Source organism: Juglans microcarpa x Juglans regia, chromosome 4S (assembly GCF_004785595.1).
Source record: "Juglans microcarpa x Juglans regia isolate MS1-56 chromosome 4S, Jm3101_v1.0, whole genome shotgun sequence".
Lineage (NCBI taxonomy): Eukaryota > Viridiplantae > Streptophyta > Magnoliopsida > Fagales > Juglandaceae > Juglans > Juglans microcarpa x Juglans regia.
In genome coordinates this window covers 9,599,726-9,671,814 of record NC_054601.1, presented here as the reverse complement: position 1 = coordinate 9,671,814, position 72,089 = coordinate 9,599,726, and the positions used below count along the sequence as shown (strand labels likewise).

The 72,089-nt window shown below is 35.4% G+C and overlaps 6 protein-coding genes, 1 non-coding gene and 1 pseudogene across 9 annotated transcripts; 3 read left to right on the top strand and 5 right to left on the bottom strand.

The window, feature by feature from the left end:
- Positions 1-11,277: 11,277 nt before the first annotated feature.
- LOC121263377 (WRKY transcription factor 23) lies at positions 11,278-13,184 on the top strand. The gene is made up of 3 exons (XM_041166236.1): positions 11,278-11,860; positions 12,107-12,250; positions 12,420-13,184. Exons 1-3 carry the CDS (start codon positions 11,490-11,492, stop codon positions 12,841-12,843), a joined length of 939 nt encoding a protein of 312 aa, XP_041022170.1. The 5' UTR covers positions 11,278-11,489; the 3' UTR covers positions 12,844-13,184.
- Positions 13,185-14,947: 1,763 nt separating this feature from the next.
- On the bottom strand, positions 14,948-17,781 carry LOC121262016. Its single transcript, XM_041164457.1, has 2 exons — positions 17,147-17,781; positions 14,948-15,009 (listed from the first exon to the last, which is right to left on the bottom strand). The coding sequence occupies exons 1-2, from the start codon at positions 17,562-17,564 to the stop codon at positions 14,948-14,950; spliced, it is 480 nt and encodes a 159-aa protein (XP_041020391.1). The 5' UTR covers positions 17,565-17,781.
- A 3,155-nt stretch (positions 17,782-20,936) lies between these two features.
- On the bottom strand, positions 20,937-26,792 carry LOC121263376 (annotated as a pseudogene).
- Positions 26,793-40,305: 13,513 nt separating this feature from the next.
- Positions 40,306-42,263, bottom strand: LOC121262015. Its single transcript, XM_041164456.1, has 4 exons — positions 42,018-42,263; positions 41,278-41,474; positions 40,844-41,184; positions 40,306-40,649 (listed from the first exon to the last, which is right to left on the bottom strand). Exons 1-4 carry the CDS (start codon positions 42,261-42,263, stop codon positions 40,306-40,308), a joined length of 1,128 nt encoding a protein of 375 aa, XP_041020390.1.
- On the top strand, positions 42,261-42,365 carry LOC121263909. Its single transcript, XR_005940392.1, has one exon. It is a non-coding gene; the product is annotated as a U6 spliceosomal RNA (small nuclear RNA).
- Positions 42,366-52,963: 10,598 nt separating this feature from the next.
- LOC121263375 (probable pre-mRNA-splicing factor ATP-dependent RNA helicase DEAH2) lies at positions 52,964-57,951 on the top strand. The gene is given in 8 exon segments (XM_041166234.1): positions 52,964-53,415; positions 54,069-54,271; positions 54,420-55,309; positions 55,312-55,503; positions 55,897-56,022; positions 56,144-56,382; positions 56,511-56,629; positions 57,505-57,951. Coding segments are annotated over 8 exon segments (2,196 nt in total). The 5' UTR covers positions 52,964-53,115; the 3' UTR covers positions 57,632-57,951.
- Positions 57,952-58,088: 137 nt separating this feature from the next.
- Positions 58,089-59,819, bottom strand: LOC121263374 (pentatricopeptide repeat-containing protein At4g02750-like). The gene has a single exon (XM_041166233.1). It carries the CDS (start codon positions 59,816-59,818, stop codon positions 58,169-58,171), a length of 1,650 nt encoding a protein of 549 aa, XP_041022167.1. The 5' UTR covers position 59,819; the 3' UTR covers positions 58,089-58,168.
- A 1,321-nt stretch (positions 59,820-61,140) lies between these two features.
- LOC121263373 (long chain acyl-CoA synthetase 1-like) lies at positions 61,141-69,933 on the bottom strand. Of its 3 annotated transcripts, none has more exons than XM_041166231.1 (20): positions 69,814-69,933; positions 68,734-68,900; positions 67,994-68,057; positions 67,757-67,846; positions 67,561-67,617; positions 67,228-67,276; positions 65,182-65,258; positions 65,007-65,046; positions 64,835-64,929; positions 64,558-64,725; positions 64,125-64,235; positions 63,873-63,960; positions 63,705-63,771; positions 63,522-63,597; positions 63,075-63,192; positions 62,426-62,671; positions 62,184-62,323; positions 61,888-62,070; positions 61,425-61,544; positions 61,141-61,334 (listed from the first exon to the last, which is right to left on the bottom strand). In XM_041166231.1, exons 2-20 carry the CDS (start codon positions 68,877-68,879, stop codon positions 61,287-61,289), a joined length of 1,983 nt encoding a protein of 660 aa, XP_041022165.1. In that variant the 5' UTR covers positions 68,880-68,900; positions 69,814-69,933; the 3' UTR covers positions 61,141-61,286. The 3 variants fall into 3 exon arrangements, with proteins under 3 accessions (XP_041022165.1, XP_041022164.1, XP_041022166.1); XM_041166230.1 differs by lacking the exon at positions 69,814-69,933 and adding an exon at positions 69,644-69,799; XM_041166232.1 differs by lacking the exons at positions 61,141-61,334; positions 69,814-69,933 and adding an exon at positions 69,644-69,800 and having other exon boundaries at positions 61,505-61,638; positions 61,866-62,070.
- Positions 69,934-72,089: the final 2,156 nt, after the last annotated feature.

Sequence of the window (72,089 nt, the reverse complement as noted above, 5' to 3'; positions counted from 1 at the left end):
GTTGTCCAAATTCAAGTTGCAATGAAAAATATTTATTATAGGTAGTTGGTCTTATTTGAAATAACGATGCAATATGCAAAATTGCATGTCCCCTGGTAGATACATGTAATTTTGTTTTCAAAAGTAATGGTCGAGCAATTAACTGTAGACGTTTAATAAATGACTCAACTAAACCATTTTTGAGTATGTGAATCGGTAACAAGATGTTCAACATTAATCCCAATAGACATGCAATAATCATAAAAATATTTAGATGTTAATTCTTCTACATTATCCAATCGAATAGACTGAATTGGATAATCAGGAAATTGAGCTCGTAATATAATAATTTGTGTAAAAAGTCTTACAAATGCAACATCTATTTAATGCAAATAATAAAACCATAAAATATCTAAATAGCTCATATGGTGGATGTATTGGTCCATATATATTTTCATATATCATTTGTAAAAGTGATGGAGATTCAATAATTACCTTGGAGGGATGGTCTAACAATTAGCTTTCTTTTAGAACATGCTACACAGGGATAATTACTTGGTAAGAAAATCTTCTGGTTCTTTAAGGGATGTCCATATGAATTCTCAATTATTCAATGCATCATGATTGATCCCAGATCACCAAGACGATCATGCCAAAGCATAAAAATCTTTGGATCAGAGCACTTTTAGAGCATTACAACATTTGATTCAATTATTTTCAATGTTATATAATATAACCTAGAAGAGAAAGCTGGCAATTTTTCTAATATAGCTTCTGACCTAAATTTATTGTTGTAATGTAAAGATATTCATCATTACCTCTATTGGTGTTTTCAACATGATAACCATTACAATGAATATCTTTAAAACTTAGTAAATTTCTTCTAGATTTTGAAGAATATAAAACATCGTCAATACAAAATTTTGATCCTTTTGGAAACATGGTGTTGGCTCTTTCAGAGCCTTCAATTAGGTTTGATAACCTAGATATTGTATTAATGTTGGCTCTACATAATATTAAATATTGAAAATAATATCCTTGATAATTGTTTGTTGTACAACTGTCTATCAGATACATACATTCATTAATCATCTTGGGAATGGTCAATGTATCAATAGAATTCATGTCTCATTATAAACAAAAATATGTATAAAACTTTATTATTTAAAAGAAAGTTTAACATGATGTATTAAAAGATAATGACTCAAACATAATGTAATTATAAGAAATAAAATTAATTGTTATGGTCATATGCATTACTAATCAAAATATTATTATTTTCGTTTGGATCTATAAAGAAATCAAAAATATTGAGATAAGTTAGGATCATCATATTTAGATTATCAAAATAAGTTAGATGATCTTCTGAATTCTTATGGTTGGAAAAATTCATTTCAACCTATTTTTCTTTTTCCTTCGTAGATGTTTGATATAGGTCCATTAAATATTTGGATGTACGACATGTACGTGACCAATGCCCTTTTATACCATACTTGTAATATTTATCTTCATATTTTTTTACACACTTATTCTACAAGTCTTTATTTTTATCTTGATTTGTCATGGTGTAGCTCCACTTCTGGTGCTATGGAGGATTTTTTTTTTTAAAAACTTTGAGTCTGCTCCCTTTGATTTCGATAGTTTTTTCTACCACGTCCATGTCCATGACCACGATTTTATTATGATGAAATGAGATTTCTTTCGCTTTAGGGAATGGAGTAGAACTGGTTGGACGAGACTAATGATTTTTCATTAACAGCTCATTGTTTTGTTCAGCCACAAGTAAACAAGATATTAGTTCAAAATACACAGTGAACTTTCATACTCGATATTACTGCTGTAGGAGCACATTCGAGACGTGAATATGTTATATATTTCATTTCAAATATATCATCATTAGTGGCTTTTTTTTCTACACAATTTTAATTGTGCAACTTCAGGTGTATTTAATCATAATAAGCTTTTTGAGAGGATCACAGTCTTCTGGTACACGTATCACTCCTTTAAACTATCTCATAAAATCAACGAATCTTTTATTGTGTGGTACTCAATCTTCAATAAAATTAAATATTTAGAACGATCATTCAGGGATGCTTCATTTCTTTTTCTTAATAGTATTGAATGAGAAAGAAATATTTAAAATGAAAAAAACATATAAAATATAAGAATATTCATCGCATTGATATGATAACATTATACTCTATATAATGTGACATAGATCATATCAAGATTTTATAAAATAATTTATATTACAATAAGCATATATCAATACTTATTACGGGTGTAAAAGAAAAACTGGTGAACTGGTAAACCAAACCGGACCGAACTGAACTGGTGGGTTTGGACTGGTACCGAGTTTGGTTCAATCCGGTATTGGTTTTATTTTTCTAAAAACCGGTTAAAATCGGTCTGGTTTCAGTTGTTCTTTTTCTAAAACTAGATCGAACCGAACCGGACCAGTTCATATATATATTATAATTTTTTATATTGTATATAATTTTTATATATAATATATTATTATATATAAAATAGTTTTGTATTATATTATAAATTACTAATTAATATAATATTAAATTTTAAAATCTTATAGCATTATAGTATATTGTATTAATAGTTATACTAATACTATATCACTATATATTATAATATACTATAATATATCACTATATTATATATTATAATATAATTATAATATACAACAATATATTATCACTATAGTATTATATACTATTATATATATATATATACTATATAATACAGTATATAGTATATTAAAATCGAAAAACCTGACCAAACTAGACCGAAACCTGTAAAATCGAAAGTACAGGTTTAGGGGGTAACCAGTGCGGAATCGATTCTTAAAAATGTAAAACTGGTGCATACTGGTTCAGTCTCGAATTTTGTCTAAAACCAGACCAAACCGGACCGGTTACACCTCTAAAATTTATGGAAGAGAAGCTTACAATGGTTTGGAAAATGTTACGCATCATATTATCAAAGATCAAAAGAACACAACAATTGGTTAGAGTCTTGTGCTACTAACGTATTGTAAAACTAAAGAAAAGTAACAAGAGAATTTAAGGATCACAATATATGAAACTAGTTCTTCAAGAACTCAATACCTTTTTTCTCAAATTTCTTGTTGTGTGTCTACTATAAATGCTCCTCAAGACTCCCTTTTATAGGCATGAGAGGATACGTGATATTAAATAGATACATGGATTTAGGAAATAAAAATACATGAATCAAGGGGATGCATGAACATGGGAAATAGAAATCTAGGAATAGGTAAGAATTCTAATGATCATCCATCAAATACATGGAGTGTATTTTACTACATTTATATATTTACAACAATATATATATTTATATATATTAGACTAGGGGTGCTACCCGCCCCATACGGGGCACTCCTTCCCCGCACCCCGCCCCTAGGATGCGGGTGCGGGGTGCGGGGCGGATTTCCAATCCATCCTGCCTCCTTCTACTTAAAAAAAAAGTACTATATTTTATTTGATTTAAAAATTATTTCTAAGTGTAAAAGTAATTAAAAATATATTTTTAGACCCAAACTATAAATTTAAATTTTGTAAATATGACTATAATTTAAAAACTATGTAATTTTTAAATTTGCTAGTATATATTTTGTGTAAATTGTAGTGTATTAGTTTTTAAATTTGTCAATGCATGTTTTGTGAATAAGTCTAATAAATTGTAATATATATTTTTATATACACAATTTGTAAAATATAAATATATATTTATATTTATATATATGTATATAATACATATATATATATATATAAACATAGGCGGGGGCGGGGCGGGGTTGGGCCCTCCCCGCCACCTGCCCCTCTAGGGGTAGGGGGTTTCTCGATCGATTTGTTTGGAGGCCATATTGGCCCTTTCCTTCATCCTCGGTTGCAATTGTTATTGCTATCACTTTAGAGAATTAGTATTTGATGTACAAAGAACAAGAATAAACTTTTAAAGTTACGTGCATGTGATTTCATGGAGTATGTTATATTATAAAATATTTTTTAGTTAAAAAGTAGAATATTTGACATGTTATATTAGTTTATAAATTTGCTTTTATAAGATTTTTTTGTGTAACTTTTATCTTGTTGTTGTCTCTACAACCATGGCAACTTTGAATTAATATATAAATATATATATATATATATATGTATAATCACCGACCCATTAAATGATCAAGGGCAACGGTACTGCTACTTAGAGCACTAGCATTAGTTTTTCTATATGCATATACAAATCACATCTTTTGGAGATTAATTTTGCATATCAAGAAAAACTCTCAAATTGGATTATGCATCTTTAAGTCAAATAATAATAAATTATTATTTTATTATTATTTATTTTTTTCCTAAAATTATTATTTTTCTTTCAGATATTTTTTCGTTGGTGTCGAGAGAGAGAGTAAGAGAAAGAAATGTTTCGAGAGAGGGTTTGTTTCCGTTGGGGGAGAGAAAGGGAGAGGAGAGAGAAAAAATTAGTAAAATAAGATTTGGGGAGTGAATAATCTTTAAATTTGTAGAAATACTGTTCATAATGCAAATTTTTAAATATTCATAATCCAATACAATCTAATTTAAGGTCATATTATGCAAATATGTAGATACATATACAGATGCATAATCCAATGCTAGTATTCTAAGGACCAAATTTCATCTTTGGTTGAAGGATCAAATTTCGCTTGAAAGATTACACTACAAAGGAACTATAGTTACATCAACCATATGAAAAACATGAAATTTTTTTCAAACCACAACCAAAAGTAGCAAGAAGCACAAACCACAAACACACAGTTGACCATGAAAAACCACAAATCACGACCCAACCAAAAAACACAAACCACAAAGCAAAAATACTATCCACCCACTAGTCTATCAAAATCAGGGAATCGAAATGAGTATCAAAAGCCAATTCATGAGTATCAAGAAGAAAGGAGCAAGATATCTTACTCAAAAGGTTTTTGGGTTGAAATAATATGCAAGACGGTGAGGGACTCTTTTGTTTAAAAAACCAAGCAAGTCTATCGAGATGTAGATTCATATATTAGGGAAGACTAGAGAGTTAGCAACTGAGTGGTGTAACCGCGTGCAACGAACCCCCAAAATAAGAGAAAATTCTCGAAATATAAATGAAGTAAAGAAAATGGAAAGAAAAGCACACACGCACCTGGGACTCTGAGACAAATACTGGGACGATGAGAGAAATCATTCAATAGGTTTCTGGACACTAGACAGAATGAAAATGGTGAAGAGGAGAGGGAGAGTTGGATAGACACTATGGAGAGAAGAAAGAAGCTCGGTTGAGAAACAGAATTTCGAGGAAAAGAGGGAAAGAGGGAGGCCAAACGGGACGTTTATTCAATAAAATATAATTTAATTTTTGTATAGTAGAGAGTCATATATGACCGTCGAGTATAATATACTGTAACTAAAAGCCATATGTTTTTGCATTTGAATAATTCAATGTAGGTAATTTTTATGTAAAATGAGTCAAATTTTACATTTGACTGGCATTTGGATAATCTAATATCAGTGCTCTAACACCTACATCCTTCAAACCATTGCGATATTCTTAATTCAAATTTTCTACATCCAAATCCACGTAAGAACACAATAGATTTGAAGATTTCAAATGCCATTTTACACTAGATCATCAAGTAGAAAGTGGGATGATGAGTAATATATATTTATATAATTACAAAGTGTATCATTATAAATAGTGTGTAAAATATTGGATAATAACATAATAATGGTGGTTGTCCCAGTAATCTAAGTACTCCCATCATGCGTGACTTCAACATATAATATCTCATGACCATTTTCACGTTTACAAAATGAAATTCACTGAAATAATAATAAATAGATCATCAGACCATGTGTTTCATGAAATTCTTGTACGTGTGACTGAAAAGTAGGTCCAAGAATATGAACATGTTTCATAAACTGTGGTTGGTTTCCACTTCGATCGGCTACTTCAAATGGCGTAGTACTCTTTGGTGCCAGCACCATGAAATGAACGCAGCAATTGGGCCTGGATTTCTCTAGTGAATGATGATGCTTCACCCTGTCTGGGCTGCTAGCTCTTCATGTACTATATATGGCATGCATTGTTGAACAGAGACGCAGTCGATCTCGGATTAATCTGGTTCAGCACACAGACATATATATATATATACTTTTTGTTTTCTGAATAGCACACAGATATATATCATGATATATATATATATATATATATATATATATATATATATAAAAGTTACGTTTTAGTGGGCCTATAAATCAACCTTGTAACATGAGTACCGACCCACTTTCCATGCTTTTCTCTACCAACAATATTATTTACTACTGGCCCCCATATCCCCACCTCTGCTTTCTTTCACCACTCTCTCTCTCTCTCTCTCTCTCTCTCTCTCCATCCGTTGGGTCATGGATATATTATATATGATCAAGTAGAAGGTTAATATTAAAAATTAAGAGGATTTTGGATCATTCTCTCCTTCCATTTGACTCCTCCTCCTCATAAGTCCTCGCAAACATTATATATACATACAAATTATACCATGTTTAGAGAGAGAGAGAGAGAGAGAGAGAGAGAACAGAAATGGTTTTACTTTGACTTGCCCCACATCTCCATGTGCAGCTCTCAACTCAACTTTCTTTTCTTTATTCGAAACCTGCAGACGCAAAAAATGGGATATTTGTAAAGGATGATTCACAGAAAAGAAAGGATAAATGCAGGATATTATATGATATATTCACGAGACAGATTTATAAGAAAGCAAAAGCTAGCTAGCCAGCCTCTCGATCATCAATTCATTCATGAGTCAAACGTCTAGAAGGTCTTCCTTGAGGATCATATAGAGATTTTCTTTCATTTTTTTAGTGTTTATTCTTTTGTCTTGAATACGATAAGTGGGTGATATTTTAATTAGATATCATTAAAGTAACCATGTTAGGTGGGGTAAGATAAGAAACCTCTAACAAACTATAAATCATTATCTATATATAACATATATATGTGGGATTTTTAGCTTATATCCCGGCAATAATTGAGGGTGTTAATTGCTTGCCCACTCTAATATACAAAAGTACCGGATCTTCATTGCATGTCAGCTTCCCCTTTCTATCCTTGCTTCAACCTGCATGCATACATGATTAAGTAGAAAGAAAATAAAATCATGAGTGAGGGGAGAGAGAGAGAGTTAGAGAGAGGGGTTCGAACCTGGTTCTCGACCATAATATATATTACTTTTCATCTCATCAATTTGTATTTTTTCAATCAATCGATGCAACATCTTTTAAGTGACTGATCATATGTCAACTATTCAAATATGAAACATCAAATAGTATAATTAAAAATAATAAAACTCAAGATGAAAAAAAAAAATTATTTTTCATTTCTCATTAGCCTTAATTGAAATAAAAGAAAAATTATTCTGATCAGATACTATTCACTATCCCACATCTCATATTTTATGAAAAACACATTCACACTCTATGAAAAAATTGTAAATGTGAAATATGAGAGTAAATAGTGACTGATGCATAATAAATTCCGAAATAGAAATACAAGGAGTAATTAATTAATTACAAAAGAAAATGACAAACCGAATAAACAGAAATTTGAAGGAAGCCCAGGACAAATAGGATAGATTGATGACCCTTGTCAAAATAATTGGGCTCTGAGTCGGAAACTTGGGCTCGTAACGGTAGGCGGTGACTTTTCACAACAAAACAAATAAACTTTGAATTAAAAAATAAAAATAATTAAATTTGTTTATTTATTTGTCTCTTATGGAGCTCCCCAAACGACCCTATTTAAAAGTCAAAGAGTCACAGTTTCACAATTAATAAATTTCTTATTTTTTATTTTTTTATTTTTTTATTTTTCAGATATATAAGTTGCATTAAAATGGAATATAATATAATAAATAGATATTAAAAAAATGCATATATATATATATTTAAATGTGTGTGAAAAGGGACATGATCTTGGGAGCGTCTATTACAAGCAAACCTCCCCACCCCAAGAAAGAATATTCCAAAACCGCGTGAAGAGGTTGCCTCGCTCCTTCTCTCCAGTTATTGGTGTCCGGTGCTTCATGTGACCCTTAATAAAATATTTATATATATATATATATATATATATATATATATATATCATATCATATCATAAAACCTCTCGTTTATCTTTTCAAATTTTGTGGTTGGCATTATTGCCATGTCTTCTCACACGCCGACTCCAAAGTGAACAAATTAACAACATTGATATATATAATATGAGAAAAATAATCTTGTATAATTGAGCAATACTAGAAATAATTATAGAGTACACAGGTATCGTAAAATTTTTTAAAACAATATTAGAGTTTATTATTAAAATTTAATTTTCTTTTCATGTAAATCTCGTATTTATTTATTCTATTTTGAAATAATTACACGGTACTTTTACACTCCATGATTATAAATATTATTTTTCTATATAATTTATTGTCTTTATGTACACGCTTCAATAATTATTAAATGTGTATTATAAGTATTTCACGCGTCTTTATCTTTCTTCTCGAATCTCTTAATTATATAGAAATATGAGAAGATCTTGACCTGATTATATGAAGTTGATAAGCTAAATTTTCTCTTAAAATCGAAACTTAAAACTATTGGGCATTTAATTATCATTTTTGTATGATTTATAAATTTACATTTGATTAGATGTATAGAGGAGAGGTAAGAAATAATAATTCTAAGGAATCTCTAGAAAATAGTTTAGTACCCGTAAGTTTCGACATAATTTCTTGGAATTATTGATAAGTCTAAATGCTGTATAAAAACAAGTAACATCATTAAAGTGTATATATATATATATATATATTCACACACACGTACACGAGATTCATCACTGATTCGAGAGATTAAAAAAATTTGGTACCTAAGAGGCCTATAAATACTAAAAACAATAAAGAGCTGTATCACATTTTACACGAGTTACACTCCAGAAAGAGACACGTGTTTCTGACAGCAAAGATGATCGTAGGATCTAAAACGTGTATGGCTGTGTTGCAATTTGAAGGACCCCACATATTACAGAGAATACACGTGGACGATGGGGAAAGGCCAACAACGCCTCCAAATTGGGTGTCGCCTGTTGGGAGTGATGGGACCGGTGACCGCTCTTCAGGACCCGGCCAAGTTGGGCCCACCAAAGGGGAGCGGGAGAAGCATGGATATTATATGAACAGATGTGGTAATGATCTTGGTTTTGGTTTTTAGTGCAAACGATATCTTTAAAATTGTTTCCCTCAAATCTTGTAAAATATTAATTTGGGTTGGCAATTGGCATTATATATAAGTTGGACTGTACTTACTAATTTAATTATATCATAAATAAAATTTAATTATATATATATATATATATATATTCAATGGAAGATGTCATCCACTAGTACTTGTCTCTTTCTTCTAATTACTTGAAATAAAATAAAGTAAACGTGTCTTGCTGTGATTTGATGTTCTCCTGCATGCATTTGTTGATTGAATTATATATATTGACTCATGCATGTGAGATTTAGTTTGCGTTTAGGCAGCGAGGTGATTTCAGATATTTTATGAATAATAATAAAATATTATATAATAGTAAATAATAGTAAAAGATAGATAAAAAATAATTATAAAATAATAAATAATAGTGAAGTATTTTAATATATAAGAATGATGCGTTGATTAGGGTATTAATAAACAATCTTATAAAAAGATTTTAGACAAAAAAAAAAAAAAACAGATATTATTTGGTTACAAGCCAAAAATCTTGAAAATAGCCTTACCCAATAGAATGATATCCATCAATTAAATATGATCTCAACATGATATATATGGCCAAGGACATATGTTAGAGAGTAATTATATGCATGATGCATGAGATTTACTCAAAATATTCATCATGTATATAGTTCTGAAAGAGGAATAAGGTAGATAGTTAAAATACTTACCACTAGAAGTGGCAAAGAAAATTATTGGAGCATGCAAGGTTGGAGAGGTTTACACGAAAATGATGTCAGCAAGAGATCATTGTGTTTTCACACGTGCACACGTACACATGATACAACCTTTTTCACCATGTCCATGCATTTCCTTGACAAGATCATGATCAGAATTTGCAAAAGATCATCAAAAGGCACATGCATGCATGCATGCATCATGATCAATTTACTCATGATAATCAGCCATTTTGATCAGACCTTTTAATATATAGTTGTTTCCATTCTCCATTAACCCTAATTATAAGGTTTTTTACAAACTTACTAACAGTACTAGTACTACTACTGCGATGCTGAGCTACAAATTTTATTCTTTTTTTAACGAATATAGGCGTCGCCGCCCCTATCATGTGCATGCTTGCTCAATTTGGTACCGAAGTTTGGTGGGATTTTCCCCTAAACTAATGACAATTTAAATCATTCATAAAGAATAATATAATGGCATATATTCTAATATATATTCTATGCTATATATGTGGCATTAATGTGTTTATGAACTGGTGCAGTACTGTTTATATATCTCTAATTTCCCAATGAAATTCTCTCTTCTTCTTCTTTTTTTCCCATTTTTCAAAGGATATATATATATATATATAAAGTTTGAAATCCATTGCTTTAATTATACTTTATAATAAAGATATAAAATATATATACTATCATAAAAATGTTAAATACTACGTATGTACCTCTCTCTCTCTCTCTCTGTGTCTGTGTGGTTGGTTCTATCAAAGATATTCGAAGACTATCTGGGCCATGCTCTACTGGTCAAGATCATATTCACACGATACATAAATTATTAAAAAAGACAAAAAAAAAAAAAAAAGGATTAGGAAAAATACAAGCGAAACAGGAGAAAAAACGAAAGAAAGAAAAAACCAAAGAAACTTTAAAATAAAGAAGAAAGCATATTATCTTTGGATGTTGATCATGATTCATTGGAGTTCTGGGTTCACATGCACACGAACGAGCGAGCGAGCTAGATCAGGGGTGTATATATATATATATATATATATATACAGTAGATAGACTTTTCTACGTGTAGCTGAACCCGTTCACACCGCCGAAACCGGTTCACCGGTCAAACACTTCGTCTGAAAGCGTCGACCACTTTGTCGGACCATGCATTGAATGGTCACCGGCCATGTGTAAGAGCGTACAAACGTTTGACCTATAATTGCCGGTTAATCTTTGCTGCCATTTGCCAACCTTTGTAAAATTGCAATATCCCCCACCATCCTCCTCTATACCCACATATCTCACTTTCTCACTCACCTTCTAACCAACACCTCTCTCTCTCTCTCTCTCTCTCTCTCTTCCTCTCTAATCTTATAAACCAGATCAACCCTACCCTACACTCTCTCTCTCTCTCTCTCTCCTAGTCTTATAGAAGCGTCACTTTCTCTCCCTTTGTTTTGGAAGAAGGATTTCCACTTTTGAGTAAGCCATGAAGAAGAAGGAGGTGATAAAGATGGAGGAGACCTTTGGATCTTCGTTGTTTGCTGAACATATCTCTGACGGTTTCCCATTTTCAGGCATATTTGATTTCTCTGAAGGTGAAAAGAGCTCTTTAGGGTTTATGGAGTTGCTGGGTATTCAGGACTGTAGTCCTTCTCTGTTTGATTTGCCACAGGCACCATCTATGGCATCCTCGGCTCCACGTCCAGTTACTACCGTGAAAGAGGGTTCTGAGGTCTTGAATCAGCCTGCCACCCCTAACTCTTCCACGATTTCGTCTGCATCGAGCGAGGCAGTGAATGATGAACAGACTAAAGCTGTAGACCAGGAAGAAGAGCAACAAGAAAAGACCAAGAAACAGTGAGCTAGCTTTTTTTTCTCACTTTTTCACTTTTGGTTTTACGTTTATAAGAAACACGTACGTGTTAAGATAAAAAGAATTGTCATTTTTTTGGTATTGCCATTTTTATTTGTTTTCTGGGGTTATATGTTAAAATATCTTGTGAACTTATAATGGAAGATCAAAACAAGGGGTTTTTATTATACGTAAGTGATTTTGAAATGGATGGATTTTTGGGTATGGTTTTTTGTGTTCGCGGGATTTAGGTTGAAACCCAAGAAGACAAACCAGAAGAGACAGAGAGAGCCGAGATTTGCGTTCGTGACAAAGAGCGAGGTTGATCAACTGGAAGATGGGTACAGATGGAGAAAGTACGGTCAAAAAGCTGTGAAGAACAGCCCCTTTCCAAGGTATATGCAGTGTTAACTTCAATGCTAATGCCTTTAGCCTAACCTTTAGCCTAATTTGCCCGCCTCCTTTTCTGTCACTTTTCTTTGTCAAATCGATAGCTAAGATTTAGACCAATATATTTGATTTTATGGGTTCGCGTTTTTTCTCATTGATCTTTCGTGGATTTAGGAGTTACTATCGTTGCACTACTGCTTCATGTAATGTAAAGAAACGTGTGGAGCGATCTTTCACAGATCCAGGCACTGTTGTTACTACCTATGAAGGGCAACACACCCATCCAAGTCCGGTCATGCCTCGCCAAAGCCTCGCCGGAGCTCCACCGGGGCCGGGGATCTCTGTCGGATACGCTACCAACTTTGCTATGCCAATGTCAAGAACCAGTACCCTTTCTCAGTATCAACAACAGCGCCAACAGTCCTTCATCATGAACACCTTGTCGCCTTCTACTTATGGCACTCATCATCATGGTTTAACAAATAATCCTGCAGGTTTACGCCGTGACATTCGGTTTTGCACCCCGGGTTCTGCTTTGCTTAGAGACAATGGACTCCTTCAAGACATTGTTCCCTCGCATATGCTGAAGGAAGAGTAGAGGATCAAACCGTTCGCTAGTTTTAAAGTAATTTTGTTCTGTTCACTGACTTTTATAGGTGAAGACCATAGATGAATGCCCCCACATGATTACTGGTATGCAATCTTCTTGCCGGCTGGTGGTGATGATCTTCTTTTAGAACCCACTTCCCCATTGTACACAAAACGCTGATGATCATTATCGCCGTTAACATGGGTTTTCTTTTCTTTTCTTTTTTTTTAATCTAGAGCAGGGACTAGTACTTCTCGATCTCCATTTGGTTAGCTTTTTTCCATCTTTTTCATGAAGGTTTTGGGTATATGTAGAGATGGATAGAAATTACAGAAAAAATTGTGATCTTATTATTCCTTCTTTTATTCTTCTGACCGACCCCTCCGATCCCCCTTTGTCCTACCTCTTTGTTTTTGTTTGTGAAGAATGTACATGGATTTTACTGAGAGTATCGCAGTCAATATTTGAGGGTTGGGTTTCTCCAGAGATAATATAATTATTAATATGCATGGAATCCATCTTAATTGCTTTACTTTTGTCTGGGAATCCAACAAGGAAAAAAAAAAAAAAAAAAGGTTTCAATTTTGAGAGCTTGGTGTGAGATGTTAATGTGCTGTCCTTAAATATATATTATATATATATATATATATGCATGGCGGGTACAACTAGAAAGAATGACTTCATATCGAGGATCGAGCCTTTTGAGTAAAAGCCGCTCTGTTTTTTCCCCCTTTCCGCCTTTCTTATGCTATGCGATCGTGCAATTCGCTAGTGGACAGCTTGGTTCATTGAACATTGGAAGAGATGTGGAATATGACAAACGAAAACCAGCAGTACAGACATGCGCTGATGAGGCATTTTGGAGCGTCGTTCTTTTGTTTCAAATGATGGCATAAATCTTGATAGGGATGTGAGAACTTTTTTCATAAAAGAATGGCTCATCTTAGTCTTCTATAAATGTTGCATGTGCCCAGGCTGTGGGGGATCTGATCCATTGCTGGGAATAGCTGGCCGGGCTTGGTCGATTGCCATGCCGCAGGCTGGGACCGAGCCAGGCCGGCCATCAACACCACCAAAATTCTAGCTCTAGTACCACAACTGGAACGCAAATATAAACTTTTGGTTCCAATAATTGAGAGCTAATGCTGTGCAGTGTACATCATCGGTGCTTTATGGTGCCCGGCCGTATGATGTTTTGTTGCGAATAAGAGTGCATCTCAACGTTGAGGCCTTTTAGGAATTGTTATTTACTTGAGTAATAACACAATAAATAATGTATGCTTCCCTCAGCTAACACCTATATATGAAGAGAAACTCTCTTAAGGATACATGAGAAAAGACTCTCCCAAGTATGATTTTGCTTCAGTATCAATATCCATTTATTTAGTAAGAAGACTGTGCTGACTAGGGTATTTAAGCCCATTTATTTTGTATGAAGATTGGCTCCCCTAATTTATAGGGCTTGGTAACACAGAGATTTGAGATTCAGAAAGTTGCTTCAATTCTATGGGCTTTGCAGAGGAATATGCCTTTGGGTCTGAACACCAGTAATTATTATGACTAATATTAAATACAGTTATAAGTTATGTAAACACATTGTGGCGCTTATATATTTTATGACTGTAAATATAATTTCTCTATTATTATTGCATCAATTACAATGAAAAGTGACAAAGACAAATACTATTTTTAAACTATTTTATAACTTTATTTTTAAATGGAGGGTTGTAAGCATAGTATCATTATTTTACAAAAATAACCATCAATTAAAATAGATAAATAAAAGTTGTCTCTATCACTACTCATTTACAGTATAGTTCTAGCACGTGGACAAGTTTGATCAGCAAAACCAGCGTCTGGATATTTCATTAAATCAGGCTGAATGTTCTACATGAAACCTAAACGTGACAGACGCATACCCAACAGACATTATTTTTTATGAAGGAATCCTGGAGACTGGAAACGCAACATGTCTTTTGCCCGGTTAAACCCCTGGCCTGTGTAACACGTCCCATTACGCGATCAAGCAAATCTTTATAAACTTTTCAATAATGAAACGTGGCCCTAGAAATTGTTTGCACCCAAGGGTTGAGGAGCATACCACCAAGACCAATCAGACAATCACATATTGCTTAAAGCTGTTCCACACAAATCCAGCCAAATGCCCAGTTTCCACTGCAACCAACAGCAGACAATTAAAGACCAAAAGCTAATTATGAAGTTGCGTATTTCAGTCAAACACTACCCAAGGGTGACATCTACATGCTCATGAAATTGACTTACAAATGAGGAAAATGTTTTGGGAAAAGAGGGTAGGGGAGTGGAAAATTAATCTCTCATGGCAAATGTTTGCATAACTATCAATTTTCCAAGTTGCATGCACAGAGAAAAATCCTTCACCAACATTACTGCAACCTTTTCAACCATCAGGTTAGTTTTGGCTATGGTTGCTACTGAAGATCTATTTTTTGAGCAGTTAGATGTGAAGACAGCTTTTCTTCATGGAGATCTTAAAGAAGACATCTACATGCACTAATCTGAAGGTTTGTGGTACAGGGAAAGGAATGTTCAGTTTGCAGACTGAAGAAGAGCTTGTATGGCCTGAAACAAGCTCCTAGACAGTGGTATAAGAAGTTTAACAGTTTCATGTGCAATGCAGGGTACATCAGATGTCAGGCAGATCACTGCTACTATGTCAGGCAGTTTAACAATTCTTACATTATTTTGTTGCTATATGTGGATGACATGCTTATTGCAGGGGCAAATATTGATGAGATCAATAATCTGAAGAAATAGATGTCAGAGCATTTTGCAATGAAGGGTTTGGGAGCTGCAAAGCAAATCCTTGGCATGAGAATTGTCAGAGACAGAGTCAGAGGCACGTTGAGACTCTCACAGGCTGAGTATGTGAAAAAAGTACTCAACCGGTTCAATATGGACAAGGCCAAGTCAGTTGGCACACCCTTGGGTAGTCACTTCAGACTCAGCAAGGATCAGGCACCAAAGTCAGAAGAGGAACAAGACTATATGAGTAAGGTTCCTTATGCCTTAGCTATTGGTTCTCTTATGTATGCTATAGTTTACACTAGATCAGATATTGCCCATGCAGTAGGAGTTGTGAGTAGATACATGAGTAGCCCTGGAAAACAACATTGGGAAGCAGTGAAATGGATTTTGAGGTACTTAAAGGCTCCTCAGAAACGTGCTTATGTTTCTCAGGAGAGGGCTTAGAGGTGCAGGGCTATGTTGATGCTGATTTAGCTGGAGATACTGATAGCAGAAAAAGTACACAGGATTTGTTTACACTCTGGGTGGTACTGCAGTCTCATGGGGTTCCAATCTACAGAAGACAGTTTCTTTGTCTACTACAGAAACTGAGTATATTTGCAGTTTCAGAAGCTGCAAAGGAGATGGTTTGGATACAGGGCTTCTTGGAGGAATTGGGTAAAAAGAATCAGAAAGGCACTCTCTACAGTGATAGTCAGAGTGCCATATTCCTTGCCAAGAATCTAGCGTTTCATTCCAGGACTAAGCACATTCAGATCAGGTATCATTTTATACGATCATTGTTAGATGATGGACAGTTACTACTTGAGGAAATTTGTGGAAATAAGAACCCTGCTGATATGTTGACAAAAGGTGTTACACTTGAGAAACTGAAGTTGTGCGCAACTTCAGTTGGTCTTCTAGGATGAAGACAAGAGCTGTGAGTTGCAGAGGTGGAGGATATCATGTTTGAGGCAGATGACGATATTGTAGGTGTACCAGTCTCCAAGTGGGAGAATTGTTGAGTATATGGAGTCTGGTTCACGCCGCTCGAGCGGAGCGTCTAGCCGCGAGCGAATACAAGTCAGAGAGTTTCGCTCAAAGACAACTCGACAAACCGCTCGAGCAAAGGCAAGTTAGAGAGTTTCGCTCGACACCGCTCGACACACAGCTTGAGTGGAGGGAAGTCAGAGAGCTTCGCTTGAGGAGCCGCTTGACACATGGCTCGAGAAATTGAGAGAAACAGGTTTGCTCAATGCGGGCTCGACACGCCGCTTGAGCAAACATCACTAATTCTGCTGAGTTTAGGGTTTCCGCTGCATGACATATATATTTGTTCTTTATTGACTTGTACAGATACAGAGTGAACAGTAGCTGTTCTATATACATTGTATTGTGATTCCTCAAGAAATAAAAATCCTCTGCAGCTCCCGTGGACGTAGGCAATTTGCCGAACCAAGTAAATACTGTGTCGTATGTGATTGCTTGTTTTTTTCGTGTTTGAATTTACTTTATTGCCATCGTTTTTCACAACAGGGTTCAATACCAACTTGCCCACTAAAAACAGCCAAGTTGAGAAATGGCATTAGATCCACAACATTTCTGCATTCAAGGCCATAGTACCTTTTAAGCAAGCTTAAGGAGTAATGTATCCCGACGCCAACAACACAGAAGAGAGGTGCAGAGAGAAAGTTGATCAAAGACTGAGGAACGACCTCCATGTTAATGAGTTGAATTATAATGCAGCGAGAGCCCAAGCAGAGTTGCAGCGTCGCGGGCTTGCAGGCGGCATAGTTATCAATATCGTTGAACTCGACGTCCAACCCAATGAGTGGGGGACTGGAGATGTTCATGTAGTTGCAGGAGAGTACGAGTTCGGTGATGAAGCTGTCCGCAAAAGAAGCTCCATCTGTCACTGAGGTTTTCACATTTACCCCATCAACCTTTACTATATATGTTGTCATTTTCTATGTCTGAAATACCTACTAAGATTTTCCTTTTTCCTCAACTTCAAGCATTTGGTTCCATGTATATGTGTTTCTTAAATATATAATAGCATGGATTAGATAGATTCAAAAGTGTCACGATTCAAAGTACTCAGTTTCGAAGGGGACTAGTAATTCATCTTGGAAATGGAAAACATCATTGAAGACTGGTTTTAGAGAAGTGTAAATGACATCAACATGCGTACATTCGGCAGAAAAAAATGGTACGCTCCACTTTTATTCCTGTGTTCAAGTCTTTTGGAAAGCATATGCTGCGATATTAAATCTGTTGCGACTCTACAGTGCCATTGTCTCGACGCTTGATCCAAAACATGATCGGCCCGAATTATCTACTACTTTCAAATGTTTCAATGTTGGGGCTGTTGGATTCTGCAAGGTTATTTCTTAACAGGGAATGAAATGCATTTTAAGAGATTGTTGGATGCTACGGTGGAAGGACAAAGTTTTCTTTCAAGATCAATTATTTAAATCAATATGCGTTTGAACATGTAAGAAACAAACACGTGTTTTCTTAATAAAAAAACTCTACTCATCATCTCTACACCACGAACTACGTATGATCTTTTTTCCTTACAAAAAGTATAGTGTATGAATGATGAGTAGAAGATCAGTTTTTGATTTCTAGCAAGAATTAAAACCCAAAAAAATACAAAAAAAAAAAAAATTCAAATATGGTGTGTGGTGTAAAGATAATGAGTAGAATGACTCTTTCTTAATATGATTAATAATATAAATCTACTTTTACTTCATTTACCACGTAAATCTTGTCCTATTAATGGAAATTAATGGTTTTGGATTTGATATAAATGGGTTCAAGCTCAAACAAGTTGACCTATTTATTAATCATTGAACCGTTAAGACAAGATTAATAAACGGATCAACCTACTTAATCCGAAATCAACCTTCAATAATATGTTTAAATTTTATTTCAAAATTACAATTTTATTATTGTTAGATTGAAACATTAATATTTCTCAATATGCTTATATTTTTATTATTGAGATTACAATTCTGAACCTATATTCATATTTGTTATTGTAGAATTTGTAATATTAGTTATATTATATTAAATGTTAAGAGTTCGCATGGCCCTGATAGCATTTAATTCAATGAGATTATATGTTGTATTTATATCTCCCCAAGTAGTATATGTTTGGGTAAACAAATTATAGAAAATCTTGATATTGAGTGCGTAAATTTCTATCTCTGCATCTCTCCCTTGGCATTACCCCCCCCCCCCCCCCCCATTTATAAATTAATATTTTAACACAAGCGAGATCCAAAATAACCCATTGATGTTAAATTGGGATAGAAACATAAAGCAAAATTCTAGATGCAGTCACCTGTAGGGAGACTCCGCGAACTACCTAAAGGCTAACGTGAGCATGAAACGAGTCAATTCATTAAACGGAACGAACGGAGCCAAGTTGAGCAAATTTGGATGATGAAACTCAATGTTTGATTAAAAGGAAGGGGCTTTCTCGTTTGCTACAAACAATGCGTAGAGGAGCTGACAGGGGAAGGGGCCATTTATTTCATCTTTAGTGGAGCCCTAATGCCATGTGAAGTGAGCCAAACAACTAGCAACCAAGACCAGAGGAACTACGAGATGGGTTCCACCGTCGGCAAACAAGCATGCCCATATTAGCATATGCCTCTGTTGCAACGTTTCCTTTTCTGCCTGCTCCTTCGTACGCAGCTCCCTGATGTATTGTGCGTCTGGAATTTATTTTACATTATGTTATTAGAACGTTGGAAGGTTACTTGCTAAAAGTCTGTCAGATTTTTTTTCTTTTTCAAATTTTCATTTTGGGTAAATCCTTTACAATTCCAATTTGTTAATGTTTTATACAGGGTTTGGTGTTGACACTCTTCAACTTGGAAAGTTGAGCAAGAATTTTTTTCCTAGTTGAAATAAAGTCTTAGAAAAATGCAGCAATTGACATTGCTTTTGTTTGAAGGATCTAACCTTCTCTCTCCTTTTTTTTTTTTTTCTCGGCAGCTTCAGAACTCAAATCTTGATGAAAAATTCCAAGTGCAGTAGCTGAGCTTTGCTTTGGAGAGGACGAGATGAGTAGGCCAACGGTAGTGGAGGAGTTAAACAGGTCGATGCCAGTGGACTAAAATGCACATGAAACTCGAATGGTAGAGAGCGCGGGCTGTATGGGCAGAAATCGAATTTGGGTGGGAGAGACATTTTGTAAAACAGAGATCATGGGCTTTTTAGTAATTGGCTTGAGTTGACACGGTCGATCCGTACCAAAGTACGTGGAGTAGAAGAACTCGAACATAACAATTACTTGGGCGGATCAGATAGTTTGGGAAGGAGAATTAAAGGCAACGCAACGGTGGTGCAAAGAGAGCGAGAGAGGAAGGGCGGGAGGACACTAAAGTAAATTGCTTATTTGATGCTAGTTATTTTCTATAAAAATGACTATTTCTTGTCAAAATAAGTATTCACGTCGTAAATAATCATTTTCTTCACACATAACTCTTCATAACTGAACTTTTCTTGTCGTGGGGGCTGAAACAGCTTTCACATTTTGCATTCATGGCTGCACTGCCAGCAATACCAGTTATCTGCTATACGCACCAAGAACAATGAACAAAACAAATTTAAGAACTAATCAAGAAATGATGGGCAGACCTGTTAGTGTATCCAGCTCTACCCAACTATACCCGCAGATTATTTAACAATGATTTACCATAGATGCTGATATACCGAAGTGTATCAGCAATCTTTCTGTGTAGCCAAAACCACGAAGCTCAAGAAAATTTGTGAAATTTCTCATAAAAAAAGGTAACATCAAATTTCTCATAAAATTTGTGAAAATTGGCAACTTGTATGATAATCATTCAACTTATTATCTCAAAACAATGAAATCAATCCACCAATGAAAATGACGAAAAAAAATATATATATCCATGAATACTAGGAGATGGCATATCACTTTGAAGAGCAGACAGCACTGCTGCACATTTCATAAACCAAATAAAAATAATCAATTTACAACAAAATTTTGGATACTACCTTTGCAACACAGCTGACCAACTCCGCTGCTGTGGGCTAGAATTCAAACCATCTAACCCACCAATTTGGGCTAAAGCTACTGAGCGTACCATAGAGTCCATACCTTGTATAGTTGTATACCAATCAGACTTATGTAGGTGTGTGTACAACAGATACCAAATCTTTTCATATAAAACCAAGTAGTTTATAATAGTGAGACATGGTAGACTGCACTTAGAATGTACACCCGTGCGCAGTGCCTCATGTGCTAAGGAAACAGCATAACACAAAATTAAATGAAAAAAAATTGCGCATGTTACTGTAAATAAGTCTGTCAAAGTGCTAATCATTACCAAATGCAAAATCTAAATCATTCAGGAGTCATTAACTTCTAAATGTTACCAGCATTAACCAATAAAACCAAAACTGTATCTCACGTCTCTATAACAAAGTTCCAAACAGAACTGAACCACCCAATTGAATGAAATATATTCTAACAACACAGATGTGCACAATTGGTCCCTTCTCAAGTTCAAAACCATAACCAACATACTTACCTAGATATTGGCCTCCTCTGCATTACGCCTACCCGACCAAGATCTGGACCCTGAAAATTTTTGGAATGAAATTTAAGCTAATGCTTGAATAGCCAGACAAAATCAGCTAAACCCACCAAACAGCTCCAATATCTGCCACCTAACTAACCCCCAAAACCTACAACATTAGAATACCACACCCCACGATGTGTTGTGCACTAGCACTTGCACAGTTTTAAAAATTCAAAGAACACTGTATTCCACAATTGCCACCGCAACACTAGTCATATAATTTGTAGACCTTACCGTGACTGTTGATGAGGAGATTATGAGATGTTCTTTTAGGTAGGCAAAACAAAAGATAGATACAAAAAATTAAATTCTTTTAACTTGACTGAAGAGCAAGACAACTCACCAGCGTTAATTCCAGTATAATGATTAGTATCGATTGTAAGGTTTTCCATAATCTTCGCGTCTTTGACGCTGAAATGCACCAAACTTGTCACGAGGCCTTGGAGTGTAATTTTCCATGGGGTTTGAATATTGACTTCGTGTATCAAGGGCTAAATTGGCCCCAGCATATTGAGGATTGGCCAAGGTGCCATCATACTCAGAATAACCACGCTGTTTATAACCACCAAAACCAGAAGAGGGCAATTGCCGTGGTGCCTGTTGTTGACGCCTCTGGGCATCAATTTGGAGAAACTCCTCCCACTGTTTTGCATGTGTGCCCTTGAGAGTGGTGAGTTGCTTTATGTACTTTTCTCTCATCTCCTTAATAGCCTTTGACCCGCAGAATCAATAGTCAGAAATCACAAGTTCAAATCCATAACTAAACAGCTTTAAGGTTGTTTTAAAACAATCACATGCTCCTCAGTATAGCAACACACGTAGTACTTGACACTACTATAAAAAACAAGACTAATTTCACGTCTTGTTAGTTACATCTCCTACTCTCTCCTCTCTAGTTTTATAAAATATTTTGAAATTTTTTAGCAATGTATGTATATTCTCAACTATTATCAGTTCAACTTCAGGCTGAGCCACATCTGCAAAACCCTTTGCCGGAATTACTATACTCATAAACACTGAGCATTCTAAGGTCCACAAAGGTATTTATATTCCCTAAAGGGAAATAAGAGAGAAAAAACTGTACATGCGAATTTCAAAATCTAAATTGAAGAGAGAGAGATGGACAGCTGTAGCAAGTTTTAACATCACAAAAGATCCAGTGGCACCCTACAAACAAAAAATCAAAAATATAGAAGAGGAGAGACTGAGAGAGGGGATTAAAGAAGCAGAGCTTATGCTAGACATGTGAGGCATTAGTAAGCCAAAGGCTCATTTTCCAAGAAAGAAAACAAGAACAAAAACCCAAGTCAACCATTTCCCGGCTTATTTTAGAAATTTGAACTTCATAGACTTCATTGATACTAATAGCACTCTCACGTGATAATTCTGATCAAGCACGCTTGCAACTGAAAGTTTGGGGATGTATACAATAGATGAAGAAAATTAAAAATTTTAGTATTTCACAAAAGGTCCAATGTACTTAGTCTATGTAAAATATGGTCCCGGTTCATTACACCAGTTATCACTGTGCACATGCAGACCAGCACAATGAGATAGTTCTTACCTCACGATGCCTGTAATTTTCTTCATCTTCTTCCTTGTCACGAATTTTTCCCAGTTCCATTGCCTCCCTTTTAAACTCCAACTCTAGCTCTTCTAATGTTTGGCTGGAGGCAGGGTAATCAAACTGACGACCAGTTTGCATATCAGATCCTCTCCTCTCACTATCCCATCCATCAGTCCTATAAGTACTCATGCTCTGATTATTACGATCATATGAATTATATGACTTGCCTGGGTAAGATGGACGTGTTGGAGACTTTGAATTGCTCAAACGACCTCTGGCTCCATTATTACCATAAGCTTCATGAAATGAAGAGTCTGTTAAGCCCTGATTCAAGATACTAACATAGATGGTAGCTTAATCAAGATACTATCTTTCTATTCACATAGGGAAATCATCCGAGGCAAAAGGTCCATATATGCTTTCAGTATATAACTTCGTTTGGCAGACAATCCGATCAATTCAGACCCACCCACAAAAGTTACTTCAGAACCGTACACCAAATGCTTGAACATAAGAACTTACCTCTCGCTGCAAACAAATTATAAGTAACAAGCAGCATCATTACAGACTCAGAAAAGGGGAAACAATATACATATTCAGAAACACATAGGAAGTTTGTAGGAATCTTACAGAGCTACAAACTATAAATATTGTAATTACCAGCTTTCTATGATGCCAGAAGCATATCCTATGCTATCCCTACCTTGTGGAGAGCCCCTTGAAAACTTCCTCAGATCATTGTGACTATGGTCTTCCAAAACCCTCTCCTGCCTACCAAACCTCTGCGGAAGGGGTGATGCATTCTGAGGACTGGAATGAGACTTTTGGGAATTAGATCGTCGCAACCTTGCATGAGCAGGGCTTTGTTCAGGTGACCTAGATCTTTCCATGTGGGAACTAGAAGAAAACCCTTTGATCACTTTCCTCCTTAATCACTTTGTGCACGGCATCCACACCTTTGGCCAAAATTAACCTATCCTTGCCACTAACAATGATAAACTTCTCCTCCATCTTGATTTTGCAGCCAATATCATTTTCAATCTTTTCTATAAGTTTCTCTGTAAAAAGTACTTTTACATGCTTTTCTCTAGCAGGCACCCTTTCAAAGAAATCTTGAGACTTGCGATTTGCTCCAAGGGTAGAGGGGCACCCCTGTAATTATGCAAAACAGGGCATTTAAGGAAAAAAAGAAAGAAATCGTCCCTCTTCAACATCAGCAATGTAATCTAAATATGCAAGAGACTCAGTGACATTCTATTTGTTTTCCATGGGTTCATATGACCATAACGCCAATTCAACAGAAGGAAAGGCTTTCGATCAAATTTCATGAAAACTTAATGGAATATAATGTCAAAATAAATTTGAGACAGATAAAAAAAAAAAAACAAGGAAAGCATAACCAACAATCTAAATAAGCAAAAAATTATTTTATCAAATCTTTATTATAAAAAGGTACTGTTTCATAGGTAGATCCTTATTATGAGGTATTTCAGCCCATCCATGAAGAATGACTTGCTTATAGACACATCAAAATCCCTTTCTCATATTATCACTTCCCAAAATGACCAAATACTTAGATTAGTCCACCATAAACTGTATAAACAAAACCTCAAAATTCAACCCATACATGGACAATAAAAATACTGATGCCCCTAAGTAATGACTTTGTACTATCACAAATCAGCTTTGTGTGACAGAGTGCAGGTGTGCATATCCAGAGTAAATTTACAGCAATAAAGATTAATTTTGGATAAGTGAACTCCTATGCTAGACAACAATTCCAATTCTCAACATAAACCTGATCTAATCTAAGCAGGCCACGACATTAATCTGAGCAGGGCAACTCTTAGGGTATAAACAAATCCATACTTCTTTCTGATAGAATCTGTTAACCTAATAATTCTAACAAGACATCAACGAAGAGAATTTATACAATGCATGTTCAATATATGCAAGAAAATTTGTATCGATGTCTTCTTTGGGGAAGATCCTCACTCTAGAAACTTCGGATCATAACCATAATTTGGTGTTGTATGTGCAAGAAGAGCGGAGAGTCTGTTGACCATCTACTACTTCATTGTTAGATTGCCATGACTTTTTGGAATGAAGTCTTTGCTCCGATGGGATTAGCTTCGGTGATGCCGAGAAGGGTAAGCGACCTCCTAGCTTCTTGGAGAGGCATTCGGGGCAACTCTCAAATTGCATCAATATGGAAGATGGTCCCAATATGCCTATGGTGTTGCATTTGAAGAGAGAGGAATGAAAGAAATTTTGAAGATCAAGAGCTATCAATGGATGAGCTTAGAAATTTTTCAATACTTTGCTCCATTGGTCGATTGTAATTGATTTTCATGGCATGACCTTTCATGAATTCCTTGTATCACTAAATAGCACGCATAGGCATTGCTCTTGTATATACCCCGTATACTTGGGCTCTTGCCTACTCTTTTGATCAATAAAGTTTTGTTTACCAATAAAAAAAATACTGATGTATGCAAGCATTAGAAGCAGATAGTTTGCAACACTCCACAATAAGTTCAACTAAGAAAACATTTCAAGAGAGGCCAGTAATACCTGAGTGAAGTGACCAGACTCTCCACATATTTTGCAAATCAGTTCCTCTTCTTTCCTTTTCTTCCAAATTCTCTCAGTAGCTTTCGACTTGGCTTCCCAAACCTTGGCTTCTCGGCTAGTGAAATCAGTTGGAACAGCATTTGGGTCACGGGGAGGTTCCTCTTCTTCATCGGAACCCGCAAGAGACCTTTTGTTCGTCTTTTCCCTATCTTGTGAATTGGTTGTCGTCGATCTCGTTGATCCCTGAGGACCCGTGTACTCCTTGTAAAGTTCACTGAAGTCGTCATCAATATCTTGGTCTGATCTTGTTGCCATCTTATAACAACCTTATGTGAGTCCGAAACCTACATTTTCAAACATAAACTGCACCTCATTAAACCCAAATTTTAAAGAAAGATTGCAAAAGCTAGATAAGAAACCTTTGTATTCTATAGTAACTTTAAGGTGGACCTTTTATTTTTATTGGCAAAAACTTATAGTTCAGATATGAGATAGATTAAAAGCAGAGTAACAGGTAACACATTCTTCAGATCATTCATGGTGGATTTTTTAAGATCTTTATAATCAATATTTATAATTAAAGGTTCAGTCCTTACCAACTTAGCATGTAATTTAGTGGATATAATGGTTACTAAAAAATTACGAGAGAATATATGGTAAACTTTGAACGATTAAAAAGTAACTAAATGGAAGTTATGATCTCAAAAATTCCAGCCTAAAAGTCTAGAGGATCATAATCCAAAATTGAGTTTACACAAATGTATAATCGTCAGGAACTCGAGTATATTGTGAATAAGTGCTGTCTCTTTTTTTTCGTATTTCACATGCTCCCATACTTCTTTTGTAAATGGATTATTCTGACAGCTACAAATTGTTCTGACCTATCCTTATGCATACCAGAAAATAAAATTAGGGTTTGTTCGTCCAAAAATAATATGTTCGAAACTAGTATATTTCAATGTATTTCTTACGTGAAGGAGCCCCAGTATATTTTATTTTTATATAATATATCCCTTTTTATACCAATGAATTTTTTTTTTTTTTCTTGAAAAACAAAATCCCCTCGAATCGAACCGAGTGCTAACCGCAATTAAAATCGGAATCTGGAAAATCCGCTCCAAAAAGCGAATACTTGAGTCTGAGTGTACGAGTATAATATATGTTTCAGAACAATCAAAATGGTGAAAGATTGAAAGCACCGTAAGAATCGGAAGCGCAGGAAACACTATAACTCGTGCAAAATGAAAACACAGGGAGAAGAGCAGGAGAAGAAAGCAGTACCTTTGCGAGAGGTAGAGAGAGGACAGTTATCGTTCCAGACGAGGACAAGAAGCTTGAGGCCTGAGGGGGGCTCAGAGTTAGGGCTCTGGGCTCTAGCTCTTTCAATTTCACCACCGGTGAATCGGGTTTCATTATTTATATTTTTGTTTTTGGGTGATATTTTTTTTTTTTTTTTTTTTAAACGAAGAAAATCAGTTGAGTCAGATGTCCCAGACTTTGGGAGAACACAAGACATGTTATCGTGTCAATTGTCATATGAACGCTGACTTGAGTTTGAGAGCATGATAACGTTCGAAATTACGGTAATGTGTAATTTAATAAAATCATAAAATTTAATAACAGATAAAATGAGTTACGTAAAATTCTATATTTTATCATGCAATCATATCTCAAATTCTTAAATATAATTAACTTATTAAATTATTTAAAATATGTCATACTAATATTAAAGACTATAAATTTATAGAGGAATAGTATTGCTCTAAAATCAAATTTTAAAAAATAAAATGTGTTAAAATCGTTTAAATTTCCTAACACAATTAGTCAACAATACTTGATTGTTCTAAATATTTACCATGTTACAAGTAATTTTGACGGTAGGTACAAATCAAAATAGAAAAAGCTTGAATCCAGTCCATTTTGCGCACTCCTTGCACACGAATAAGAGCTGGCATGGGGAGCTGGAAAATGATACGCTGCGTTTCACAAAATGGGGTGCTGGGGGTGCGTATGGTCAAGAGACTTGAAATGGGCGAGAGAGGGGGAAACAAAATGAAACGATGCGTTTTCAATTTAGAGGAGAAATTGAAACGCACCATTTCTAGCTCCTCTCTATTCCCCGATCCTAATCCATTCTCATTCCCTCCTCCCATCTTGCAAGCCCTAACCATGGCGTTCCTCCTCCCCTTTTGCTAGCCCCAGTGTCTTTATTCATATGTTCCCACATAGCATCTACTCGAGCTTTAATTTCTAGCATTATGAAATGAATACATTGCTTTGTTAAGAAGAGAATACCTTATAACCAGTTGGGCTAATAACCCACAAATAACAACCCCCCAATTGTTTATTGCCACGTAGGTTTCACAACTTAGTTTCTACTGTGAAAGCACATTAGCCGATTCAAAATTCACCACTTCGCAATCAACCCCGTCAAATCCTCCCCCCCCCCCCCCCCGACGGCAACCGACGCATATCCTTCTCCCCCCTCTTGCAATCGACGGTAGACCCTCGCACCGGTGTTGTCTGGCCCTTGCATAACTTGGTCCGGCCACCCAAAGAGAGGAAGTGACAAGTTCTTTATGAGTTTCGAGTTGGGAATAGGTGGAGATCAACGGAGGCGCAACTGGGTTCGATGGCAACGAATCCCGAGAGAGCGACCTGCACTGGAGTCGACAAAGGCGAGAAAATGGTGGTGAGTTGAGCATTGCAGATTTGAGAAAATGGTGCACAGTGGGGCTTTGGGGGTGGTTAATAGAGGTTCTCTCTATGTATGTGTGTGTTTGCAGTGGCTTCCAAATTACCATTTTTCTTATTGTTTAATTCTTTTATGTTGCTTCTGATTTGTCTTCAAACCGATTCACAAGCCTTCTGAATATGCATTTTGTTTTGTTTTGTTTTGTTTTCTTATTTCTAAAGTTTAGTTTTTTGTGCATTTTGTCGTAATTTTTTTTTTTGGGCGTTGTGGGTTCTTGAAATTCTGGATGTAGGAAAAAAATTTCTGATTGTAGCTGAGCAAAAGATATGAGCCACAGATGTTTGTTGTGTTTTAGAGAATTTGGTGCACAAAAGAATTTGAAACTAACTTGTGGGTTCTTGGAAAAATATTTTTTAGTTGTAGTGAGCAAATAATTTCAAACGGAAGAGATGAAAGGTAGGGACTACGATGAGATGAGTTTCGAAAGGGAGGGGCTAGTAGTGAGTCGGCTAGTGACCTAGCTCTTTTCTATTGTATGTGGTTTCAACTATTCTCACTTTTTGTGATTTTTGACATGACAGCTCATCAAAGTAGGGCTGATGCTCTTCAAAAAATAGCCGACCACTTAGAAGTGGGACTGTGTTAAGAATAGCCCTTCACTTCCTGAAGAATACAAAATCATAAATACCCACCATTTTCTTTAGATTTTGTCTTGGATTTCGAAGTGGGATCAGTTGCTTTTGTAGATTCATTTGATACACTATCCTTTTCAGAGCTACAAGCTGTAGACTTGCCCATCTCAGGGCCTAGTACTTGATCATGAAAATGGGAAAATGAGGGAAATGTAACCACTTACCATAGACGACACCAACAACTGGGGAGCTGCTGCTCTTCGAAAAATCTAAGCACAATCACAGGGGCGAGCCTACGGAGGAGTGCAACACAGCCGACCTTCAAGATCTTAGAGAGAGACATGGGTAGCGGAGGAACAAGGAACGTGAAAATGGGTAGCAAAAATGGTGCAAAAATCAGTTTAAGGGAGACAAATGGGATGTAAAACCATATCTAAGTTTGAGAATGGAGAAATGGCTATTTTTTCCTTGAAACAACAACAGTTTTTTTGGTGGGGAAGAAGCAAAAGAAATGAAAACGTCAAGGAGGATTGAGTTTGCAAAGTTGAGGAAGAGAATTTCATGTGATGGGTTTGAAATCACTGTTGTGAGTGTCGAAAGAAGAGCACACATTTGGGTTGTTGCCATGGATCTTGTCTTTTGAGGCAATTGGTTTGGAAGTTCAATTCACTTTAGAAGCAAAATTTGGGTTTGCAAAGGAGCGAGGCATAGTACAACTATGATTTTCACAACTATTCTCTCAACTTTGATTATGGTTTCTCAAATGACTTTCCCTTCCATGATGGTTCCAGATGATTTTTTTTTTCCTTTTTTTTTCAAAATAATCAATGAACGATCCTCAAGCCTTCCATTGTTTTTTAGGCCATTTTGTAAGCATATACACAAGGTTTCATTGAATTCTTTTTGGAGCCATTTTTGGAATGATTTGTGAATATATGAATTATTTTTTCAGCTCTAATTATTCTTTTAGTCTTGCTTGAGTAGTGGCAGATTGTCCGGCGGTGTAAAACTTTGTTGGTGTTTTTAAGAAAGGAGAAAAACTTTGAAGCTTTGTGAAGAGAATAGAAACAAATTTTGTCCTTCCTCCATCTTCTTCTTCGTCACGTTTGTATTTTCTAGGGGTGTAACCAGTCCAGTTTGGTCTGATTTTAGATAAAATTTGGAACCGAATAGGTATACACAGGTTTTACATTTTTAAAAACCGATTCTGCACTGGTTACTTCATAAACTGATACTTTCAGTTTTACTAGTTCTGTCCGGTTCGGTCCAGTTTTAATATGCTATATTGTATTATAAACTATAGTGATATATTATAATATATAATATAGTGATATATTATAGTATATTATAATATAGTGATATATTATAATATATAATATAGTGATATATTATAATATATAATATAGTGATATATTATAGTATATTATAATATATAGTGATATAGTATTAGTATAACTATTAAAACAATAGACTATGGTGATATAAGATTTTAAAATTTAATATTATATTAATTAGTAATTTATCATATAATACAAAAATATTATATATAATTATATATTATATATAAGAATTATATACAATATAAAAAAGTATAATCTATATGAACGGATCCGATTTAAAAAAAGAAAAACCGGAACCAGACCGATTTTGACCAGTTTTAAGAAAAATAAATCGGTACCAGACCGAACCAAACTCGATATCGATTACTGGTTCACCGGTTTTTTTTACACTCCTAGTCTTTTCTTTTTTTAAAAAAATAAAACAAACATTGACGTGGCGAAATACCACATCAGCGGACTGCACAGATTCATCCCTAAAATTGTTTGTATGTAGCAATGTTGTTTTTTCATAGTAAGTATACCACAAACTTTCATGCACATGCAGCTGGCCTCGTAGTAGACAGTGCACACGATGCCATTGTTGTACTAACAAGTGTTGACTAAAGGTTTTGTTATATTTGACTTGTGTGCTCTAAGGTTAGGTAGATGAATCATGAGACACAAACCATCTCACTTCGTTTGTACAGCTGAAGTAGTCTTTGTATCCAAATGCCAACTAAAGACCTCTCAACCCATCTTTGCATGTTTTGACACTATACATTGATGTAACTTAACAACTACAATAAAAGCTGGTATCACTAACAGCCCGAGCCTTCCTTTACCTTCCCTTCCTAATATTCTTTTCCCACTCACCTCTGCACACCAACGTCGTCCCCACCTGAAACCCACCAAAAGTCCATTTCATCCCTTGATCCAATCTAGATTCCTCTATTTCCTCCGATTGACATCGCAGCCCGCAACTGAGACACCAACATGCCCTTTGTGCTCGTGAGGAAGCACCAAGGTTCCCAGAGTTTCATTCTCCGTAAAGGTAACCCTATGGCTCTTTTTCCAAAGGCAAGTTCTGAGCAATTTTATTTTTTTCCTCGTACGAATCTTCCTCTTTACCTTGTGGAGAAATTCGATAGTGTAGTGGGCAAGAGATTCCTCTGCCCTTTGCGGTTTTTCTTGGAAAAATCTTGCTTCTTCAAGATTTTCAATATCGCCATAGTCGCACTCAGTTTGTCTAGTGTAGTCCAAAATCCTCTATAAATTGAAAATAACGAAACTAAGGTCACCCTCTACTACCAATGTCTGCATTCGCTGCACCTGCACCCCTAACTCGAGGAATAAACGCCATTTTCATTTCTTGGCCACCACGACTCCAAACAAGTAGTCCTTCAAGGTAACCATGCTAGTAGAGTCCTCCATATCCTCCAAAATTTTTTGGGTCAATTTCTATGGACGAGATTTATCACTTCTAATGCAGTTTCATCTTATTTTCATATCTGTTTTATATCTCCTCTGCTTTATTACATAATTGAGTTATCAGTTTTATATGTTGTAATAAATTGTTTTATCTGGTGTATATCAGTTTTATATATATTTGATGTGTTTTATGTATGTTTCATATAGATGTCTTGTTTATCATTAAAAACACTTTTTAATAATTGGTGGGACCCACCACTTTATAAAATCTCCAAAAAGTTAAAACTATCTCACCTCACTTCTATATCCCAACATACATACTTTTACAAATCAACTCATTTAATTTTAACTAAAATATCTTATTATTATTCACATATTTCTCATATAACCTGTGTAACCAAATGAGGCCTAAATATTAGAGCTTTTGCTCGTTCTAAATACAATTTAAAAAATGACCGAGTTACACACCCAGTAGTGTGTTTGTCATTACCGATAATGTACAATTCATTTTTCTTCAAAACCCTTTTGTTGATTTTCTATTGCAATTTTATGAGAAAACTTAGATGATGTCAGAGAACTAACACCAACCATATGAGTTTAGATATTATGAAAAATATCCTTCTCTTGCCCTCAGATTATAGACTACCCAAGCCAAAGCTTGATGTTCAATGTGGAAGGAGCTTTGCTAAATTCCTCATCCTCGTTCCCATTCATCTTCATGCTTGTGGCCTTTGAAGCAGGGAGCTTTTTAAGGGCTCTGATATCTTTTTTCTATATTCTTTTAATTGTTTGGTTAGTGAGGGGATGGGCGTGAAGATTATGGTCATAGTTTGTTTCTTTGGGATCAAGAAGAGAGCTTTAGGGTTGGAAAAATTGTATTCCCCAAGTCTTTTTTAGAAAACGTTGGGTTAGAGATCTTTGAGGTTCTGAAAAAAGGTGGGAGAAAAGTAGCTGTGTCTAACCTTCCTCAAGCTTGAGGGCTTCTTAATGGATCATTTGGAGATTGATCACGTTGTTGGGAGAGAGCTAAATGTGTTCCATGTAGGCTATTTTACTAAACTCGTGAAGGAGAAGAAAAAATATAATATTATCAGTTTTGAGGAAATCTTTGAAGAAGACAGAGTGCGTAGTGCTAATATGATTGGTATTATTGGCTTCCACAAAGTTGATCATGGTCACCGTTTGTTCTCTCATTGCAAGCTCTCTCTCTCTCTCTCTCTCTCTCTCTCTCTCTCTCTCTCTCTCTCTATCTATATATATATATATATATATATGTATTGATTCTATGCATGCTTCCTAAACATTGTGGTATTCAACATAAAATTTATTTGGTTGGCGATGCTAACAAGAGGAGCTGGCAAAATCATCTAAGAGAAAGTTATCCAAAATCACTAATTTTTCACGATGGTAAATTGGCTCTACTGCCCATACCTCAGACGATCTAGCCTTATTCATCTGGGTACCATTCAGTTTCACATGTTCATGAAATTTTTGTATTGAGGCATATGTGTGGAATAATGTTTTGGTTTCATTATCTGCATGTGCTTGTGTTTTTCTTTCTATTTGTGATGCATTGTCTCGGAGATGGAGAGAACAGGGAGAGAACAACCATCGGTGGGGGCAGAAGAGAGGATTCAAGATGGCTGGAGGCTCCTCCCAAATGGGTGTCGTCGTGGGCTATGCAGCCCGAGCACAGTGCAAGATTTTTATTTTTTTGGTTTCATGAAACATAAATAAGGATTTTATTTTCTCTCATTTTCATGCTCTTAATGTTTAATAAATGTATGAATTATTTAATATTAATTTTTTGGTTCTTACATATTTGTAATATTGTTATTATGTCCTATATATAACTTTTTAACCAATATATATGAGAAAAATGGTTTGCACCAAAATTATGAAAAATAATGATTATCCAAAAGTACAAGATTTTTCTTAATTTTAGATGGAAAATCATTAAAGTTCACTCCTAAAGGGAGAATATTGATAATACTACTAGTTTATCAATCAAAGTAAGATTGGAGTGAACAATTTGTGTGTTAAAACCTACTCCCAAATGAGGATTTTGATGACACTAGTTGTGCATCCATATTGGTGAGAACACTTTGTATATTGAGATTTACTCCCAAAAGCGAAATCTTAATGGCACTATTAGTTCATCTATAATTGTTTAAATTCTAATTATTGTTTGCATGTTTAACTCAAAGAATTATATGCACAATTTTATTTCTTGCAATAAGCATACCCACATCATTGAATTCACATACTTCAATTGTTCCTATTTGAATAGTTCTAATTTTTCTAAGTGGGTTGAGTGAGTTTGATTCACCTTAAGAGTTCTTCTAGCCTTGTCCCTTATGAGTCCGAAACAACCACCCATCATCAAGAGTAGTAATAGAGATGAGAAAGAATCATTTAATCTGTGGGAGAGACCAAACATGTTAAGTATGATGTTCAAGAGAATGACCACAACTGAAAATATAAAAAATTCACTCTATAGTGCTAAGGATGCCCAAATATTTCTGAAAAATGATGAAGAGATGTTTCCGTCTGCAGATTAATCTTTAGTAGGAGCTCTGATGGTTAAACTTACCACCATGAAGCATGACAGAGATAAATGAATGCAAGAGCATATCCTTAAAATGACAAATATTGTTGCAAGATTACAAACCCTAAGAATGAAAGTGGATGACCCTTTTATTGTGCAATTCATTTTGAACTCATTGCCACCTCAGTATGGTACATTCCAAATGCACTATAATTCTATTAAAGACAAATGAAATGTGAATAAGTTAGCAAGTATGATAATTCAGGAGGAAGCAAGATTGATACAGCAAGGATATTACTTTACTAACTTTGTAACTAAAGAAGCTGGAAAGAAGAAGCACCATTTTGGCAAAGTGAAATGAACTGGACCAACAAAAGAAAATGTGTCAGCAAAAGTCAATCAAGTTCAACATAATAGTGCTTAGTATTACTTTTGTGGGAAACTTAGACATATGAAGGGTGAGTGTCCGAAACACAAGGTTTGGTTTGAAAAGAATGGTAAGCCTGTTATTTTTGTATGTTTTGAATCAAATCTTGTAAATATTTCTACGAACTCTTGGTGCTTAGATTCTCGTACTAATGTTCATGTTTCTATTACCATGCATGTATACCTTACTAGTCATACACCAAAACCAAGTGAACGATTTATTTTTAATGGAAACGAGAATAAGACTAAAATTTTTGAGAATTAGTAGTAAAGTGGCTAAAATTTGACCAAACTTTAGCTAGAGAATTCATTTTTCTCATTATAACTAGCCACTTTTCATAAACATCAAATAACAAACTCTCTAAATTGATCTCTATTTTATTAAAATATTTTTTTTATTCTTTATTTATATATTTCTTTATTCTTGCAGTAATTGGGATATTTATTCATTTTTTAAAAATCACACAATTTAAAATACAACAACTTACAAGTAAATTGATTTGGGATGGGATCGTGAAGTACAGGGTCTAGATAATTCACATACATGTAGTAGATCTTGATGTCCAATTAAATGGTTTCGGTCACAAAAGGGAAAAAAAAAAAGATAAAACATCAAAGCTAAAAATCGTAGCATTGGGTTTCCCCTTTTGGTCTTTAATAAAAGATGTCATGCTTATTGAGTATGGTCTTTAAATACTTGCAGAATAATAGATCAAAAGAAATAAAAGAACAAAAAGAGGGAGAGCAAAGAGAAAAAGAACTAGCATGCCAAAAACATTTGTAATAAAATAATGGTAAAAAATAAATAGCCAGGCAAATTCACTGGCCATATTTGGCTAGACCAAATAACCAACAATAAAATTGCTGTTGATTTAGTTAGTTTGATACTTGATGTATTTTGAATTCATTGGCTAAAACATAACTAGATTTTAACTTTGATAGTTCACTATAAGTGCTCTTGGCTATAGGAACCTTTTGTTTAGTTTTGAATATAGTCACTGTTTAGACCTTCATGACACAATTTGTATGCCTTCTGTGAGGCATAATTTGATTTTTCTATCCAAACTTGACATTGATGGTTATTACTTTTCATTTTATAATGGTAGTTTCAATCTATTAAAAATTACCTTATCTATTGGTTCTGGTTTCTTTTGGATGACCTTATTGATTTTGCCTTAATAATACATTTATCGAAAAAGTCTATGCCCAACACCGTGAAGCATGCATTGGAACTAAAAGAAACATGATGGATGATAATTTTTATGACTTGTGGCATAAAAGCCTGAGGCACATCTCCAAAAAGATGTGACAAAGATCAGTAAAAGAATGAATACTTCCGCATTTGAATTTTACTAATCTTGGAGTGTGTGTGAATTGCATTAAAGGAAATCAAACCAAACACAATAAGAAATATGCCATAAGAAAGAATGAGCCTCTTGAAATAATACATTTCTTGAAATATTACACATAGATATATGTGGATCATTCTCCACGTAATGTTTTGGTGGAGAAAAGCATTTTATCACATTTACAGATGATTTTTCATAGTATGGTATATCTATCGGCTACATGAGAAATATCACGCGGTTTCGGTACTTGAGGTATTTCTCATGGAGGTGGAAAGACAGTCAGACAAAAATGTGAAAATATCAAGTGGGATCGAGGTGGGTAATATTATGGAAAATATGACAAATTGTGTTGTAGCCTGAACCCTTATCCAAACTTCTTGCATGGCATGGTATTGTTGCACAATACACAATACTAAGAACACCGCAGCAGAATGGTGTTGCTGAAATGTGTAATCGGACTTTATTGGATATGGTCAGAAATATGGTAAGTAATTCTACATTACCCAAGTCATTGTGAGGTGAACCTATTAAGACGGTAAGGTATATCTTAAACCAAGTTTCTAGTAAGTAAGTTCCAAAAACTCATTTCAAGTTATGGACTGGGTAAACACCAAGTTTAAGGCACATGCATGTTTGGGGTTGCTAGTCGAAGTGAGACTTTACAACTCACATGATAGGAAATTAGATCCTAGAATAGTGAGTGGGTACTTTATTAGTTACCTAGAGAGATCCAAATGGTATTGGTTCTATTGTTCCAATCATATCCAAGAATAGTGAAAACATGGAATGCCAAATTCAATGAACTTGGAGAGATTAATGGGAGCATGGAATCTAGAGATTTGATCATTAAGGAAGTATGAGTAGATATCCCTATACTCGCAACCTTAGAAAATATATTAGTTCATTTGATTGATCATTACAATAATACCTTGGAAAAAGCAAATGATCACTCATTTTAGAATGATAATACTACTAATGAATCGATTATGGAGTCACTAGAATGAGTAGTCTTACACAGATCTCAGAGAGGTTGGAGACCTGCTATTTTGACAGACTACGTAATGTATCTCCAGGGATCTAAATTTGACATGGGACAAGTGAAGATCCATTAACGTTTTCACAAGCTATAAAAAAATGAGTGATTCTAGTAATTGGATCGATGCCATGAAAGAAAAGTTGAAATCTATGGATTAGAATCACGTTTGGGAACTCATTAAATTGCATAAAGGGTGCAAAAGAGTCAATTGTAAATGGATCTTTAAGACAAATCGCGACTCAAAAGGCAATATCGAACGATATAAGGGCGGCAAACTTGTCAAGGGTTTCACTAAAACAAAAATACATTAATTACAAGATAATTTTTCTCTAGTATCTAAAAAAGACTCTTTCAAGATTATCATGGCATTGATGGCTCATTATGATTTGGAGTTGCACCATATAGATGTGAAAACAACATTTTTAAATGGAAGTTTGGAAGAAGAGGTCTACATGGAGTAGCCAAAAGGTTTCTAAGAAATGGGCAAAGGTCACTTAGAATGTATGCTCAGGAAATCAATATATAGGCTTAAACAAACCTCCCAACAATGGTACTTAAAATTTAATAATACAATTATTGTATTTAAATTTAAGAAAAATATTATTGATCAGTGTATATATCTAAAAGTCAACGGGAGTAAGATTATATTTCTGATCTTGTATGTTGATGATATCTTGTGGCTAGTAGTGATCTTGGTCTACTTTATGAAACAAAGGGTTTACTTTTCAAGAACTTTGAAATGAAATATATGGTGAGGCGCTGCGTTTGGATGTTAAACTGAGTTGAGTTGAGATGATAAAATATTGTTAGAATAGTATTTATTATTATTATTATTATTTTAAATTTTGAAAAATTTGAATTTTGTGTTGAAATTTAAAAAAGTTGTAATGATGAATTGAAATGAGTTGGGATGAGTTTGGTAACCAAACGTACCTGATTCAAGATTTTTCGAGATAAAAACTTAGGATTATTGGGATTGTCTCAAGAAAATTACATACAAAGAGTTCTTGAGAGATTTTGCATGAAAATCTAAATGGTTGGCGGTGCTTGAATCTTCTAGAGCTACTCTGCATTGTGAGAGGTATCATCTTTATGGAGATTTAAGAGAGAGAGAGAGAGAGACGTGGGCGACTCTATTGGAATGAGGGAGGGATGTCTGTAACATGCAGGAAAGAAAACAGAAGAGGAAGAATAAGCGTAATGTGTGTAAGGCGTTGTACATACCAGCCAAATTATTATTTTTAAACATAGGCTTAAGAAGAATCGTTGGACTAGACTATAAATCTATGGGCTTGAGAATTTTCTAAACAAAATATTATTGGGCTAGGTATTACAATCTTCCCCCTATTAAATTCCATCATTGGAATTTGGGTAATATGCAACTATCTTCCCATTATGTTCTAACTCAACTACTTCCAATCCAAGTCACTTTCTTTATTGTTACATTGTGATACCCCATATGATAAGAATAATGGTAGGTGGTGTATGAGATCCCACATTGATTGGGAAGGAGAAGTTCTTGTACTTTATAAGATTTCAATGGAGCTCCAATTGTATCATTGACTAGTCCTTTTAGAGTATAGGCCATGTGGTTTGGGCCTTCAATTGTGGCATTACAAATGGTATCAGAGACTATCCCAACCAGAAATGTGAGACTTAAGCCGTGCCACCTATAATAGATAGGCCCGACGAGAATGTCGGAAATTTAAATGGGGTAGATTATGATACCCATATGATAAGGATAAAAGTAGGTAGTGTATGAGATCTCACATTGCTTGGGAAGGAGAAGTTCTTACACTTTATAAGGTTCGAATAGAGCTCCAATTGTATCATTGACTAGTCCTTTTAGAATATAGGCCATGTGATTTGGACCTTCCAATGGAGCGTTACAAATGGTATCATTGTGATACCCCATATGATAAGGATAAGAGTAGGTGGTGTATGGGATCCCACATTAATTGGGAATGAGAAGTTCTTGCACTTTATAAGGTTCCAATGAAGCTCTAATTATATCATTGATTAGTCCTTTTGGAGTATAGGCCATGTGGTTTAGACCTTCCATTGGAGCGTTACAAATGACTTCGCACAACCTTGAATCAAAGCAACCCACATAATTCTAAGCCCAAGACTCACTGAAATCTAATGAAAGAAATAATGATTCTGCACAAAGGGGAAATTGAGTGGTCTGAATGTGTACACGATAAGTTAAAACAAAGAGACGTGCTTGAAAAATAAATAGAGGATAAAATAAAAATAATGAGACTAAAATTGGATGGTGGGAGAAGAGATTTTTACTAAAGCTAGCACTTCCGATGTGAGGCTCGACAACAAAACTAGAATCTTGAGACCCACAAGCCGACTGTACAGAGCAATCACCCAATGAACAGTCACAAAGTAGTCGAAGAGGCAGAGAGAAACAGAGAGAGAGAGAGAGAGAGAGAGAGAGAGATGACTAACCGTCATGGAAACCAGCTAACGACGATGAGCTTTCGAGGACACACGAAGAGAAGAAAAAAAATCGCAGCACACACAGGGATGAACTGGAATTTGTGTAAGAGGGAGAATCTGTGTAGTTCAAAAGCAGTGAGAAAATTTTTCAAGTGAGAAACCGAGAATAAACTGTAGAAACGTGGGGAGAAGTTAGAATCAAAAGAGAGAAAAATCGGGAGAGGGAAAATCAATGGAGAGAAACTAGGCATGACGAAGCGGAGGTTACGAGAAACAAAAGAAATAAAAATGGGGGGAAATAGATTTACCTAGAAGCGATGCCATGTGGAGTCTCCAGAACTCCCCCCTTAATAAAAATTTTGTCCACGAAATTTGTCACAAGTTATCAAGATCACTGTCGAACAACTGTGGGTACTTGACTTGTATTTCTTCTTCTAATTCCCAGGAGGCTTCACTGATAGTATGATTATTCCATACCACTTCAACCAATGGAATAGTTCGATTCTGTAAACTTGTTCTTTTCTCTCTATAATCTGCATCGGCTCTTCTGTATAAGTCATATTTTCCTGAAGTTGTAGTGGCTCGCAGCCAATTATGTGGGTAGGGTCGAGTATGTTCTTCCTCAGCATAAATACATGGAATACGTCGTGTACCCCTAAGAGTGCTGGTGGTAGGGCTACTTTATAAGCCACTGGGCCAACTCGATCAAGAATCTCAAAGGGCCTGCCATATCTAGGGCTCAACTTGCCCTTCTTTTCAAACCTCATAACCCCTCTCATCGGTGCAATCCTCAAGAATACCTTATTCCCGACTTCAAACTCTAATAGGCGACGACTGTTATCTGCATAGCTCTTCTGTCGACTCTTAGCTGCTCTAATTCTGGCTCAAATGGTCTCTATCTTCTCTGTTGTCTTCTGTATGATTTTTTTACCCAAAATTTGTCTTTCTCCCACCTCGTCCCAATATAAAGGGGATCTACACTTCCTACCGTAAAGTGCTTCATAAGGTGCCATCTTAACTGTTATTATAAGCAAACTCGACTAAAGACAAGTGTCGTATCTAGGTTCCCTTGAAATCCAGCATACATGCCCTCAACATGTCTTCCAAAATTTGAATGGTCCTTTCCGACTGACCATCCGTCTGTGGGTGGAATGCAGTGTTGAAATTTAACTTAGTGCACATGGCCTCCTGTAAGCTTTGCCAAAATTTTGAAGTAAAACGAGGATCCCTATCCGACACAATGGACACGGGTACCCCATGCAACCTCACTATCTCATGTATGTACAGTTCAGCTAGTTTCTCTAGCTTATAAGAAACTTTGATAGGTACAGAGTGAGTGGTCTTCGTCAAACGGTCCATTATTACCCATATTGCATCCTGACTAGTTAATGTCCGTGGTAGGCCTGTAACAAAATCCATAGAAATATGCTCCCATTTCCATTTTGGAATCTGAAGTGGTTGCAATAACCCTGCTGGTTTTGATGTTCTACTTTCACCTGCTAGCAAGTTAGGCACTGTGCCACAAATTGGGCAATCTCCTTCTTCATGCCATTCCACCAAAAAAACTCCTTCAAATCCCCATACATTTTTGTACTACCTAGGTGAACTGTGTAAGGAGAACAGTGCACTTCTTCGAGGATGAGTCTTTTTATTTCATCATTGCACGACAGACATAACCTATTTCCGAACCTTAAAATTCCATCTTCAGAGATGCTGAACTCGAGTTTATTCCCATTTTCTTCTTCTTCTATTAATTTCGCTAACTTAGAATCTTCTTTTTGGGTGAGCTTAATTCTGTCTATCAAAACTGGTTGAACTATTAAACTGGCTATCAATGCCTGTTGGTCAACAGTAACAACCTCAATAGCAGCTCTTTCTAAGTCCATTATTAGGTAGGGTTGAGTGGTAAGAGTTGCAACTACTGGTCCCATTGGCTTCCTGTTAAGTGAATCAGCAACAACATTAGCTTTGCCTGGATGGTAATTAATGTTGTAGTCGTAGTCCTTGACTAGTTCAAGTCATCTCCTCTACCTCATATTCAGTTCCTTTTGAGTGAAGAAGTACTTCAAACTCTTGTGATCCGTGTAGATTTCGTACCTTTCACCATATAAATAATGCCTCCAGATTTTAAGTGCAAAGACAACAGCAGCTAACTCCAAATCATGTTTGGGGTAATTTTGTTCATATGTCTTCAATTGCCAAGAAGCGTATGCTATTACTTTCCTGTGCTACATAAATACACACCCCAAACCCAATCATGAATCGTCACTATAAACCACAAAAACTCTTCTTTCGCTAGGGACTGTCAGAACTGGAGCTGTCACCAATCTCTTCTTCAATTCTTAGAAGCCTTCCTCACATTTTTTAGTCCATTCATATTTATTGTTCTTTTGGGTAAAGGCGGTAAGGGGAACCGTTATTTTTGAGAAATTGTTTATAAACTAACGGGAATAACCAGCCAAACCCAAGAAACTCATAACTTCATGCATATTGGTTGGTTGGGTCCAGTTAACTATTACTTCAACTTTCCCGAGGTCTATTGAAATACCATCATTTGAGTTACATGTCCTAAAAATGAAATAGACTCAAACCAAAACTCACACTTCTTCAACTTAGCAAATAATTTCTTATCCCTAAGTATCCCAAGTGCTTGTTTCAGATGCTCTTCATGTTCAGCTTTTTTCTTGGAGTTGATCAATATGTCGTCAATAAACACCGCTACAAATATCCAAGAATGCATGAAATACCCAATTCATCAAATCCATAAATACCGTTGGGGCGTTGGTTAGGCCAAAAGGCATGACCAAGAATTCATAATGGTTGTACCTGGTCCTGAAAGCTGTCTTAGGCACATCCTCCTCCTTGATCTTCAATTGATGATACCCCGATCTAAGATCAATCTTGGAGAATACCTGAGCACCTTGCAACTGATCAAATAAATCTTCTATGCGGGGCAACGAATATTTATTCTTTATGGTCACTCGGTTCAATTCTCTATAGTCTATACATGTTCTCATTGTCCCATCCTTCTTCTAATAAAATTGGAACGATACAGAGAAGATTAGCATAGCCCCTGCTCAAGGATGACACACACAAATCGAGAAATGGTATCAGAGATTATCCCAACTAGAAATGTGGGACTTGAGCCGTGTCACCTACAATGGATAGACCCGACGAGAACGTCAAAAATTTAAGGGGGGTAGATTGTGATACCCCATATAATAAGGATAAGGGTAGGTGGTGTATGTGATCCCACATTACTTGGGAATGAGAAGTTCTTGCACTTTATAAGATTCTAATAGAGTTCCAATTGTATCATTGACTAGTTCTTTTGGAATATAGGTCATGTGATTTAGGCCTTCCATTGAGGCGTTACAACCTAGTCCTTTCTTAACCTTAAAACTCATCTTAAAAAGTTATTCACTTAAGGAAAAAAATAATAATTAAGTCTATAGGTGTAAAGCTAAATCCCAAATAGTCTTTATGTTTCTTACGCCCTCAACTTCAATGGCATTGATTTTCAAAAACCAAAATCGATATATACTTTTAAAAATTTCTCTCCCATCAAAATATTTTAATATCATGTTCTTATACGAGCCAAACAAAACCTGAAATAATAACTATATTACATCCCTACCCATGAGAACCATAGTTCCTATTTTGATAAAACATCAAAATGGGTTAGACATACTCAATAAAAATCTTAATCTAAAATTCAACCTTGGAAAAATTCTCAAACTAAAATTTCAGTCTTCAAAAAAATAGTCATTAACTAAAAGACATAAAATCTACCTTGGGTATTTTTCTTGTCACACTTTTTTTTTTTTTTTTCCTTTCAAGAAATGCAAGCACCGCTGGAGTTTTCTTCAATTTGTGAGTAGTGAGTTTGGGGTTTGGTTTAGTCGGACTGTCAAACTTGTAACTATTGACTATGGGAACGCGCATCATCAAAGGACATTCTTTGATTATCTCATAACCCATGGCATGAGCACACTCCAACCTATTCCAAAATAATTAATGACGAATAAAATTTTCTATCGCCCTAAAATGCAACCAAAAATCATATTCATAATGAAAAAATATTCATTATAAAATTTCATATATTCCCAACGTAAATTGAAATTCTATGAAAGTGTTTTTTTTCACTCTTACTTATTGAAATTTGATGTGCTCACTTCTTCCTACCAACCACTATTCCTAGGCTTCAGTTGCTTCAACAGTGAGTGTGTATATCCGTACAGGAGCCATCTTCCTTTGATTTCTTACTGGTGTAGAAGTATTTCCTTGACCTAAGCAACATTTTCGAGCAAAATGCCATTCCTTGACACATTTGAAACATATGCTTGTCTTAGCTCTACACTCACCACTATGACCTTCTCCACAATTCTCACACCATTTATGTTGGCCATTTGGAAAAATTCTCTCATGTTCTCCACCTCTGTCCTTGTGTTCCCGGTCAACTTATTTATTTTCCATTGGCCTTGATTCTCACTATGATTGGTTTCTTGGGGTGCTACCCTTTTCTTTTGGGTATTTTAAATATCAGCACTCATTTGAAGATTTCGCTCAACGATGGACGCCTTATCCACAAAAAGATTTTGTATCTGAAAGCTTACGATCCTATATTAAATTTTGAGATTTAAACCTTCTTCGAATTTTCAAGCTTTTCTTTTTTCATCGAGAATCAAATAAAAAGCAAAGCGAGAGAAGAACTCAACAAATTTTATCACCTTCTAGTTGCACCAAATTGGTAAAATCCCTAGATTTAGCGTCTTTGACGGACTTTGGAAAGAAACACTCATAGAAAATTTACTTAAAACAACTCCATGTAATTGGAGTTTGCTTCGGTTCTTGTTCCAAGAGAGTCATTCTTGAGATCCGCCAACGTCTTGCTCCTCCAGTTAATTTGAATGTTGATTACAAAATTTGTTGCTCATTGGTGCATCGTAAAACTCTTAAGAATTTTTTCGATTTCCTCAAGCCAATCTTTAGCAACAATCGGATCAGTCTTTCCTTCAAAAGTTGGAGGTTGCAAACGGTTCAATTGTTCTATAGTGCATCCTCCATTTGTTACATGTCCATTCCAAATCGTGGAATTACATGCAATTTCTTCCATAACTTGTTGTGCTACCTCTCGAACTACTGCAGAACCATTGAGAATAGGTCCAGCTGGAGTCTCCCCACTGATTGGCTCATTCAAATTGAAGGAATTATGGTGATAAACCATTCTATAAATCAAAGTAACTGTTCATAACTAAATTAACTAAGCAAGCAAAATTAACTACACAATCATCAGAAATAAGTCAGCCTCTTTCTCTACCCATTCATATACAATTCAAAATTCAATAAGATCCTAGAGTCGATAGAACCTATAAAACCTTTGCTTTAATATCATACTGTCAGGCCCCAATTTTTCTAAATATCGGAGGCACTACAAGAAAACTGTTTATTTGCGACCAGTTAATTCCAGCGAAATGACTATTTGCAACTAAAATTGGTTGACACTAACGAAAATGAACTAGAACTTTCATATATAAATTGAATTTAAAACATTAAACCAAGTCAAACTGTTCGTTTCTAAAAGTTTCAAATAAAATTATAAATATTTCATAGACAACACTTATTCCATCGCTCTCATTCGAATCCTACCATGTATCCTCTAAGCCTTTTTTCAGGCATGCTCCTCCTTAGAATCTGTAAAATAAAGAATTTATAGGTGGAAGATAAGTCCACGGCTCAATAAGTTAGATTGATTAAGCTGTATGTAACATATGAACCTCATTTAATAAATAAAGAATGAACTGAAAACGGAAACAATAAATAAAAACATTGTATTGAGCGTAAGTTGAAGATTTTATACCACGTAAAGATGCACTTCCAGAAATTTCTCTATCGAGAACTACCCTTTTAAGGGTAGATATCATTTCTATAAACTTTTCTCTATTTGGGATCTATACCTTCTCAATGTCATTTGATGTAGTTATCCTTCCCCTTTATTCCTTTATTTATGGTCTACAATTTCTCAATATTTTTCGGGTAGTTATCATCCTCATACATTTCTCGTTGAGCCGGTCTACACCATGACTATAATTTAATAATGATACCGTACTAACATAAAATTCATATATCATTTCACGTAACTATACCATAATTCATAAGAAATTTTAAAAATTATCGTAAATGAATATGCCATGCATGACTACTTTTCAGACCACACATTTTATGATATTTTATTTTGCTTCCACATGTCCTAACATTTATTATGCAATGCAAAAATTATTTTCTGAAGAATAACACTTCATACATTCTTCATAAAAATAAAATGTTCAAAAATTTCTTAATTAAACCTACATACCTCGATACATGAAATACCACTCGACAAAGATAGTGTATTACTCATATAAAATGAAATAAACCAAACATAAACACAAACCCACCATAAAATCAAACCCAGCTTAACATCAACCGAATGTAAAAATAAGTTTAAAATAATACTAACTGAACGTAAAACCAAAATCAAAACACGTTCGACCATGAATTATATATAAACTAAAGGCATAAATGTAATAACACTTGAGAGTCTATCCTACTGTACAAGTATATTTTTGGCTAACGGAAAAACATGTGGAAGAGAGTCAAGCATATTTTGCCCTCTGAGAAATTGCATCGTCACTTTATATGGAAACCTATTGCAATGATTGGTTTCTAAGAATTTAATCAAAAGCAAATGTCAAATTTCATCAAGGCTAATCTAGATTTAATAGAATTGAATTCTAGATCATTTAAGCGCGGGAAAAGACCCTGTTTCTTGTAGTGTCTCTCAAAAACTCAATGATAAATCCATATTTCATAAACTACCGGCAACTAGAGATTTAAACATCTACCAACCAAACAGAAACCTACATCACGTTTAACATTCACAATACCCATGCAAGACATACTCTTCCAAAAATTTAATAGAATTGAATTCTAGATCATTTAATTATTGCATTATCAATCTAAAAAGAAATCGAAACTATTGTACCATTTTTGGTTGTCATGTGTAACACCATTCGGTGAATTCAGAATATTCACAAAGAGAAAATCAGAAATATATACATGTTTTTTAAATTCAAAAGCTCAACTCATAGGCGAAATAATTTACAAAAAATAGAAACACATACAACGTATTAGCATAAACATATTAACCAAAGAAAAGAGAGAGACTTACCAAAATCGTTCTGGTTGAAGAAAACTTGAAAGGGAAATTAATATTTTGAGTGAAGAGAGATGATAAAACTTGAAGCTAAGTTGGGTGCATTGGAAAACTTTGGAGTTGGGTATTTATAGGGACCAAAAATTAATGGAACTACATTACGTATGGCAGCAACATAAAAAAAAAAAATTTGAAGGGTTGACAGTGCTTGAATCTTCTAGAAGCTACTCAACACTGTGAGAGCTATCATCTTTATGGAGATTTAAAAGAGAGAGAGAGAGAGAAATGGGCAACGTTACTGAAATGAGGGAGGGATGGTTGTAATGTACAGGAAAAAAACAGAAGAGGAAGAAGAAGGGCACACGCGTTGTACTTTTCAGAAATGAAAAGAATAAGCCCATCGTTTCACTTAGGTGTACCAGTCATTTTATTTTAACATTGGCCTAAGAAGAACCATTGGGCTGGACTATTAATCTATGAACTTGGGATTTTTCGAAACAAAACATTATTAGGCTTGGTATTTTCAGTTCAATGAGCTTGATACATGCATAGATTTGAACGAGACTAGACATTAGTTTTGCAGTCGGCATGCATGGACACTACTAAAGTAATCCAGGGATGTTTCATTGGAAAGCTACAAAGAGGAACTAAGGATTGTCAGCTCACCTTTAGAATAACTGACAATTTAGAGATAATTAGATACTCTGACTCTAATTTATCAGTTGCTCTGATAGCTAGAAATCTACTTTATGTTACGTGTTCCTATTGGCTGGTAGAGCATTCTTATGGAGAAGTATGAAACAAATTATCATTGCTTTGTCTATAATGGAGGCTAAGTTTGTTGTATACTTTGAGGCCACATTGTATGATCTATGGTTAAGGAACTTTATGAAGATTTGGAGTTGTCGATTCTATTGCTAGGCCACTGAGAATTTATTATAATAATTCATGTGCAGTATTTTTACCCAAAAATGATAGGTATTCTAATGGTACCAAGCACATGGAACTCAAATACTTAAGCGTCAAGGAATAAGTATAAAAATAAATAATGTCCATAAAACACATCAGTACTATGCTTATGATATTAGACCCATTGACAAAGGGTCTAGTAGCGAAGTAGTTTAAAGAATATGTTGAAAGAACAAGTCTTATATGTCTTTATCAATGATGTGAACATGTTAGTGAGCTCTTTGATGTATTAAATATTTTTTGGACACTTAATGATATCTATTTATGGTTGTTTCTATTTTCTTATCTTTTCAGTTTATATGTACATTGAATGATATGGATGAATGATGAAAGATAATATCTTAAACAAATATGAATTTGAATCCAAGGCTTTACAATATTAGCTTTAATTGTTCCTATTAAGGATCATGTTCAATTAAATTACAAATGATGTAGTATATGGAAGGAATTTTGTTAGTTATATAATAGAGGATTGTCATGACTCGTATTAGTAGTTGATTTGACATTTAAATTATAGAACTCATATAATGTATTTTGAGTTAGGAATATTTTCTGAAAATGAACGTGCACTGTATGGTTAATTTATTGTAATAAACCAATTTTCTTTCAAAATGAAAATGTTTTTTTATGGTTGTGTGGGCCAAGTGGGAGAATGTAAAAGTTTTATTAAAATTCAATGTCGCACATGTCCATATCGCTTTGAGTTTATACCAGTTCGATTATATCACTTAATTAATGATTTATAGTGGCATACAAATACTTCTAGATTTCATGATGACCAAAAGTCTATTTAAGCATTAAGTAGGTTAATGGTTCTTACTTATAATATCATTATGTCCCAATCCATTGGGAGACACTAGAAGGTAAAGTTGTTAGAGTGATCATTTTCTCATAGTAAGGTCAGATTCTCTGTCAAGCTGCAATGAAGTGAGTACGTTTCTAACTTATATTATTGTGTTTATTATCATGGACCATAGAAGATTGAAAATTCTAATATTAATATTTCATGTTAAAATAATTAACACCCACCATCATATCTAATCCTCTCATATGGCTTTTCCGGGATGCATCTTTTAGTTGCAATATCCCCCAAATGCTCTTATTCGCTTCATGACAGCACAAATTCAAATCCCATACATCATGAGAGCAAGAATTCCAAGAATGTTTCAGCCAACTCTCCCAAAGATTAAGCTCCAACACATCCCAAGAATAAAGCCCCAGGTCATGAATTAATGGCTTTCACGAATCATGCGGATGGCTAGCTCTTTTTGTATCTTTAATGTCCACATATTTTCTCTCATGATTATGGGATTTGGTTGGCTTACATCTATATATATTAGCCACCACACGTTAATTGTAAATTATAACATAATATACTCAATTATTCAGACTCCTTTATGGTATCAAAGAGTTGATATTGACCAACATCACCATCCTTATTCTTTTTGCTTCCATGTCATCTCCTTCTTCAATTGCAGGCTCCTCATCTGCTTCGCCTACATCAACACTTCATCTTATTAATGTCAATCACCCCATTATCATCAAACTCAATCGAGAGAATTATCTTATATAGAGGGCTCAACTGGTTCCCTAGTTGAAGACTTGGCACTTGTATGGCTCTGTGGATGGCTTAACACAAAAACCATCCTTGCTGCTTCCTGCACCAGCCAATGACATTAATGGTTCTGAATTTATTCCCAACCTTGATTGCCATCGATGTCTGTAGCAGGATCAACTTCTTTTTTCCGCAATAGTTTCCTCTTTGTCCGAAGATGTTCTCATGCTATGTAATTACGTGACATGAAAGCGCTAGAAAGTATGTTCTCTGTGCAGTCCAATGCAAGGATTATCGACTTGCATGTTAATTTATCCTCCATGAAAAAGGGCAATAACTCCATTATCGAGTACTTCAAAAAGATCAAATCATATGTTGATATGACAGCCATAGGCCAATCACTTACAGATTGTGAGCTAATCAGTTTTATTCTCGCAGGCCTAGGATCAGATTATGATCATTTCATTACCTCACTAACCACTCGGCTTGAACCTATGAATCTCTAGGAGACTTACGAGCATATCCACAATTATGAATTTCGATTGGAGCAACAGCATAGCCTTAAGCCTTCTAAATGGTATGACCAACATGGTGTCCCAAGATAAAGCTCCAACACCACTTAAGCTGCAGCTACCGTACCTAAGCCATGCGGACCAGGCTTTAGAACTAGATTCGATGCCCCAAAACTCATACTACTAGCACTTTTGCTTATCCGCCACATGCACTAGTCACCACCACGGCTTCAGTCAACCATGAGCCCACGTGCTTTACCTCGGCTTCCAACCACCCTGAATGTAGACAAGCCATGAATGAAAAACTTGATGCTCTCTTATGCAATGGTACATGGTAGCTTGTCCTAGTCACTCCTAAGATGCATATACTAGGGTGTAAATGGATCTATCGCTTGAAACATAATGCCGATGGTAGTATTTAACACCACAAGGCTCAATTGGTGGTCAAAGGTTTTCATTAACAACCTAGACTCGATTATGGAGAGACCTTCAATCCAATCGTTAAACCACAAACCATTCGGCTTACGTTATCTTTGTCAATTACAAGGCATTGGCCAGTTAGACAACTTGACATCCAAAACACATTTTTACACGGTGATATTATGAAATTAGTTTTCATGGCTCAACCACCTAGCTTTGTACACCCACAATATCCTGATCATGTATGTAAGCTCTGAAAGACCATTTATGGCCTTAAGCAAGCTCATCGATCCTCGATTGCTAAACTGAGCTCTCATCTTCTTGAATTTGGTTTTACTTCGTCCAAAGCCAATTGCTCCATTTTCATCTAAAGAAAAAATAATTTATAGCTTTTTGTCTTAGTTTATGTTGACGACATTCTCATCACTCTTTTACTAAAGCAATCGACTATTTGTTGCACCATCTTCGGTCTAATCTACAATCAAAGATCTTGTTGGCCAGCTAAATTATTTTCTGGGTATTGAAGCTCATTTTGATTCAAATGGTATTACTTTCTCAGCAGAAATATATTTTTGATCTTCTTCATTGAGCCAGAATGACCAATGCCACGATTGTCGCCATTCCCATGTCTTCATCTCATAAACTTTGTTTGATAGTGATGCTTTTCATGACCCTACTATCTATCATAGTACCGTTGGTGCCTTACAATATGTCTTACTTACCCGACCTGATCTCTCATTTGCTATCAACCATCTATGTCAATACATGCACCAACCTATTGTTAGCCATTGGACTGCTATGAAACAAATCCTTTGATACCAAAGCCACCTCCATGCATAGTCTACACATCACTCCTAGTTCTTCTAACCTATTACATTCATTAACTGATGCTGATCGGATAGATTCTCCCGATGATCATTGCTCCACCAATGTCTACCTCATTTTTCATGACAACAACTTAATTTCTTAGAGTTCTTGAGAAGGTATTGAGCTCGGCAGCCTCGAGTAGTTATGAAAACGGGGAGAAAGCAAAGTTTGAAGTGGCTAACCAAGTGCAAAGTGAAATAGGGAAGGTATTGGAATTTGAATGCACCAAGCTTACTAGAAGGGATGGTTAATTTGTCGTAAAACCTAGCTAGCTCATGATCATGATAAGCATAGTGTAGAATAATATCAATTCATGCAATAGAACCGTATATGTACAAAATAAGAGTGGCTCTTTTCAAACTTGTAAGGTTTGAAATATATTAATTACAAAAGGGGACTACTTTAATCATAAAGTGATTGCACAAAAGTAAACTCACAAACTGATGTGACTTAATGTGGTATGCCTGATTATAAAATTACTTTTATCGTAAACTAGATCTAACGGATCCATTGAAACTACGTTAGTTTGTAGATTTATTTTTATATGATCTTTTTGTATCTGTAACAGTTGTCATTACTAAAAAATAAGAGTAACGATATACCTACAACTTTTTTACAACTACATTATAAGTCATTTTACATTCAATCACTACAATCATGCCACTTCATTAAAAAAAAAATTCAAATTTACTAAATTACCCTCAATTTCAAGTAGAGTTGTAATGGAATCATTTTCCAAAAAATAAATATAGAAATCATGATCAATCTTTAGCAAATTTTTAAACTCAAAGAGTCCGGCCTTAACAAACTACTTTTAACGGATAATAAATATATTTGTAGTTACCCTTTTTTTTTTTTTTTTAAGGTGATCGGTTTTAAAGGCTCTAAACTGAATTTTGGTTTGCAATAATTTTATTTTATTTTATTATTTTATTTTATAGAGAGGGGAGATTCGATTTAGTTCTCTTAGTAAGAAATCAATACGTTGTCAATTAATCCAAATGATCTTGACAATATTTAGGAGAGGTTTATATTCACAACCGATCTCAACTTATTTCAACTCATCTCACTACTATTCATTACTATTCATCAACTTTAACTCACAAATCTCACTACTATTCACAACCTATCTCAACTCATCTCAACTCATCTTCAAATCCAAACGACACCTTAGTTTGCAATAATTAATTAGCTTGCAAGGTTTCAACGAATGAGATGCAGGTTTTTATTTGCATATAAAAACTCGACTGTTCATCTTTTACAAGAGTTAGGTCTAGTTGTTCTTAATTATTTTCTCAAAAATTTTGGAAAATGCCTTGTTTCCATTGTGCGGAGACTTTATTTCCATTTTATTAATATTATGAAAAAGTCTTCTTGCAAACGAGTTCGTGTACTAATATTGACATGTAAAACATTCATTTAATAAAATAGTACAAATTGAAGACATAAATGATTTTCATGAGACAAAAGACATTTTCTTCTCTTAAATTTTTTTTTTTGTTCTTCTTTTCAATAAAAAAAAGCCATGACAATGTCGGTACGCTGTTTGGTGCGCCAAACCGCTTGTCCCTAATAAGACTCAAATATTATTATTTTTGTAAAACTATACAACGGCCTCGATTCTTACCAAGATGAGCGCCAGTGTTGGATAGCACATTTAATAAAATATTTAGGTGAGATAATTTAGTTTAGAATAAAAAATTAAAATTAATCTTATTATTTAAGTGATATTGATGGTGAGCAACACCGATTTGATAATAGTGGGCTGGTTTGGATAGTGAGATGAGATGGGATGATTGTAAATGAAAGTTGAAAGTTGAATAAAATATTGTTAGAATATTTTTTTTTAATATTATTATTATTTTAAGATTTGAAAAAGTTGAATTGAGATTTAAAAAAATTGAATTGTTTATTATATTTTATATGAAAATTTGAAAAACTTGATTAAATGAGACGAGACGAGACGAGACGAAACGCTCTCTAAATCTAAACGACTCCTAAGTCCAAAATTTTATGTTAAATTGGGCCCCGAATCCTAACCCAGTATCGATGCAGCTGGGGTGTAGCCTCTCCAAATCGGGCCGGGCTTATAATTTAAGTAACCATGGCAGCATGGCCCAATGGGGGACTCTCTCTCTCTCTCTCTCTCTCTCTTTCTCTCTCGATTATCTACCTCCCTATAAATTCAGTTGCTTCTTCCGCTCCGTTGCTCTTCAATCAGTCACAATAATCCTAGGGTTTGTGTTATGCTTCGAATTGGAGTCAGATTTTGTCTTATTTTTTAAAACTAGGATCCGGAGGTCCCGACTTGTTCGGGTTCGGTACTTTTAGGATTAGGGTTAGGTTTTCTGATGGGTACGGAAAGGAGGAGAAAGGTGAGCTTGTTCGACGTGGTGGACGACACCTCGTTGCCGGCGAAGATCAGGAAATCGAACGGCGGAGGAGTAGCTACGGCGGCGATGAGCAACAATGGTATCAGTAGTGGGATCAATAGGTGGACAGGGAGGGCATACTCGCCAAGGTACCATGAGATACTGGAGAAGAGGAGGAGCTTACCCGTGTGGCACCAGAAGGAGGAGTTCTTGCAGGTCCTCAAGGCGAATCAGACTATTATCCTCGTCGGTGAGACTGGCAGTGGCAAAACCACGCAGGTTAGTTTGGGAAAACTGAAATAAGTGCTTGGCTGAAAGACAGATTACTGTGGCGCAAAGTGTTCGTTATTGTGCTTTGCGTTGTGTAGGATTCAACTGATTCGTTCTAAGTGAGATGCAGAAAACCTCTAGGCAATTTTCTTTGTTCTTTCCGCATATTTTGTAGGCAACCGAAGTGAGCTTTGTGGTCTGTCCTCTATGAGATACTGAAATTCCAATTGCTAAATTTCAGTTTTTTATTTTTGTGTTTTTGTCATTATACAGTTTTTGATGAACCATACTTACTAAGCGCATTCTGTCCGGACACCGCTATTTTCTTTTTCTGTGTTAGTGAGTTGCTGCTTGATTTTTAGTTAGTGTTTAATATCTCATTGTGTCTGCTCGCCCATATGGTTTATTTGGCTTTATGATGATTATTCGTATGGAGTGGTGATTTCGGGACCTTATTGGATGCCGGGTCGTCTTGTATTCCGTGATGGTAGTACAACGTGTTTTGATAGAATTTGATGTTGTGCTGTAGCTTGTAGTAGACATGTTCTTCTTTGTTTTTATGTGCACAAAGAATAGTTTACATCTACTGGATCTATATCCTGATAGATTTTCTTGCATAATTGAAGTAAATAACTGACTAATAATATCTCCCTGTTCTACAGATTCCCCAATTCGTTTTGGAAGCTGTTGATATAGAAACTCCAGATAAACGCAGAAAGATGATGATTGCATGCACCCAACCTCGTAGGGTTGCTGCAATGTCTGTTTCACGCCGTGTGGCCGAAGAGATGGATGTAACTATTGGAGAAGAGGTTGGTTATAGCATCCGTTTTGAAGACTGCAGTAGTGCAAGAACAGTTTTGAAGTAAGCTTATCCTCCAGTTTTGATATTTCTCTTCTTCATCCTGTTTTCTTTGATTTTTTTTTTTTTTTTTTGTGGGGAGGGAGGTATTAGAAGCTGCTACTTAAGTTGCAAGTTTACTTATAACTTATATTGTTATGATATGTGATAGGTATCTAACAGATGGTATGCTCTTAAGAGAAGCGATGACAGATCCACTTCTAGAACGCTACAAAGTTATAATACTTGATGAGGCTCATGAAAGAACATTGGCAACGGATGTTCTATTTGGGCTTCTGAAGGAAGTATTGAAAAATAGACCTGACCTTAAGGTAGTTGTGATGAGTGCAACTCTTGAAGCTGAAAAGTTTCAGGGTTATTTTAATGGTGCACCGCTTATGAAAGTTCCTGGTAGGCTTCATCCGGTGGAGATATTCTACACCCAGGAACCTGAAAGGGACTATCTGGAGGCGGCAATTCGAACAGTAGTGCAGATCCACATGTGTGAACCTCCTGGAGATATACTTGTGTTCCTCACCGGCGAGGAGGAGATAGAAGATGCATGCCGAAAAATAGCAAAAGAGGTTGCAAATCTGGGTGACCAGGTGGGACCTGTGAAAGCAGTGCCTTTGTATTCTACCCTCCCCCCAGCAATGCAGCAGAAGATATTTGAACCAGCTCCACCTTCAGCAAAGGAGGGTGGTCCTCCAGGAAGGAAGATTGTGGTGTCAACAAACATTGCAGAAACTTCTCTGACCATCGATGGTATAGTATATGTTATTGACCCTGGGTTTGCAAAACAAAAAGTTTATAACCCAAGAGTGCGTGTTGAATCCTTGTTGGTATCTCCGATATCTAAGGCTAGTGCACACCAGAGATCAGGGCGTGCTGGAAGAACTCAGCCTGGGAAATGCTTTAGACTCTATACGGAGAGAAGCTTCAATAATGATCTTCAGCCACAGACCTATCCAGAAATATTGAGATCAAACCTTGCAAATACTGTTCTTACCTTGAAAAAACTGGGGATAGATGATCTTGTGCATTTTGATTTTATGGACCCACCTGCCCCGAGACATTGATGCGCGCCCTAGAGGTTTTGAATTACTTGGGTGCATTAGATGATGATGGAAATTTAACAAAACTTGGGGAAATTATGAGCGAGTTTCCATTAGATCCTCAGATGTCAAAGATGCTCGTTGTTAGCACTGAATTCAATTGTTCAAATGAAATTCTTTCAATCTCTGCCATGCTTTCAGGTATTGTTTTCTTTCTCACTCACTCTCATTTTGTCTTGAGTCCTGTCTCACTATTGTAGGAGAGTTGTGTCTGGCTGCATCATTATTGGATGCTCTGCCATTGGTCTGGCATGTGCACTGGCAAATTTCTGTGCATATGATGTCTTCTAACTGCTATCACATGCAAGTACATGTGTCTGGGTTAGAAAACTGTGTCAAATTAGGTTGTCATCAGCAACTGTCTTCTCTGGGTTCCATGCCCCCGGTTGGCATGTACCATAGGATTTCTAAGTGCGTGCTGATGCAGTTAGTTGCAGTTTCTCAGTATTCTCTCATGAAGCAAATGGTATCGCGCCTCTATGCATCTGCTGACCTCCGTGGGCCTCCTCTGTGATAACCAATTTCTTTCTTTAGTACCCAATTGCTTTGTCCGGCCTAGGGAGGCTCAAAAAGCTGCTGATGAAGCGAAAGCTAGGTTTGGGCACATCGATGGAGATCACCTCACACTCTTGAATGTATATCATGCTTACAAGCAAAACAGTAAGTATTTTATTCGTCCTTTTTCTTAAATATAAATATTTTAATATATCCTTGAGAATTGTAACTTATTTTTAATGTAATTTGATTTTGACATTATTCTTTGTTTGGGAATGGGTTGCAGGCGAGGATCCCTCTTGGTGTTATGATAACTTTGTCAATAATAGGGCATTGAAGTCTGCTGATAACGTTAGACAACAGCTAGTGCGGATCATGGCCAGGTTTAACCTCAAGTTGTGTAGCACTGATTTCAACAGCCGTGACTACTACATCAACATAAGGAAGGCTATGCTAGCAGGGTACTTCATGCAGGTAGCTCACATGGAACGTACTGGACACTACTTGACAGTGAAAGACAACCAAGTATGCAAAACGATTTCTTTATTGCTCCTATTTGTCAGGCTATCTTCTGCAGCATTCCAAAATATGCTATGTCTAGGTTTGTGTGTTCGGCATTGACATTTGAGATTCTGTCATAATCTGTCTTGCAGGTGGTGCACTTGCATCCATCGAATTGCTTGGATCACAAGCCAGAGTGGGTAATTTATAATGAGTATGTTCTAACCAGCAGGAATTTCATTCGCACGGTGACAGACATTCGTGGTGAATGGTTAGTTTCAAGTTTTTACTGTAGTGTATATACGAATATATTTTATGAGTTACAATTCCTATGGTAAGGTTTGAGAGAATCGTTTGGGGGGAACAGTGGCATGGTCGTAGGATCCATTGGTGGACACTTAGTCACTTGTGATACCTGGATTTTTTTATATTGCCTGTGGAACACCCCAATAGAAGACCCAAGCCACATGTCGTATACTCCAAAATGACTAGTTAATGATAAAATTGGAGCCCCATTATAATCATTATAAAGAGCAAGAACTTCTAATTCTCAAGCAATGTGAGATGTCATACACCACATACTCTTATCAATTAGTATTGTCATATCACAATCTTTGCCCTTAAATTTCTAATGTCCTTGCCGGGCTAGTCCATCTTAAGTGGCACAACTCAAGTCTTACATTTCTAGTTGGGATAGGCTATGATACCATTAGTAATGCCCCAACGAAAGCCACATGGCCTATATTCCAAAATGACTAGTCAATGATACAATTAGAGTCCCATTGGAATCATTATAAAGAGCAAAAACTTTTCATTCCCAAGTAATTTGGTATCCCATACACCACTTAATCTTAGCATTCAATATGGGGTATCACAGCTTGGATGGTTGAACTCCAGTATTTGGTCTTGGTATTGTCAATGAATAAGTTCCAAGCCATTATCTGGACTCGTTAATTAGAGTAGCTTAGATCAAACTAAGGATGCCGAACAACTTCAAGTGCAACTTTTTGGGACTCAATTATTAAGTTTATTTGATGTTGTGATTATGTGGTAGCATGGAAGTCTTTATTTCAGTCTTTTTCTCTGTGGCATGAAAGTGCTGTTAGATGAATATTCCACGCTAATCAGTGAATCTTTGGGTTACAGGCTGATTGATATAGCACCACACTATTATGATCTGACGAACTTCCCTCAGTGCGAGGCCAAACGTGTTCTTGAAAAGCTTTACAAGAAGCGGGAGAAGGACAGGGAGGAGAGCAAGAACAGAAAATGAAGTTCTTGCCGTCCATATCTTTTGACTACTTGCATGTGTCTTCTCCATAGACATAGAGAAGGCCATACGTATTAGCTGGATTCTTTCATTGTATTATCTGGCTCATCTACTCTCAAAAGAGCCAGTGTCTCGGTGAAAGCTCTGGAAATTTGGCAAAATTTCTGTATCATTACCTAGTGTTAGTTTTAGTGAGTTATAATTTTGTATTGTATCGTCTATCTCAAATTGTTTGTGGATTTGGTGGTTTCATTGCCATTTAAACTTATCAAGAAAGCGATTAAAATTTTGAGAAAAAATGGGGAATGAATATGATATGATCATATGAATGCATCGAAACTCTCTCTCTCTCTCAAAGAGACATCTACGCCCAAACATTTGTCTAAAAAAAGGTTTACAGTGTAGAATGGTCTGGATTGTTGTGTAAAATGGCCAGAAGAGAGTAGAAGACCAGTCAAGATTTTACAATATGGAAATATCTCTGATGGAATTATAATTTGTTAGATAAAATGTCTTAATCAGAAATCGCTGTCATTTTGTTCATCTTACACCGAAAGGAGACTCGATCCAACTACCTGCCTTTTGCTTTCTAACACGCCTCTCCTTCATGATTCTCCTCACCTCGCTTACACTGCTCCATACTCCTTTTTCACCATGAATCTTTGAGAGCATTGAATATACTGCAGGATGATCATTTTTGAATTTGCATATTCCATCGGCAGCAATCTGACCAAATTCCAGACTCGAATGCAAGCCACTCGCACCAAGCAATGCACCCCATACAACAACATCAGGTTCAAAAGGCATCCTCCTAATCAATTCCTCTGCTTTCTCCAGCTTACCTGCTCTCCCATAGAGGTCTACCATGCACGCATAATGCTCCACTCCTGCCTTTATTGCGTACTCAACCATGGAGTTGAAGTACTTTTCACCTTCTTCAATCAATCCTCCATGCCCACATGCAGATAAAACATTGACAAATGTAACTCCATCAGGCCTAACACCACCCTTTATCATTCTTTCGAACTCTGCCAATGCTCTTGTTGCTAATCCGTGCCGGGCATAACCTCCTATTATTGAGTTCCATGACACCAAATTCTTCTTTGGCATCGACTCAAACACAACTAATGCGGCATCAATGTCCCCGCATTTTGCATACATATCAACTATCGAGGTTGACAAGATTACATCACTTGGTATACCAGACTTTAAGATGCCAGAATGAATCTGCTGTCCCACGAGAAGAGAAGAATACCCAGCACATGCGTCTAACACGGTTGAAAATGTAAAATGATTAGGCCGACTCCCCGATTTCATCATACAGATAAAAAGCTTTAATGCGTCCATAACTTTCTGATTTTGCACATACCCACTTATCATTACAGTCCACGAAACCACATTCCTTTCACTCATTTGATCAAATACAGACCGAGCTTCGTTTATTCTCTTATTGCGTACATATCCATTAACCAAGCTCGTCCAAGAAACGACATTCCTCTCTGGCATCCTATCAAAGACCCTCTGAGCCTCAACCATGCTACCCAGTTTCATGTAACCTGATACCAACGCATTCCACGACGTAACATCTTTCACCAATATCTCATCAAATGCTCTCTGTAAGCCAACCTGATCCCCAACACTCGTGTACCCTGTCATCAACGCTGACCCAACAAAAACGCTCATATTATGTGCCAAACAGACGGCATGAGCATGAATCTGCGAAACCAAGACATTGAACACTGAGTCCAAAATAGCGCTGATTGCTATTGACACGGTATACTCATTGGGCCTCAAGCCAACTCTCCCCATTTGCAGAAGGCACAAATACACTCTTACTGGATTTTTTGTGTTGTGCAAACCGGAGAGCATGGTGTTCCACGAAACCACGTCTTTATTGGGCATTTGATCGAACAAGTCCTGCGCACATTGCATTTGGTGGTTCCTTACGTACCCCGCGATCATTGCGTTCCACGTGATGATATTTCGGGACGAGGGGTTTTCATCAAACAGTTTACGTGCATTGTTTACGCAGTTTTGGTCGAGGTAGCTTTTAATCCTGCAATTGAGATTGGCCGTTGAAAGAGTGCAAATGTGGCGGGAGGATGTACTGAGGAACGTTATGTCTAACTTACGCATATCTTTTTCTACTCTCTTTGGTCGAGTTTTTAGCCAATCACAAGGTTCCTTCATATGTGAAGTAAATTTATGAGTTCTGAAAATATATATATTTATTGAGTTACAGATTGAAAAAGCTACAATATTTTTTTATGTAATATATTAAATCTATTTTACAATAAATATCATATCAATGAATTTATTTTTATAAAATTCATAATTAAAATATTTATCTTTTATCTTAACCTTATAAATAAACTTAATTATTTAAATCACATTCTGACAAGCTCTTGGATATTAATGAAGTTTTGTCATCTTATTACACGTAGTTTCAACGCTTTGAACATTTGCAATCGGTGTCCCATAACACTGTTTTCTTATAATTTGACACTCATTTTACGGTTTTGGTTAAAATCGCTCTTACATCTAAATTCTTATTTGAAGGAAAAAGTTTAGGAATGAACAATAATTTCCCAAATATTTGAGACAAAAAGTTTAGGGAATGGCTATGCTGTTCCTTAAATATTTTAACCAAAACCGTAAAATGAGCCATTGTTCACTTTTATACTCTATATCTATAATTTTTTTATAAGATGTAAGATTATGTTTTATAGAATGTGCGGTGAGAATAGTGTATAGTGATTGATGTATAAAATTTTTCTTGATAAATATCCAATCCAACTTAAAATGAAAGCTTCCCCACTTTTTTAATTAAAACCATTTTATTATTAGAGAAATCCTATTTGCATTTTTGAGTAGGGATTGCGTGTCATTGATAAATAAAAGTAAAAGAATCAATCATATTTTTATTTAAAAAATCAAAAAGGGAAAAAAGAAGGCACAAGTGGGTCCCATCTAAAACCAAACCCAGCTAAATGTAAAGGACACGTAAGGTTTGCTTCGGATCAGTCGTGAACAGTGATGGATGTGTAGCTTTTCTCTCGACAGATAAATAAATTATTTTTTATTTTATTTGATGGAACGTCAAAAAATGATGAAAAGACTACAGTTAATATAATAGATCAGACTGAAATATCTTTTTAGTTATAAAGTAAATTTAAAGTATCACAGTTTGTAATTTATAATTCTTTTTATATACCTATTATTTCTCTTTTGAATAAATATCAAAATTTAAATGAAAATAATTCACATACTAATAATATCATCATTTTCTTCATGAAAACCATGGTGTGATGTTTTTTATACTTGAGATTTGAATTTTGAAGCAGTTGATATTAATGGATGTTTTGTTATTAGAGAACTTTATACGTTACGCTCTCATTTCATTTCAATTTTATTACGTTAATGCGAAAAAAAAAATACTATTGAAAAGAAGATTGTGAGGGACAAATATCATTTCTATCAAGTAAAAAATCAGAACAGAAGAACAGCTCAAATATATAACATAGTTTCTCACATTCACACCAGATAAATTACACCAACAAGAAAAGTACTGTTTTGCAGGTAATTTGGGGGTAGGGAAGAAAGGCAGGCAATACACTGGATGCTCCACTCAACTGATCATATTATCAACTGAAAACATTTATGATTTTCCTCCGGCCAAGTTCCGGTAGAGTTCATCGATTTGAACCTGTAAAAATATGTAATTGATTTCCAGAACTTTCCTTGTGATTCTTAAATTGAAGCTCTAGAAGGAGGAGAAAAGAGAAACTTGTTATACCTTATACAATTCAAGCAACTTATTTCTCTTCTTCTTCAATGTTGCAGTTACCAAATCTCTTTCCATATCAAAGGGCTGGTGGTCTAGAATGACTCCTTTGATATATTCAAAACCTCTCAGCTGGTTAAACAAGAGAAGAGAGTAAAAGACTGGTAGAAGAAGTTGTCAACCACCCAAGTTAATACAAGCATTGAGCTGACAGTCATTACTGTCTCTCACCTTATATGGGAGAATGCATAGGCATTGCAATTTGGGTGTATATTTAATAAGCAATGCTATTCTTCGTCCCGGGTTTTTTCATTCCTAATCATGTCAATTGATATTGTATATTCTAAGTGGCTTTGTGCAAGAACAATTTAAATGAAAAGTTACTTGAAATATGACACCAACTGGTGTGACTAGAGATAATGAAATTTAGATTGGAGAACAACATTTATCAATCTCAAATTGAGGCAGATATTACCTTGTTTCTCTCAGCAGCAGACTTCAGCTCAGAGAGCACATAATTCTTTAACTGGTCAAGGTAACAAAGTTCAGAGAATGAACCCATGTGACCATTTGAATATGCCCATTTTTTGGTGTTTTCTTCATGTGGTACAACTACTGCAACCAACATTGACTTATAGCTGTTCCCATAGACCCAGATCTTCAAAGCAATGGAAACATTATCAAATCACCCACATATTTTACCCATAAATAAAATCTAATGACTGAATTTCTGTTATACTATCTCAGGAATTGGGAAAAAAAAATGCTCACATCTTCAACAATTGGGTTGACACCAAAAACATTTTCCAAATACTCCAGTGCAACATACTCTCCTTGGGAAAGCTTTATAAGGTTCTTCTTCCTATCAATAATCTTAACAACTCCATTTGGAAGTAGCTCCCCTATGTCCCCTGAGGATGACAAAGAATGACACAAATCACAGACACTAAATTAATATTCGAAAGCAAAACAAACTTACAAACAGGAAATTAAAGACAGTACTGCTCATCAACCTGTATGAAACCAGCCATCTTTAAAGGACTCTGCTGTTAATTCAGGATTTTTGTGGTATCCAGCGAAGACAGTCTTCCCTCTCACACATATCTCCCCACGTGATGGCTCCTCAAGTGGATTGTAGCCCATCTCTGGAACCTCCTCCAGCCTAAGCTCATTGTACACACCAACAGTACCAGCAGCACCAACCATGCTCATCTCGTCAGGGAAGCCCAAAGTAGTTGGTCCACAAGTTTCTGTCATCCCTGAACCACAATGCCACTGCTTTTAATGTGTATAAATAGTCAGCTAAACACCCAACTCGCCTCTTGGCCTACAGAGAGAACTCAACCAATCCAACTTAAAGCGTAATGTGTTGAGGAAGAAAGAGTTTTGTTTGCAAGACAGTGTGGAAGACAGCTACACTGCTGACATGAAAGAATTTGATTTGTAAGAGAAGTTTAAAATCTTTCAATCCGACTTGTAAATGGAATTGACTTGTTGCAGAATATAGTTTAAAGGTTTGGCAAAAATATAAAAGGTTGCAGAATTACTCTTAAAAGGGCATAAAAACATCCCCAGAAGTATGCTGATCATCAGTTAAATAAGTATGGTGGACTACTGTGCTGGTTTTTCATGAAAATATAGTTTAAAACACAAAGTCCTTACCATAGCCCGTGACTACAAAACAACAGCAAGTAACCCTCAAGAATTCTTCCACCTCAGAGCTCAAGGGTGCACCTCCAGAAATTATTAGTCTAATCCGACCACCTAATCTGGCTTTGACCTAAAAAGAATTGACATAATGAAAGACAGTCAGGAAGTTGAGGGAAACTCTTCATAAGCTATATATAGGGATACACTGTTTTTGGATAAACAAGAATGTGGAGAGATTTGATCCATATCAAAGTAGTCAAAGTGAAGCAAGGATCCTGGTTATGTCGAATATGAATCCAAGGACTATCTTTAAATGGATTCAGAAAAGGAATGAGATCAGTCAACATGATTTTATTGCCTACGTTGAAATGTCTCAAGGTATGGTAGTTTGTGAGAAGCTTTATGTGGATATTTGAAACAAAAAGTATGAAAGGAGAAAATAAGAAATATATATACAACCTTCCTGAATGCCAATAGATCTGCTAACGGTGCAGCATTCTTCTGTTTAAACCCTAAATTCATCCAAGCAAGCTTGCTGCATCACAGGAAAATCAACCCGATTCTCACTCATTATATGACAAATCGACAGAAAAACAATCACCACAAAGTGAACATACTGGAATAGATAGAAGACCAACTTACTATCTGTATAGCAAATTAAAAATCATTCTCCGAATTGGTCTGAGTTCTTGTAATGCTTGTAGAATACCTGAAATATATATTGACGAGCATGAACGATGATCAACAAGGTCGGTTAGCCGAAATAATGAATTTACTAAGTTTTAGCTGAAAGATGAGTAGATTCAGTGCCTTCATGCACTCTATCAAAAACTCGAGGCACTCCAGCAAAACATGTTGGCTTCAGCTCCATCAAATCATCCCTGATTGCTTTAAGATCCTTCAAATCATAAGAAACCATACTTTTAGACAGACGAATATATATACATATATATATATATATATATCCTCTTTCTTTTTTCCTGTCCTTGTATGCCATCAGGATCAAAGAAGAAGAAAGAGGCCTAAATTTAAAAAAAGACTCAGATAGTTTCAGCAGCATACCCCATGATAGTAGCCAACAGAAGCACCCTTACGAAAAAAATACTCTTCAATCACACGGTCAATGATATGAGCCAGGGGCAGGAAAGAAAGATACACATCAGCTTCTGTCATCTATCCAGGGTCAAAATTGCACATGTTAGCTAGGAAACCAACAGGAATAAAATTGCAACCCTGCATATAAGATCAGAAGATCCCAGAGACTAACCATATGAAGAATTTTAACAGAAGCAACATAGGTACCTTTTTATCAATGTGGGATGTGCTTCCAAGCACATTTTTAAGGTAATTAATAGCTAGGAGAAACATAAAGACTGATACATGGTTTTTGCGCATGAAATTCCTTAATTGGTATGAGGGACTCACGCAAAGGAAATAGATGATATAGATGGTGTAAAAAACAACGTATCAGAGGTTCAAGGATCTTCGATCATACCTTGTCTTCAAATTGTTCCATAAAAAGATCCATCCCTCTTACAAAATATGCAATGTTTTCATGTGTCAACGCAACACCTTTAGGATCTCCACTTGTGCCACTTGTGTACATAATTGTGCATATGTGGAAAGCCTGAGGTGGAATAATATCTGAGGGGTTTTCTTTTCCCTGATGAACAACGAACACTTAAGATCAACCGCAACAGAAGAAAGAATGTCAAGTTTTACCAATGGAGAAAAACAAACACTTTTTTCTCAGAAGACATCAAGAAACTGACCATACGGAGGAACTCATTCCATGAGTACGGTTTTATCCCAATGCCAGCTGCTGTTTTCTCCTCCTCCTCTTCCATGGAAGTAAAGCACACCAAAGCTGCAACAACAACCAAACTCATGAGCAGAATGTCTTCAAATAATGCAGCAGACTGCAATCTTTTTAATCATTCTTACTTTTCAGCCGTTGAGCATGACTACAATCAGGATTTAGTAGCTGCAAAAATCAAGTTCATTTGTCTAATCAGAACCATCCATTGCTTTTAAACTATGAGGTAATGCGGTTTAGTAAATCATTTCATCACAAAGCTCAAAGCATGTCAATTTTTTTTTTTTTTTTTTGAGTTCTTACTTCTTTCACTTTCTTATCCTGGACGAAAACAAAATCAACTTCTGCATGATCTAAAATAAAATTGACAGCCCCTGGCCCTGCATCCAACACAATCTCGAGGGCTTTAGTTATATGTAGTGCCTGAAATCAATTAAATGCTTCAGCTTGATGATATCAAAAATCTGCTGATGAACACAAGAAGGAATCAGGAAGTAGAAATTCCAAGCCTATGAGTACAATGACTTGGAGAAATCCATGACCGATGTGCTAGAAAAGCTTATACAATCAAGATGCGAGGAGCAAAAGACTAGTACTTAAGAGGGTTAATTAAGATGGGGAGAGTTAAACAAATCTAGGCAAATAGTTTTGGTGTGCATTCATTTGAACCAGACGAAAGAGATCAAACAAATTAAAATGAAAATCTAAAGCATATTTAATTTTTAAAGCATTTAGCTTCGCTCATGTTGAGTTATGTCATCGTAATATTCTCCTTATCAATTTTATCATTTAAACTATTAATTAATCTTAATAAGTTTTTCATTTAAAATTTTGAAACCATTCATTATTTATTAATATTTCCTAAAACCATTTTGGCTTAATTCTCAACTCACGTTTATTTATTTTCATAACCAAAGTGAGGTGCATATATAAAATTTAGGATGGTGCTAGTGGGTTGCCCAGCCGGCATACCACTAGTTATAAATTTCTTATTGGAAAATACTATAGACACAAAGGAATCCCACACATTGATGTGGCCTGCCACGTCTCTCTCTCTCTTTTTCCTCCCGTGCATCTCTCCTCTCCCCTCCTCCCCCTTTCCCTCTCTACCACGAGCTGCCGTGCACGGGAGCTCCCATCCCCCCGCCGGATGGTGCCGCTTGGACCGCCAGCTAATTCTGCCTGCCCTGAGGTGGTCCCCGACTACCATGACGGCCACAGGGAGGTTGAGACGGGTGGAGGCAGAGAGCGAAAGGGGGAGGAAGGGAGGGGAGACTCACGGGAGAGGCGTTGCCGTGAAGGGAGGGGAGACGACGGTGACTTCTGCCGACCCTGAGGTGGTCCCCGACCACTATGGTGGCAACGGAGAGGGCGGAGGCAGGCGGAGGTGGCAAAGACGCATAGGAAGGGGGAGATGCACGGGAAGAGAGAAAAAAGAAAGAAGGAAAAAAAAAAGTAGACGTATGGAACACTTACAGTGTGCCACATCAGTGTGTGAGATCTCTTTGTGTCTGTAGCAGCTCCTTTTGTTATTTATTTTTCTTTTGATTTTTTTAAGTATTTTTTAACATTCTTAATTATTAAAAAAAAATAAAAAATATATATAATTTTACTAATAATAACTTGATTAAGTAAAAAATAAAAAAAATTAAAATGCACGAACGTTAGGTTGAGTGGTAAGTTTGAAGAGCTCCACTAGTATTTTTCTAAAATTTATTGAATTTCCGAGTAATTTCTCTCTCTACTGAAATAAAGTTTCTAATTTTTTTTATAATCACTAACATAGAGATAAGTTAAGGATATTAAGGAGAATGCATGCAGATCATCAAGCTAATCTCACCAAATTTTGAAAATCAAGATGCAAATATTAATACTTTTTAAAACATTTTATTTATTGTTTAATGGGTCATGAAATTAAGTGTGCTAATAATTAATTGTTTAATGGTTCAATTGCATATATATATATATATATATATATATTCTTGCGCAGAGGGCCAGATCGACGACTACTGGTACATAATTCAAAATTAATCATGATCATGATCCTGATGATCAACGGTAGAGAAATAAACGGATCGAAGATATTTGATCTGAGAGGTCATGCATTCTCTGGCAAAGTTACTACTTCAACGAAAAACATCATGTATGCCCCGTGCATGCAATGCTGCATGGTGGATAGATGGATGGACGTGGACCCATCTCTTCCACAAAATTCATTTCACATGAGCTTTAAGGTCAAAGGTATCAATATTTCAGATATTTCTGCCTTCTGGTCGATCTTTCTATATATAGAGAGAGAGAGATCAGTAAAATTTTGTAAAGACAGGAGGACTAGTAGGAAAGTTTTACCGAGGGTATCATAAAGAGGCACACAAATCAACCTGTGGGCATTGCAAGCCTACACACAAAAAAGAAAGAAGTTATTTTATGGTAGGTTATAAAAGAGAAGAGCATGATAAATTGCCGTGATTTGATCGGAGATCTATTTTATAATAAAAATAATATTATAATATGACGAACTATATCAAATCACATAAACTTATGATTTTTGTGTAATCTCTTCTTTTAATTAAAACATTTTCCTATAAAAACATAAAAGAACAAAAAGTTTTGTAAAACCCTTAAGAAATAAAAAGGAGCAAAAGATCAAGATCATGAGAGAAAATACTCAAAGCAGATCACCTCCATAGCTGTAACCCACTGAGGGCAGTTTGATCCATAAATCCCAACCCTGGAGCCCTACCCGAACACCAAAAATAAAAAATAGAGCCACAAAATTAATTAAGGAAAAAGTGATCCAGTCCAGTATTAGTACTGAAAGATAATATATATATATAGAGCTCAAAATTAAAATTTTAATATATATATATATACTTACAGGTTCAGCACCAGACGCTCGTAATGCAGAGCCAATACACAGAACTTCATCAAAAACTTGCTTGTACGTTTTCCAGACATAAGGCCCGTGCTAATTAAAAACATCACCAAATTAATTAGTAAACAAATTATCAAATTAATCTAGTACGTACGTACCTACTTGATCGACGTATATATATATATATATATATATATATATATATATACTAAAAATGATGCAGCTAGCTAGGATGCTTGCCTTCCCATCCACAAACTCACGCCATCCAAGCATCCTATTTCCAGGATTCTTGTCTACAGATAAACTGCATGCATATAACTATAATGATCATGATGATCAACACCCTTAAATTGTCAAATAAATTAATTAACTATATTTATTTAGATCAACAACTACTTTCAATTTATTTTCCCATACGGAACGAATCATCAACTAATTCACTGATCTTTTGGCATGGCCAAATATCGGCACGTTTGCAACAAGAAAAACAAACATTTGTGACGAATTATTTGCTACAAGAATGACTATATATTTGTGACGGAAATAGACTCATTTTAATAGAAAATAATTATTTTTACTAAAAATAACTTACCACAAATACACAATTTTCTTGTAGTAATATGATGCACCGAGTAATATCAAAGATAAAATTTGTTTGCAAACTTTGCGTTGTTTGCACATTTTAAGATGGTGATCTGTAACTCTCATTTCCGCCGGTACTTGAGCTATATATAGATATGGCCCAGCTCCATTTTTTGAATTTAATCACTTAAGAATCAAGTAATATTATTTTTTCATGACGAAAATAAGTACTCTTTTGAGACAAAAATTTTTGTGTCCAATTAACAAAGTATTTTTGTTGTAGTGAGGCCAATTAGCTAGGTTGTGTGATATGAAACTAATTAATTATCATTGCCTTTTATTTTGATTGAAAAATAATAATTAATATATATATATATATATGAACAGTAGTGAAGAACCTGAAAACATCCCAAGCTGTACTTATATCGGGATCAGGTAGAGGAAAGTTGTGTTTGGAGAGTAAATTGCGATACACTGGACCAACTGATGGTTTCCCATCTTGGCCTTTCTTTCCTTCTTCAACTGGAGCTGAAAATATCTTCATTCTTCTCAAATTAGATGAAACCTGCAGCCAACAAGAGAAGCATCATTTGCAGTACATACACATATATATACACATGCACTTATATAAATATAATATATATATATATATATATATATATATATTGTAGATAAAAAGAAAAGGTACGTAGGTCATGCAAAAAATAAAGAAAAAATAATGCATCATGTCTTCTACAAGGAAAATTATAGCTGATCATTAAGCACCACAAACAATCAAAATATTCATGTATAAAAGTCATATATATATATATATATATTGATCACCGACCTACCTCTTTAGAAAAATTGGTATATTATATATAAAGTTGGAAGCTGTAAGCTTCAATCCTTAACTAACACACACGTATATATATGGACTGAATTGACATGAATTTGAAAATTAATGCAAGAAAAAGATTGGGAATTAAAAAGGAAAAAGAAAATTAATTAACAAGGTAATCGAGGAACACTTTCCACCTGATCATGTGTATATATATATATATATATATATATATATATGAAAAAACAAACAAACATGAGACGGAAAGGAAAAGTACTCAGAAATGAAAGAAAAAAGAATGCTTATAAACTACTCATGATGCTGCATACCCAACTCAAGGAAACATGCACAGGCCATCACACTAGTCAGAATAAAAGGGAAGAAAGGATTTATCAGTCGAACTAAATATATATTGGCCGGCCCTTCGAACCCCGGCGGGCGGCCTCAAACTTTCTCTGGCCTGTGATTGAGGCATACAAAGAAATTACCTAATATTTGAAAAGGGCCTATTAATTCACAAGACCGATTATTAGCTATCTCTGCATATATAAATCAACGTTGTTTACATTCTTAGACTTTTATGCCGTTAATTGCACGTTCACATACAGTACTCAGAGAAGAGAGAAGAGATGAGAGAGAAAAGGGCGAGAGAGCTTACAGTGGAGTACTGTGGATCAACTGAAAAGCTATGGTGTTTATAATGAACGGAGAATCAACGTCAGTGCAGATCGATAGAGACGGGCGCCCCCGGGGGGTGGGTGTGGTTGGGTTGTTAATTATGAGTTAGTTGAAACAACGTGGCATGCTTGATATAAAGTTTATAAAGTTTATCGATCGGTACTTTTATGACATTTTAATAGTTCCAGACGAAACATATACTCCGACAAATCAACGAACGTACGCTGATGCACACAACAAATAGATGAAGGTAATATTTTTGCTTGACCACCTGACGCCAAGTAATGAAAGACACAAATAACATTATTTATATTTTAAAAAGATTAGTTAATAATATAATTGGAACTCTATTAAAATCTTATAAAGAGTAAGAATTTTATTTCCTTCTCAAGCAATCATGTGCATGAGATCTCATTCACCAACTTCTCTTATCTTTATCATATAGGATATTAATACACCACTATCATAAATAAATTTCATAAAGTGAACGTATAAACTCATATAGTTTTATTTGTTACATTATATCTATTTTATAATAAAAATAACTAGCTTTACAATTTAATATACCAGCTAGATCAAGCCAACCACGTTAATTTATGAGTTGGCTAGGGGAGGAGGTGGCTAGGGCTACACTCCGAACCCCTTCCGCCTGGTGAAAACGAGAGTCTGAGTGTACGTATAAAAATTATTCAACGCAGTGTCTCACGCGTTGAATAATTTTTCAAAAACTTTTATAAAAAGTCTGAGCGTACATATTAATCATGGAAAATGATTTTCTTACAATATTTTGTACAACATATTATATGATAATATGTTAAATGAATAGTATTTTTGTAAAATTATGTTACTTTTATAATATATTTTAGAAAAATACTCATCGTTAACACATTGTTATATAATATATATTGTACACAATATTATAGGTATATCATTACTTATTAATTATTCATTGGCTGGTCATTAATTGATCTCATGAACCCCATGACACGTACTCAACCGGTTTTGACCGGAGGCTTCCCCAAAAGAAATATATATAGAGAAGCGTTGACATTTAATTTCTTCGATCCATGGGCATATTAAATATGAATTATTTATTATTTTATTTTTTTAATGATATTAATTATTGTCTTAATTTGACTATGGATGGATTTTCCTAACACTTAAAAGTTAGGACGCTTAAATATTCTAAACTAGCTAACAATTACAAATATCACGAAATATTTGACTGATCACGAAATTCCACGCTTAATTCTATATTTAAAAAAAAAATTATTACAGTACAATTAATTGAGAGCATGCATGGTTGATATATATTGTTTATTAATATGAGTAAAAGAAAATGTTTTAAAATTATATAGGTAATAGATGTTTTAAACATGCATGATGTCTAGTCAAGCAATTAATATTTGGTTTTTGGTGACAAAATTAGGACTAAAGGCCAGAGAATTTTCTAAAAATTGTGGCAAAAAGAAAAAAAAAATCTAACAATTAATTAATTATAAGCTATCCATAGCTTTAATTTGGTGGTCCAGCTTCCTACCTTTTCAGTGCGTTAGATTTATCGGACTTTTTTATATATACTGCATGCATATGAACTTTTCTACTAATCATGGCCAAAGAAATTTCTTCCAATACGGATTGGAGGAAACTTTCTCTAATTCATTTATAAAAATAATAAGTATCTATAGAGTATGTGATATATATACATACATATATATAAATATATATATATATACATGTTTTATTAAGAATTTAAGTAAATAAAATATTGTCATAAAACTTTTCATTGAAAAAACACGTATTTCTGATAACCTACTCAAGGGAGACGCATGAGCATTTTTCAATAGGCAGGTTTTGTAGATTTATTTATGATTAATAATAAAATAATAATAATTCTCTTGAAATATATCATCCTAATCTATATAACTAAATTAAAATAATAAAATCTCTAGCTCGGAGCTGGTTTTGTAGATTTATTTATGATTAATATTGGTGGATACATGGGGCCGGGCGGGGTGGTGGGGATGATAAAGACTGACGCGTAAGCCCCAAAGTCTCCAAGTCTCAGGAGATATGGACACCTCATTAATGGGGGGTAACTTCAAAAGTAGTACTGTTGAAACCCACCTACCTCACACACTCCGCAGACACCAAAATTAATTTACCGGTCATGAAATTATTATTCATATTCATGGCAGCACGAGACACATCGGCTGCATGCATGGGTTAAAGTTGCTTTTTTTTCATTTTATTAGG

Bases quoted from the DNA above. Each gene is read 5' to 3' on its own strand.
- LOC121263377 (XM_041166236.1), top strand. From the start codon at position 11,490: ATGAAGAAGAAGGAGGTGATAAAGATGGAGGAGACCTTTGGATCTTCG. The intron at 11,861-12,106 runs GTGAGCTAGCTT...CGCGGGATTTAG, and splicing joins CAAGAAAAGACCAAGAAACA to GTTGAAACCCAAGAAGACAA. The intron at 12,251-12,419 runs GTATATGCAGTG...TCGTGGATTTAG, and splicing joins AAGAACAGCCCCTTTCCAAG to GAGTTACTATCGTTGCACTA.
- LOC121262016 (XM_041164457.1), bottom strand. From the start codon at position 17,564: ATGACAACATATATAGTAAAGGTTGATGGGGTAAATGTGAAAACCTCA. The intron at 15,010-17,146 runs GTATTGAACCCT...TGTTGGTTGCAG, and splicing joins TGTTTTTAGTGGGCAAGTTG to TGGAAACTGGGCATTTGGCT.
- LOC121262015 (XM_041164456.1), bottom strand. From the start codon at position 42,263: ATGAGAACATGTATAGACTATAGAGAATTGAACCGAGTGACCATAAAG. The intron at 41,185-41,277 runs GTAGAGGAGATG...TTCACTTAACAG, and splicing joins CAAAAGGAACTGAATATGAG to GAAGCCAATGGGACCAGTAG. The intron at 40,650-40,843 runs GTAGTACAAAAA...ATTTTGTTACAG, and splicing joins TCCTTACACAGTTCACCTAG to GCCTACCACGGACATTAACT.
- LOC121263374 (XM_041166233.1), bottom strand. From the start codon at position 59,818: ATGAAGGAACCTTGTGATTGGCTAAAAACTCGACCAAAGAGAGTAGAA.
- LOC121263373 (XM_041166231.1), bottom strand. From the start codon at position 68,879: ATGAAGATATTTTCAGCTCCAGTTGAAGAAGGAAAGAAAGGCCAAGAT. The intron at 62,324-62,425 runs GTTGATGAGCAG...TGTCATCCTCAG, and splicing joins AGATGGCTGGTTTCATACAG to GGGACATAGGGGAGCTACTT. The intron at 62,071-62,183 runs GTGAGCATTTTT...ATTGCTTTGAAG, and splicing joins TCAACCCAATTGTTGAAGAT to ATCTGGGTCTATGGGAACAG.